The sequence below is a fragment of the Dicentrarchus labrax genome, unplaced genomic scaffold (genome assembly GCF_905237075.1).
Source record: "Dicentrarchus labrax unplaced genomic scaffold, dlabrax2021, whole genome shotgun sequence".
Taxonomy (NCBI): domain Eukaryota; kingdom Metazoa; phylum Chordata; class Actinopteri; family Moronidae; genus Dicentrarchus; species Dicentrarchus labrax.
Genome location: NW_026136706.1, coordinates 20,183,478 through 20,254,276, shown reverse-complemented (window position 1 = coordinate 20,254,276; position 70,799 = coordinate 20,183,478). Strand labels below are relative to the sequence as shown.

General features: G+C 41.0%; 4 protein-coding genes across 12 annotated transcripts in view; all 4 read left to right on the top strand.

Moving 5' to 3' along the window:
- The window catches only part of bcor (BCL6 corepressor), a 33,042-nt gene extending 22,405 nt beyond the window's left edge, over positions 1–10,637 (top strand). For both annotated transcript variants that reach the window (XM_051403814.1, XM_051403813.1), the window contains 5 exons: positions 5,572–5,738; positions 6,384–6,529; positions 8,891–8,968; positions 9,150–9,303; positions 9,399–10,637. In XM_051403814.1, the coding sequence (XP_051259774.1) occupies positions 5,572–5,738; positions 6,384–6,529; positions 8,891–8,968; positions 9,150–9,303; positions 9,399–9,729 (876 nt within the window). In that variant the 3' untranslated portion in view covers positions 9,730–10,637. The remainder of the gene's footprint in view (positions 1–5,571; positions 5,739–6,383; positions 6,530–8,890; positions 8,969–9,149; positions 9,304–9,398) is intronic.
- Positions 10,638–13,796: 3,159 nt separating this feature from the next.
- atp6ap2 (ATPase H+ transporting accessory protein 2) lies at positions 13,797–20,435 on the top strand. Of its 2 annotated transcripts, none has more exons than XM_051403845.1 (9): positions 13,797–13,929; positions 15,331–15,461; positions 15,917–16,045; positions 16,156–16,251; positions 16,356–16,493; positions 16,665–16,718; positions 16,809–16,958; positions 17,055–17,174; positions 19,541–20,435. In XM_051403845.1, exons 1-9 carry the CDS (start codon positions 13,809–13,811, stop codon positions 19,733–19,735), a joined length of 1,134 nt encoding a protein of 377 aa, XP_051259805.1. In that variant the 5' UTR covers positions 13,797–13,808; the 3' UTR covers positions 19,736–20,435. The 2 variants fall into 2 exon arrangements, with proteins under 2 accessions (XP_051259805.1, XP_051259804.1); XM_051403844.1 differs by having other exon boundaries at positions 13,806–13,959.
- A 3,999-nt stretch (positions 20,436–24,434) lies between these two features.
- Positions 24,435–40,652, top strand: senp7 (SUMO specific peptidase 7). Of its 5 annotated transcripts, none has more exons than XM_051403832.1 (23): positions 24,435–24,627; positions 25,265–25,353; positions 26,403–26,468; positions 26,563–26,678; positions 29,058–29,309; positions 30,450–30,568; positions 30,841–30,959; positions 31,417–31,747; positions 32,284–32,441; positions 33,236–33,355; positions 33,440–33,473; positions 34,337–34,564; positions 35,022–35,293; positions 36,181–36,308; positions 36,669–36,785; positions 36,889–37,005; positions 37,336–37,431; positions 37,518–37,699; positions 37,802–37,848; positions 37,975–38,018; positions 38,146–38,214; positions 38,302–38,452; positions 38,611–40,652. In XM_051403832.1, the coding sequence occupies exons 2-23, from the start codon at positions 25,297–25,299 to the stop codon at positions 38,746–38,748; spliced, it is 2,961 nt and encodes a 986-aa protein (XP_051259792.1). In that variant the 5' UTR covers positions 24,435–24,627; positions 25,265–25,296; the 3' UTR covers positions 38,749–40,652. The 5 variants fall into 5 exon arrangements, with proteins under 5 accessions (XP_051259792.1, XP_051259788.1, XP_051259787.1 ...); XM_051403828.1 differs by having other exon boundaries at positions 24,436–24,627; positions 26,566–26,678; positions 34,884–35,293; XM_051403827.1 differs by having other exon boundaries at positions 24,436–24,627; positions 34,884–35,293.
- A 1,889-nt stretch (positions 40,653–42,541) lies between these two features.
- Positions 42,542–66,249, top strand: impg2a (interphotoreceptor matrix proteoglycan 2a). Of its 3 annotated transcripts, none has more exons than XM_051403825.1 (22): positions 42,542–43,344; positions 43,442–43,633; positions 45,778–45,944; positions 46,047–46,072; positions 46,192–46,224; positions 47,622–47,668; positions 48,044–48,093; positions 48,181–48,336; positions 49,372–49,430; positions 49,532–49,552; positions 51,818–52,026; positions 53,543–53,586; positions 55,276–55,471; positions 55,854–56,857; positions 57,338–57,625; positions 57,728–57,947; positions 59,618–59,828; positions 61,164–61,352; positions 62,280–62,481; positions 63,220–63,299; positions 63,787–63,847; positions 64,328–66,249. In XM_051403825.1, exons 1-21 carry the CDS (start codon positions 43,221–43,223, stop codon positions 63,827–63,829), a joined length of 3,561 nt encoding a protein of 1,186 aa, XP_051259785.1. In that variant the 5' UTR covers positions 42,542–43,220; the 3' UTR covers positions 63,830–63,847; positions 64,328–66,249. The 3 variants fall into 3 exon arrangements, with proteins under 3 accessions (XP_051259785.1, XP_051259786.1, XP_051259784.1); XM_051403824.1 differs by having other exon boundaries at positions 42,545–43,344; positions 64,239–66,249; XM_051403826.1 differs by lacking the exon at positions 46,192–46,224 and having other exon boundaries at positions 42,544–43,344; positions 64,239–66,249.
- The last annotated feature ends 4,550 nt before the right edge of the window (positions 66,250–70,799 follow it).

The window sequence follows — 70,799 nt, the reverse complement described above, 5'->3', positions numbered from 1 at the left end:
TCTTTTTTTTTTCTTTCCAAAATTGTCTTTCTCCATCAGATTCTGCTCTTGCATCTGTCATCTGTTCCTAGCTCCCTCTTTTGCTTTTTTTTTTTTTTTTACCATTTCCTTCCATTTCACCCTTACTCACGCTTTGTTCTCGCCATACTCCATCTTTTTTGCTCCTCTTGCCCGCTACTCTCGTTCTCTCTCAGGTTTCCGCTCTCTCCCTCCCCCCCCTCTTTCCTCTCAGCACTCTCTTTCTCTTCCTCTCTTTGTGACTCAGATTGTCGTTGACACCCCTCCTCCTCCTCCTCCCTGCGAGCGCACACACACACGCACATACTCCCCTTGCCTCCCCTCCTCTTGCCTCTCTCCGCACTCACATCTCATTAATTTTCCGTGAGGCGAAGTGTGACACACACGCAGGCGCACACACACATGCACGTGCGTGCGCAGACAGCATGAGGGATCGGTGGGATCATTATACAGAGACTGATGCTGGCTGCCTCTCTCTAGCATCGGAAGTTTTTTTTTTTCTTTCTTTCTTTGTGTGTAGCTGCCGATCGCTCGCTCCTAAACCAGATCCTCTCATTCTCCGCACATACAAGAAAGAATGAGACTGGTGTATATTCTACTGAATCTCTCAACTCCCATTGCTCTGGAAGCTTTTAATTAAAGTTAGATGGCCCACTGTCTCGTTCTCCATCATCCCTTGTGTTTCTGTTAGGGAGACTAAACGTTTCTGCCCCCCCTTGTTGACAGATTTTTACAAATTGATTTATTGATCAAAGTGGTTTTAATGCCACTTGAGCAGCAGATTGTACTCTGTCAGAGGTGAGAGACATACACAATGACTTTGTGTTTGTGTGTGTGTGCACGTGATAATTTTTTATCACCAGCAAAGGTATCTTCAGAGATCTGTAAATAGGTGTGGGTATCTTTTGTTGCTCATTAACCAGTTGCTTTATGGTTGTGTGTGTTTGTTGTACAAATTTATGATGATGAGTGTGTGTGTGTGTGTGTGTGTGTGTGTGTCCGTGATTACGTGTGAATTTGTGCGAGTCGGAGTGGGAGAGAGCAAGAGTGTGAATGAGAGGTAAGCACTGGGAGTATAATCGCGTTCTAATGGCCCTCTAATGTGCCGTGGTGACTGTGGTTAGCAGTGGCGGCGGCTGTTTTTCTCCCTCCCCTCCCTCTCTCTCACACACACACACACACACACACACACACACACACACACACACACACACACACACACACACACACAGGGTGCAGCGCAGCAGCAGCAGGGTTCAGTCAGCCGTGCTGGAGAGAAGCTGGCTCGTCTCTCTGATTTATGCGTCTCTCTCGAACGTTTTTTTCCCTCCCTCTCCTTTTTTTTTTTTATCCCCCTTCGCATTTTTTTCCCTTCCTGCACTCCGCGTGTGGAGAGGAAAAGAGGGAGGAGGGAGGAGAAAACCTGAGACTACACAAACAAGGCGCTGACCGCTGCGCAAACAACACCCCCCCCACCTCTCCTCCCCTCCTCCCTCCCTCCCCTTCTTTCTCTCCCTCCCTCTCTCTCAGGAAGCTCGTCTCTCACTGCCTGTGTGTGATAAGCCTGGGGCAGACCCCTGGGGCTCCCACACACACACAGACTCTCTCACTCACACACACACACACACACACACACACACACACACAAGGACGTGCGCAGAGAGACACACCAATTTATGCATACCGCCCCACACACACACTTGCATACAAGCCTGTAGACGCACAGAGCGCTTGTCTCACGCTGGTGTTTTAGCGCCGCAAGCTCTGGGCTTATCACACACAGGCAGAGAGATATGAGGGCCTGAGAGACAGAGGCACACACACACAGCTCACATGCTGATTACGAACACACACACACAGAGAGACACACACACACACACACACACACACACACACACACAGAAACACCCGTTATGACCCAATAAGCACATGCACAGGCATCCTGACGTGTTCTTCTCCATATGCTGCACAGAGCGACGACTCTCCACACTCACTTGCTGTCGCACGCCCACACAGACCTGCACATGCAAATTCAGAATCACCTCATGCACACGCACACAGCCTACATGCTCACTACAGAGACACACACACACACACACACACACACACACAGGCACAGAGGAACACAGGTTGTTACCTTGCAAACACATGCACAAGCATCCTTTCGTGTACAGACCTGCACATGCAGGATGCAGAATCACATCATGCACACATGCATGTAATTTAACACACGCACAACCATTTTGTGCTCTTCCCAATGCCCGGCCGACACCGTGCATATTTCATGTTCGTTTAGTTTTGCGATCCGTGCCTCTGCACACGAAAGCCCACTCTCTCTTTCTTCCTCCCTCCCTCGCTCCCCTTTTATTCTTTCGCCCTCCCTCGTCTGCCTCACTCTCTGAGCATTTGAAATGGTAATGAGGAGAGATTCTGCGGATGTCTTCATCCCTCTCTCCCTCGTGCCGGGGCTCGGGGCCCCTCAGCTCTGCCCATTGAAAGCTCAGATAAAGGTGCAATCTGTCATTTATTCTCCACACATGAATCACTTCTGATTTTCCTTCTCAAATCCATGTGTGATCCAAGCAAAGAGAAAAACTGGATCACATTTGAAGTGCCCGGGCAGACCAGCATCTATGATAGCAACATTTTGGACCAAATTTGCAGCAATCGGTGGATTTGTTTGTGCAGATTAAGTAAATCCACACGGACCTTTCAAAATTCAACATTGGTGAACTTTCACTCTAAAATATGAACCTTTGGCCGCAAACAATGTGTCGACCTTTGAGGGAACAAAGACCCACAAAGCCCAATATAGAGGAAGCTATCATATTGACTGCATCAACCCATTCCATTTCATACACCTTACTCTGCTTTGCTAGAGATTTAACCGCTCCAATATACAACTTATTCCTTTGAACTAAACGGTTGAACTTATCCAGTTAGTGACTGAGCTAGCTAGCTTTCTGACTGGTGGTTTAACTGGTGGCTTAGCCCGCTAGCTTTGTGAGCTATTTTGCCTGGCGCCACCATGTTAGCATCAGTGTAGCTACAGTAGCGTGCAGTATGTTAGCAGTTAGCTCGCACACCACAGCAGCTGGGTAACTAGTTAACTCACATTTGCAAGTACATTTGAATTTTCGCTATGCTACTCTCTCATAGGAGCAGACACCAGACCCACATTGAATAAGGTCTGTTTTTATCATTAGGTTCGTATGTAGCTGATGAGCGTTAATATGCAGAGCAGGTCTTTGGTCGAGACTTAATTAAATTTATTGTGAACGAACAGGTAACAAGTGATTATTCCTCTTTTTTTTTGTCTTTTATTCTTCAGTTAGCTAACAGAATGTGTGTGCATCAGTTAGATGGGATTATTTAACACTGAGATCATCAGAGTTTAGATTCTCAGGCATTTTACACTAGCAACAGCCTGACACACACACACACACACACACACACAGTGTATCCACACAGTGTATCCACACATTTCACTTGTCTAGGCACGCACCAACTTTATTGCTTCCACTGGTGCCTCTTCATCGCGCAGGGAAAGCCACTCATGCATCACCTGCTATATGTAATACACACATATCTGTTCTATGTGAGGAGCATACAAGGCAGCTCTGCAAGGGGTTAAATGTCTGAGTGATGCATTGATTGCAGGCGAGCGCAGGGAAGCATTCTAGAGAGAGAGATTAGAGGACGGAGGGAAAGAGGGGAGGGGGAGCGGTGTCTCATTTTACTGCGGAGGAGTGTGTGTGTGTGTGTGTGTGTGTGTGTGTGTGTGTGTGTGTGTGTGTGTGTGTGTGTGTGTGTGGCGGGAAGCCGGGGCTCTCGTGCTAAGCTCCTCGCTCTCTCCCAGCGATATTAAACACGGCTTCGGAGGTTTAACGCTACGCCTCCTCCACAGCCACACGCACACATACTCGTCAGCGGCACAAAAATACACATGCGCGCACACACACGCACACACACTCTTAGGCAAGCTGCATATCAACACTCTCTACCCGTCAGTCTCTCTAACACTTGCTCTCATTCACTCACACAGACAGACTCACGCATGCACACACACAGAGCGAGTGGAATCCCCCAGAGGGGGAGCTTCGGCACAGGGCTCCTGAATCTCTCTCCAGCAGGCAAACAGAGCGTTGGCAGCGAGCAAAAACCAGTTGGAGCGTAGTCCCACTCCCCCCTGGTTTCTCTTTTTTTTTCTCTCGCACTTTTTTTCTTGCTCACACTTGCTCACTTCTCTTCTCCCGATCCCGCTTTCCACTTCTCTCCTTTTCCTCCAAGGCTCGATCATCCTCCGTTCACTCCTATCACTACACCCCCCCCCCACTTCGCACTACCACTACCACTCATCTCTTGTTATTATCAGCTGCAGCCCAGAGGACAGCCCCGGCAGATTTCATCCACAGATTCATTAATATGTCATCTGCCGGGGTGTTGCCTCTCGCTTCTCCCGTTCTTCCGCCCTCTCTAGCCCTCTTCTCTTCCCTCCGTTGGTCTGTTTTTTCTCTCTATTGCCTGCCTTTCCTTCCCTCTTCCTCCATCCGCCCTGTGCTCTGAGAGAGGGAGAGAGAGATAAACACTTGGACTAGACGGCAGGCTAGAATTAGCATAGAAATGGAAGTTTGGAGTCATTCCTCAGGTTCAGATGAGCAGCTTTCCTCCCCTCGGCACAGGACTGTTAGCAGGACAGAGGATGAGTGTGTGGATATGAGTCTTGGTATGTGTGTATGTATATATATATATATATATATATATATATATATATATATATATATATATATATATATATATATATATATATATGTATATGTATATGTATATATACATACCATTAAAAAAATATATAACAATTAGTATTTTCAGTTTGTTTTTTCAAGAGTCTGCAAATATATCTGCCTAGTCACACAAGTTGCAGATCCACACAGACACCCTCAGTGCTGAAAACACACACTTTTCTGACTCAGACAGGCCCCATATCAACACACATTTCTGGGCTGCTCCCTATCCCTCTGTCCCCTCTCTGTTTAGTAGCAGCAGACTCTGCTCCAGTCCAATAAAAACCAGTCTGACTACTTAGTGCTGGATGCCCAACTGTCACAGCCCTAGACCAGAGGAAACGCTTCCAGCTCTTGAGCGCTTCTATCAAATCTCTTTGTTCCGCTTCCATTATGCTGTGTTCAGAGCCCAACCATCGTAACTGGCTGCCACAGTGGCGTCCAGGCCCAACCATGGCACACAGACACACACTCTCATACGTGCACGAGCAGAATCTGGCAGACTAAATACAGTTGAGTCACACTTAGTCTCCTCGATGTGTTTTGGCGCCAGCTCCAGTATTATGGAGCATTTGTGTGCATGTGTGTGTGTTTGTCCGCCCGGCACAGGAAAACACTCAGTTCCTCCTTTCCCTAATTTCTCTCCCACAGGAACTGTAAAGGGAAGAACTGTTTTGCGCATGTGTCTCGTCTGCCTGACTTTGTTCTTGTACTGCTTGGGTTGTTGTTACTCATACACACACACTAAAACCCTGCTCTCCCTCTTCAGGAGGTGGTGCTGTACTGTCTGGAGAACAGAGTATGTGAGGTGAATCACAGAGACTACGCCGGTTACTGCGCTCTCCATGAGGCATGCGCCCGTGGCTGGCTGAGCATAGTCCAACACCTGCTGGATTACGGGGCTGACATCAACTGCAGTGCACAGGATGGCACCAGGTACAACAAACTTCCTCATCCATATGCACACACAATCACAGAAAACATCTGCTTGCTTAAACTCGTCTCCTTTTTGCACAATCTTTTTCAACGTGTTTTAATAGTGCAAGCTTATTTTAAAAAACATTTTATATAGGCCTACAGTATATATTTTCTTGGCAAGAGCAGGGATTTGACAGATAAGCTGCAGTTTTAAAAAAAGGCTAGTGCTTTCATTGCTGTTATTAAAACTTACAGTACAGGGTCTGTTCTTGGAAACTGCACAGGTCTTAAAGGTGCATTGTGTAGCAGTTTCTTTTATTAAACCATTACCAGATTTGCAACATTAGTACTATTACAGAACACAGGTGAGACCGTTGCTAAGAAGAATGGCAGTGTTATAAATCACTAAATTACATTTTACTATATGCCCCACTGAGTCAGAGTTTGAAATTGGGAAATTGAAATGGGTACAAATATTTTATGGCATAAGCATGTGTTTCCATCAGTCCACTGGGAGCAATATCAGGGACGAGCAGGGGTAGCAACATCTGACTTTCTGCTGGAGACAAAGTGGTTTATGGGAAAACTTCCATTTGAGAAACACTACCAGTCCATACAAATGTTGTGTCAGTGCTTTGATTATATACATTTGTGTGTTTCTAGACCGATTCACGATGCCGTGGAGAATGACCACCTGGATGTGGTGCGAATCCTACTGTCTTATGGCGCTGACCCAACTCTGGCCACATACTCTGGCCGTGGCCTCCTCAAGATGACCCACAGCGACAGCATGGAGCGCTTCCTCACTGGTAAGATCCCGACTGGCTTTTCAATTGTGTCATAAACACTATTTATGCAGGTCACTGGTTGCAGTCCGCATCCTCACCCAGCCCTCATCTAGAAATGTTCAATGGCTAGACTTTAACTACAGTTTTTCTTATCTTCAGTGATCAGCGTCATCTAGATTCTTAACCCAGGATTAGACTGGTTTGATCCGTTGAATCACGTGTCATTTTCTGGCAAGAAAAGTGAGGACTGGGGGGTTTGAGGACTTCTATTTAAGTCAGGAGCTCCCTTGCAAGTGATGTCAATCAGAACTGTGTTTATCTTTAATTATCCATGAATTAGGATAATAAACATCCAAGTGCTCAGAAGCAGCAACTGCACAGCAAGTGCATCCATCTTTTTATGGATGAGGCTGGTTTTGTTGAGTTTGGAAAAAATGCTTACAAACAACAGGCTTATAGTTCTTATTACTATTAGTGAATGTTACAAATTTGAAAAAATTTGATTTGAATTCTGTGTCTAATGTAATCCAAAAAAAAACAGGGCATGACCTTGGTTTTTCCCTGATTGAAATAACTGTTTTTATTACCCAAAATGTACAAAACATTTAATGCTTTGCATTTTTTTGCAATAGTAGACGGTTTCTTCCCTTGTGCAGAAAAAGTGGAATACAAAAGCCAGGAAATTTGAATATTAATGTGGCTTTGACCACGATTCACAAAATCACAAATGCTAGAATGGGAATGAATTAAAACCCTAGGAGATAAAAGGGTTTTCAGACAGCGGCTACACTAGAGAGTGGATATTGAGGTGGGGCAAGGGTAAATAGTTGAAAGGATTGGGCTGCAGCCCAGTTCCCAAATGCCCCAATCTTGGCTCATTCACTGTTTGCTGTTCTTTCAATGCTCTGACCTCTGCGCAACCTGTTGGTGTGAGTCCCTCTCTGTAAATCCTCACCCTCCGCCTCCCAACCGCCACTACAAGACATGTCCATCTCTGTCAACCCGTTTCCCCTCCGGCACCCTCCCCCTCTGCTCCTCTCTCCCCCTCCCTCGACCACCTGTTAGACAGGGAGTCTCAGCCCGCCGGGGTGCGTGCTGCTGCCTCTGAGCTCCTCTTTCTGGTTACTTAGCAACGCCAACTGTGTTTGCTCAGCGTACGTGCGGAAATGGGCTCCGCTCTGGCTGGAGACTCTGCTTTTGTATGCGTGCGTGTGAGCGCCTGAGTGTGTCTTTTCACAAGGCTGCCGCGCTGGAGTCTGACGTGGTCTGTGTTTGGGGCGTGTGTGTTGAGAGGGCTCGTCTGAATGTTTGCAGTGAAGTTGGGACAACATGAGTTTGTGTACAGGAGGAGGAAATGAAAGCATACACTTCCTCTGTAGCCAACTGCTTAATATTACATGAGCGTCTAACTAGTTAAAACCGATGACACGCCAGAGGCGCCAGTAAAAGAGACGAAACACAGGAGAAAAGAAGGTAGATCAGGGTGAAAATGAACAGGTGTAAGTTCACGCCTGGTAGAGAGGGTGAACAGGATTAGTGTAAAAGGGGAGATTTATACGTAGACGGCTCGGAAAGATGGTGTTGAATTTTGAAAAGAGCGTGGATGGACAGATCGATGGCTAGTAGATTGACAGAGTGGGGAGCGAGGGCGATCGAGCACCGGAGAAAATGAGTGAGAGCGAGCGATTGCTGCCCTCCCTCCACCTGGTCCCACTCATCTGGAGGCCGTTAATCCCTCCAAACACACGCCAGACGCCCCACGCCTCAGCACTGGCACAAAGCCCAGCTCTCACTCTGAGTGTGTGTGTGTGTGTGTGTGTGTGTGTGTGTGCGTGTGCGTGTGCATGCACTGAATACACACTTTGCTCTCACTGTGTGTGCTTATCCAGCTCCCTCTGCTTGTTTGTTTCCACTCTCTCTCTCTCTCTCTCTCTCTCTCTCTCTCTCTCTCTCTCTCTCTCTCTCTCTCTGTCTCTCTCTCTCTCTCTGTGTGTCTCTCTCTCTCTCTCTCTCTCTCTGTCTCTGTGTCTGTGTGTGCACTCAGCGACTGTGTGTGGTTCTTGTTTGATTCCTGGCAGCCTTCCGTAGCCCTGCTCTGAACTGAGCCAGCTCTAACCCAGCGGAGACAGTCGCTCTCCTCCCCCGTGGTACAGCCGCTGGCCCCTGACCATCGGCCCTCCCCTCCTCCCCCAAAACATTTGCTCTGTTTGTTTCTCTTTTCTCTCTTGACACCACCACCCCCCCATCCTCCTCTTCTATTTTACTGTGCTCTTTATCCATTTTTCTGCTGTAGTCTTAAAGGGCAATTGTATTTGCCTCGTTGCCTGTCCCCAGGGCTCCGTCTCTTGAATAACAGGCTTCGCTCCTCTCCTCTCTCCATAGATTATTTTGCTGACCTTCAGGGCCGCTCAGATGACGACCCAGGGCTTTATTGGGAATTCTATGGCAGCGCTGTGTGTGGTGAGTACTGATCAGCACCGTGTGTGTGTGTCTGTTTTTTGTGCTTACAGAGTCTTTTGGTTTTTTTTAAACATCTTTAGTACCATCTACCTTTTGAGTGATTCATGTCTGTATCTCCCTGCATCGTTCATGATAATGTGGGCGCTTACGAAAATGTATTCCTGTGTATTTTGTATGTCAGAGTCCAGCGAAGAGGGCGGTGTGTATGACATCCTGGCTGACCCTCCAGGCCCAGAGGATGAGGATGAGGAGGATAAAAAGGAGGTGTTTGAGTTTGAGTTCTCTGACCGACCTCTGCTGCCTTGCTACAACATCCAGGTGTCCCTCTCCCAAGGGTGAGCTTTGATCTCAAGTGCAGACGCACCTTTTTCCAATTTTTTCCCTCTCTGTTGGCCCTCGTTCCTAAACATTGGTTCATTTTCTTTTTCAGGCCAAGAAACTGGCTGCTGCTGTCCGATGTGCTTCGTCGGCTGCGAATGTCTGCTCGCGGTTTCCGACAGGCCTTCCCCCACATGGAGGTGGTGACGGTGGCAGAGGCGGAGTTTTACCGACAGGCCTCTCTGTCGCAGCTCTTCTCCTGCCCAGAGGAACTGGATGGCTTCCATCCAGACAGCAAGGACCTGTTGGACCTGGTGGAAGACAGCGCTGAGCTGGCCGCTCTTCTGGGGTCCACACTGGAGTGCCTGGACGACCACTGGGACCACCCGGGGGACAAACTGAAGGACAAAATCAAGGCTGTTGGCAAGTTGGGCTCATCCTGACCCCTGACGCCACTGGACCCGGACCTTGATCCATACCGACTGCAGTTTGCTTTAGAACCAACCAGAGGTTATGATGATATGCCTTAGCCTGACCCTTAGTTCCCATGCTCCGGCCCTGCTCTGGACCAGCACTGGTGCACTGTACAGATGAACTGACCTGCTGGCTGACTTGGCTGCTCCCTCCGTTAACTGAGGAGCAATGCATTTGTGACTCAATAGACTTAATAATGGTCTTATTTTTATAAATTAATATATGTATAGATAAATAAATAATAAAAAAAAATATATATATATATATATATATATAAATATATATATGAATATAAAATATCAAGAGATTTTTGTTCATTTCGGATGTTGCTCATGACTCCTCTTAAAGATTTTATATGGCAACAGAGCGTAGTCGTGTTGTCAGCGATTGGAGGGAGTGTGTGAGCACGCAGCACGTCGTGCCCGTGTGTAGTTGTACAGGATAGTACTGAGACTGTGCTATTGAATGTGGTATTTGTGTTTATAGGAAGCACATGATGTCTTTTTTGTGCTTTTTTTTTTTTTTTTTTTTCTCCTCAGACTTTAGCGCAGGCTTGAGCCTCAGGGGCTATTCTATTGTACCTTTTTATTTTTTTTTTTTTTTTTTTTTTTTTTTATTGTTCAAATTTTGCTTCCTGTTTAGTCTGTAATTTAACATGCAAAACTACAAAATTGTTTGTATAATAAAGTTTTAAGATAATGTTGATATTCACCCTTCGGCACAGAGCTTGTGTATATAACAGGGAGGCTACTGCAGTAAAGTAAGTTTTGGTGTGTTCATTTTTGTTTTAACTTTGTAATTAAAATATCTCATAATTTGTATTTATATTTTACAAAAGAAGTTGCTTTAAAATAAATATACAAACTGCAAGAGGAAATGTGTTCTGCGCCTTTTTTGTTGGTGTTGAATTAAATTGGGATGTGAGAAGTTTTGGCTGCCCTGTCATATTGAATCTTGCCTAATTATTGTATGCTCCTCCTGTATGTCACCCAGGTGTGAACAGCTCAATCCTACATTGCCATCTCTTGGAATATTTTTGTATTGTAAGTGTCAAGATATTTATTGCTGCAGCCTTGACTGAGCAGTTGGCCAACTCCCATTTGCTGCCTCTCTATGCTGAAAAGCTTGTGGCTTGCAGCGCCCTCCAGTGTGCAAAAACTGTTATTAGATTAGACATATTGGTTTGGAAAAATTCTTCTCTTCATCACAATATCAACTGAAGTTAAACCCCTGTAAAGGTAATTACTATTACCGGGTCTTTTGGCTGTGAGCTTTAGTAAGTGCCACCAAATGTCCAAAACCCTGAACAAATGGACTCAGCTAACTAACAAGTACTGTGTAACCAAAGTCCTATATATTTATTTACCTTTTTCCATTGAACTTTGGGGTTGTCCAAGATCCGGATTACGGCACCGAGTAGCGCGTTTCCTCATTGTGACGATGACCATGGGCACTGTAGTTTGTTTTGAGTTGCACCGTCCTGCAGCCAGAAGTACTCACTAAGGCACAAAATCCTTAAATAGTCCCCAACAACTTTACTATTTAGTCCTGCTTGAGTAATGTTTCTAAAAAACTACAGTTCCTAGCTCTTGGCCTTTAAAAAAAAAAAAGTTTGTCTTATTAGGAACAAGTAGATTTGAGCCTGAGAGCCACAGGAGCGTGGCTGAAATCTGATTGGCCACCCCATTATCCTTATCTCTGCCACTGCCATTCTCAAAAGGATCCCTTGACCTCTGACCTCAAGACATCCGAATAAAAACAGGTTCTCCCCTTTGCAGACATGCCCACTTTACGCTAATCCCATGCAGTTTTTGGGCGATCGCCATGCCCTTTTCTGCTTATGGTATAAATGTGTTATTTTCCCCTGTTTGAATATATTCTGTGCCCCACCTGTGCCACTCCAGTCAAAAAAGTGTGGAAACACCCCTGATGGGAATTGGGAAATTAGTTTTGTTCTTTCATTATTTAAGACAATAACCACAACCTGATTTGAGTTCAGAACAATTTGGGGCCAGGTAGAATTCCAGTTAGAGGTGTCGTTGATATTTGGGGGCTGTAGGCCCCAGATAGAGGGTTACTGGGTGCATTCATGGTGCACAGAGACGGGGAGGAATGGGACGTTAGGGGGGTCCACAACACTGGCCTGTGGCCCCCCAGCAAGTTAATCCAGCGATGGTCTGCACCACATCCTGAATATCCTTTGAGTGGTCTAGATCTAGACTTCAGTGGCTGTAAAGGACTGCTGGAGGAAAAGACTCTGGAGAATACACAAAATGAGCAGCCCTGTGTCAGCATGATGATCTGGCTGAGCTTCAACAAAAATGATGACTGAAGTAAAGGGGAGCCACAACAGGCAGATAGACTCAAAGCTAAATTCCCAACTGCCCTATCTCTGCAGAGTAGGTGCAAAGAGATCCCTGGCAGGCTGCCAAGAACCAGGGCAAAATTAGGAGGGGGGGTTTAGTTGATCCACAAGCTGACAATGGAGCTTTAGAGGGACATGGCCAATCCAGCCCTCGAGGCCATAAATAAACCCCTGGAGAAATCCTCTGAAGAAAGAGAGAAAGCAGACTAAAATCATCATCAGGCTCCAGGATGATCTTAAAACTCTCTTTTATGCTGAACAGATTACTGAGAATGTGCAACGTGAATGCTTGTTTTATTAAGTAGCAAGGTTCAGATAGCTTTATGGAGTGAGGTCGGAGATTTAGCTGCTGTCTCCAGGCAGACATGAATTGGCCCCATTCCACATATCCAGGTAAAGGTCATGGAGTGACAAGAGGCTGTCAGACAGCTAATTGAGATGCTGAAAAAAAAAAGAGTTCAGCCTCGCAGACCTTTGTTTCTCAGCCCAAACACTCAAGCCAGAGTCATATCCTGAGGCGAGAAGGTGCAGGATGGCCACATTCACCTTCTGCAGGATGTAATTTTTGAGATAAAGACATGTAATGAACATAAGCCTTTAATAACATACTATTATTGTTTATAAATGGCCATCATCTTGGCTTTAAGTCTCTGAGTTGTACATATTACACAGGATTACACTGCACAGTCTTCATACACTGCATTGAGGTGCACGGTGAAAGGTTTTTTCTCCTAATTGTCAGTAAAATGCATCAGAATGGCAGGAAGTAGACCTAGAAAATGCTGTTTGTGTGCTCCACTTGATTGTTAGTGTGCAGTTCATGAAGAATTTCTGCATTATTGTGCACCAGAAAGCAGTTTGGTGTATGCATTTAAATATTTCTAAAGAGTGACATTAAGTGAAATTTTACCAAAGGGCATTACATCAAGTCAGATGTTTATGTGTGGTAAAAAACAACAACAACTGTTAGCTATGGAAATTACTACTTACTACATCATGCCAATTTCTAAACAAAAAAAAAAACAATATACCACACTCAGAAGATAGGAAATACATAAAGAGGTAGAGCTTGTTAAACCACTTTATAAATCGGAAACCTTAAGTCTCATTTAGAGCTGCAACTAATGTTTATTTTCATTGTTGATTAATTATTATTTCAGTTCATTGTTTATTAGTCCATTAAATATCGGATTTTAAATGCACACATTTCCCAAAGTGACGTCTTCAGATTACTTTTTCTTTAATTGAACAGTCCAAAGCCCAAATATATTTAGCTTAATCACTATGACATGAAACACAGATGGGACTACGGCTGTTTCCTTTTTGCTTAATAAATAACACAATCAATAATTGATGATGACAATTATTGATTCATTTTCGGTAGTTTTCTGTGTTTAATTATATAAACTTGATTGATGTCCCCTCCAATTATATGCCAATAGCGACACATTACAATAAAATGAAATTAGACCATCTGTTAAATATCTATTTATTCGTTATATAGTCTACAAATGTATGTTTGGGTTTGTATTGTTTTTTTTATGGCACAATAAATATTACTGGCTTCATACTAAGTTAAAGAGAGAAATAAAAAAGGGTTAGTATTATGTATTATTCATGGTAGCTGTCAGTACAATGTACCTGTGGGGTTGTGTCGGATATAGTCCCATGGTTCTTTGCGGTATGGTGACGTCAGGTCAGCTGATCTCTGCTTCACCGAGGAGAAAGATGTCGCTGACGAGCTGTCGAAGGATGGAGGCTGTTTTCTCCGCGGCGTTTCTCCTCTGCTGTCTTCTCACAACCGGTGAGATACATGCATCGGTGGAAAGTAATGGTTAGCGTTGTGGGATGTGTGTTTTGTTTTTTTACACAACATAAATAGTAACATGTTAGCGTCATCTATCCACCATTATGTGCAAATGACAGCTCGCTAACCTAGCTCGGGACAGCGTTAGCATCGCCGTTTAGCTTGCAGATAGCACCTTATGCTTGGTATAATGCCGTTTTACGTGAATGTAAATGTGAATGTGTGAAATAATGTTGTTATTATTGTAGTATTGTATCCCCGGATTGGCTTGTGCTGCCAACAAGCGGGTTAAAAACTGAAGATAACGCATTAGCAAGCTGTAAACGCTAACAGTGAGAAAGTCATGTGTGTTTTCTTGTCGGTAAGGTTCACAAGTTGTTCGTGGTCATATCATATTGAAGGAAAACGTACATTTATATGCCTCCTTGTAGCTGGTTACTAATTCACACAAGGCTGTCCTGTCATGTGACCGACTGTAAACTAGTTCCTCTTGAACAGTCACCACCAGCTCTCTGTCACGAGTTCATGCCTCCATCCGTCCACGGCGCTGTAATATTCACGGGTTATCTTTACCGTGTGAAGTCCAGTCAGGCTGTTGAGACTGCTGGTGCTGGTGTATAACGAGCAATTAACATATAGTTGAGAATTAATTATAACTGCGCTCACAGAAGTGACATGGCTTCTCATTTCCGAGGTCTTACTTTCCATTATTGCAAAACAGCGGCTGAAGAAGCTAAGCGCATTATTATTAAAGGGTAGCTCTCAGTGGATGATCGTGAAGTCGCAGTGTTACTGATGAATCTGAATTGCCTTTTAATTTAATGATCTGTTGTATTATTATTATATGGGTATGTAAAGCCAGTTACTGCTGTTTACAGTCACTTCTGTGTGTAGTAATAATACCATGTCAATAGTTATGGAAAATGTCCGTCTTTTCTGTGACTCATTCAGTATCCCCCACACAATAAACAATCAATAGTTCACCCTATAGTGCACAGTAGAAGGACATTTCGTACATTTGTGGGTCATATTGTTTATCACTGACAGATGAAGTGCTGTGAAACTGTAATATTCTCATCTATCAGTGGCAAAGCATTGTTAGTAACGAGTATTGCACAGCCATGGGCACTACTGTTTCATTTTATGTGAGATTTGTTTAGGGCACTATATAGTGCATAATTTATTAATTTAAAACACAGCATACAGAGAAAAAAGCTAGAGCTAAAAAAGAAAAAGATAACATTGTTTGAACTTCATACACATTTTGTGATGCCAAGAATATTGCCAGTTAAAGTCTCATGAACTTTAGGTCTGTTAGGTTGAGAAAATGTTTTTACTGTGAATTTATTCAGTTCCACATGTTTACTTAGATTGGAAGTCCTTTCATTTATCTCGTAGGTGTACAAGGAGACAGCTTAACGGTGCTGCAGGCTCCTGAGTTTGTGTCCTTCCAGAAAGGAGACTGGCCTGTTTCTGGGGAGAAGATTCCTGACCTGGTGGCCTTAACCATGGGCTTCTCTATTCAAGAGGTAGGTGCAAAAAGTAGCCTCAAGTGACTTTAATATTCGTATAATAACAAAGTATGTGAAAAGGGTCACTTGTAGTGTTGAACCTACAGACTATTATTCACTCTCATTGCTGTCATTGTGTTGTTTCTTAGCTGCAGCAGGTAGATTATTTTTTTTAAGCTGAAAAACCTCTAAAAACCCACTGTACACTACCTTAGCTTAGTACCATGGCAGATACACACAGTTGCACCTAGCTGAACATAGTAGAGCATTAAACAGCTAAAGGGCCAGATATTTCCGTAGGTTAGTTACAGTTCTTCCGTAACTGCTTAATGTAAATACGTTTTCTAACAGGTTTGCTATATCAACTTAAGAGGTGATGATAGGTCAATGTTATGTTCAAAAACATTTGTTATTGCATGTTAAACTTATGATTATACTAGCCTAGCATTTACAATGTGTGTTCATTTGTACAGGATTTGTCCTGGCCAGGCCTTCAGGCTGGTCCATTGTTCCAGCGTCCCCGGGCTAACGTACTGGTGGTGGTAAGAGGAGTCGATAGCCTCGCCCTGCCTCAGAGTGTGGCCTCCTACCCCTTGGAGAACGTGAGTCAGGCTGGACTGTGGCATTACGATGATGCAAATATGATGAACATTAATGAAGTCTGCGATGTTATTTAGCTTAGTTAATCAGTGTGTCCTCGTCTTCCTTGCAGCCGGTACCCTTCACCTTGGATAGTGTTGCAGAGACGGTACACTCTCTGTTTGCTGAGGACACCCCTGTAGTGCTGCAGCTGGCCCCCAGTGAGGAGGTAATGAAAATATATTGCGACTGGACAGGCCATACGTACCATCTGTAACATCACTCTTCACAGGCTTATCTGTTATTATTTTATCTGTGTGTTATCTCTTTCAGAGGTTGTATATGCTGGGCAAGGCCAACGCTGTGTTTGAGGACCTCCCAGTCACCTTGCAGCAGATCCGTGCCAGGCTGTCCCAGGATGGCTCTGTGCTGGCTTCCCTGCCGCTCAACTCCCTCAGCAGAAATGCAGAGGTCAGTTTCACACCGTAACATCGTACCTACACAACGCTGGCTCTTTATGTCTCATGTTTATGGAGGAGAATCGTGGTATTTACTTGATATTGTTTTTGTCAATTTGAATCCATGAAACGTATCAAGTGGCCCATTTCTCTTTCTTACCTTGTTACGGTTTTTGCTTTCTAGGCTGATTTGCTCTTCCTGTCTGAGGTCCAAGTACTGCATGATATCACAGCTCTGGTAAGTAATCCGGGTTCACTCAGACTCGCTCCTGAAAATGAGGATAGTTCATTGTGACTCAGATGTCTTTGTCTTGTGCTGTTCTTGTAGCTGCAGAGACACAGACATTTGGCGAAGGACCACTCTCCTGATCTGTACTCTTTGGAGCTGTCTGGCCTGGAGGAGCTCAGCAGGCTCTATGGCCAAGACTCTCCCCAGTACCGCGATGCCACTGCTATCCTGGCCTCAGTCCTGCAGAAAGTAAGGAAATGGTCTTAATAGGCACAATTAACAGAATCTCCTCAGTTTTTAAGTCAACCTCTGTATATAATAACACTTGTGTCTTTTTAATTGCAGTTTGGAGAGGATGTGTATGCTCTCTATGGCAACAGTGCTGTGGTGGAGGTTGTTACAGTTAAGACCTTTGAGGTTCCTTTGACCAGGAAGTCCCGTTCGATCCTGGAATCCAAACAGATTGTAAGTCGGAGCAAACTTGAGTTGAATAGTATGCCAACAGGAAAATGATACACCTATCCGGTGTTTGCAATGCATTATAAGTGAGTTAGCTAAATATTAGAAGCGAGGGGTGTTAACTGTACCCAGAAATCACGGTTCCCTTCATACCCCAGTTAGGTTCGAGTTTGGTACAGTAGAAAAAACCCTAAAATTCATAATGATGCGTTCATCTGGGTGATGCTCATGTTCATTTGTGTTCCCTGTAGTGTTACTGACTCACAAGCCAAGCAGCTTGTTGTGCTAACCTTAGCACATGCTACTAATGGTGTACGGCCTAAAGTTAGCGGGGCATAACTTTGGTTCCACTTGCGTGTAACGGCGGAAATCGTTTAGTTCAGTTACAGAATAATAGCAGTATGTGAAGGTGTGAGCTGAAGGCGGCTTAGGCTCACTGTGTAAACAGGAGAGGAAAGAAACTCAGATGCATGTAGCTGTCGTAGCTACACCTTGACCAACGTGTGCCTCAAAAATGTAACTACGTGTCGGGGCTACTGAGATACCACATAGTGACAGGAGGAACTGTTCTTGGCCTGCGTTCTGCAAGTTTCCATTCCGATGGACATTGTTCTCGAAAACATTAAGCAAGTTAAGAAAGCCTTAGTAATCTCCTTTTCAGTAACACACACCTAGGAAAGGCAAACGTTCTGCCCACCTAATTGCTGCTCTCTATCTCACTCTACAGAGAGAGTATAAAAAAGACTACAACTTTTTCACAGCAGGCATTTTGCAATGTCGTTGCAGGAAAAGCACAGGTGTAAATGCTAACATTAAAACTGCTACATAACATTTATGTGAGCTACTTTCTGGGTCCTGGTATTGTTCATGCTGGCGCGCTCTTATGGCTTACTGAGACACTTAATGGAACAGAGGTATTGTTAACTAAATTAGTTTCACTTGTGCTTTTCCTGCTATGACAAAAATAAAGTCTGCTGTGAAAAAGGTCTATTGCACAGCAGTAATTTCCTACTCAATAATGAGACATGGCGAAATAGAAGTTACCTGGATGTGACTCTAGCTGTATAATATGTGCACTCTGTGTCACACAATTACTGTGGGGAATGTAAAGAAAGTACAACATGGCCTGATCATGTACAATACATGTGTGCAGTGTTGTGGTGGTGCTGTGCATAGGTGAAATCTGATGCTGAACTTAAAATCCAAACCTACGCCGTATATACAGTAACCCCTTGTGTGAAGCATAAACCCAGTTCCAGTCCATGCTTCTTTGGTTTTTATGACTTGGGTCTGGAGCCAAAGAATGCTTTGATCATCCACTTGTAATGAAAATGGAGGGAGGGAGGGGGGGAGAGAGAGAGAGAGAGAGAGAGAGAGAGAGAGAGAGAGAGAGAGAGAGAGTTCTTGTTAATGCGTCTTATCAGATGTTTTCCTCCTATGACACATCCTGTTTGGTACTCGATGCATGCACAGTGCTAGAGCTGAAAAGGTCTGGCATTGGGAGCACGGCAGAGCAGGCCTGCACTAGATTGACTCTCCAGATTGTATTTGAAAACCTATTTCTTCCATTGTATACATTTTTAAATCCCTTTTTATATATTCTCCTTGTTTTTCTTATTTTATTTTTTCTTTCTCTTACTTATACATATCTACACAAAGCACTGTTTCCACATGATGCGAACAGCTTCATACTTTTATTTATTTATTATTTTTTTCAGTCTCAATGTAGCCTATGTTCATATTATAAAGGAAAAAACTAATTAAACTCAAACGGCTGTCTCAGAACTTTACCATATTACAAAGGTCTACTGGAGAAAATACGGACCTGTAAAATAAGGTAGGGATGCACGGTATGGATATTTCTGTAGCCAATACAATAACCCTGCTTTAAAAAGAAGATCGTAATCTGTAGGTTTTATACACCTCAGGGTAAGAAAGGCTAAGATGCAGTAAGCAAAGATGAATGATTACTATTGTAAACACAACAAATTTCTCTTTTCTGGTAAAGCTGATTATAAAACAACACAAACATCCTTTGACTTTCATGAAACATAAGGTCTAACAAGCATTTTGCAAAAGAATTCCAAATAAATTATTATTAATTATCCTGATAATTTATAATAATATAGATTTACGATTATTAGCCAGTCATTATTGTGCATCCCTAAAGTAAAGTTTTCTTTACAACAGGTAACGTGACCAAGAATAGTTTTTTTTTTTTTTTTTTTAAATATAATGAGCAGGCCTGCACTACACCCTTTATAAATGGCTACTGCAGTTTTATGACTAAAACTGATTTTAAGTGTTTTCTGATGGCAGGCATTTTTTAACTAATGCATCTACCTTTCTGGATTTAAATGTTTCTTTTGCAGAGTAACCCTGGCAGCCCTTACAACCTGGCCTACAAGTACAACTTCCACTACGCTGTGGTCTTCAACATTGTTCTGTGGCTGATGATCGCTCTTGCCCTTGCTGTCATCGCCGTATCTTACAACCTGTGGAACATGGACCCAGGATATGACAGCATCATCTACAGGATGACCAATCAGAAGATCAGGATGGACTAAGTCCTGGCCATCAGCACTCCAGCTGTCCTCGTAGATCCCTCTAGTGAATGTTTGTGTTTTGTGTGAGGTCTTGTTTAGTGAAATAAAACTGTGACTGCTTGATGGGAGGAAGGCCGTAATACTGAATCCCCTCTTTGTTTACAACACTGGCATGATAACAGACAAAAAAAAAGCATTACAGTAGTGGTGTTTGAATTTGCCTTCATGAAGCGGTTTAATATCATCTTCCACTGGTGTATACGCTGAACAAATTCAGACTTCCTCCCTTCAATCTCACATCATTCCTTATTACTTTAACTCCTCACTAACTATGTTTCATTTGTTTCCCCCGGTGATTGCAATTGTATTTTTTATTGTAAAAAAAACTATTGTAATGTTATGAAAGAATGAGATTTGTCTGGTTTCTGTGTGAAGTTGTGCTTGTCTTGCTGTGTGAAAATGTTTTAAGTTAAATGAAATCTATGTGTATATATTGAATATACAAATGCAACTATGTGAGAAACTGCTGTACTCTTATTGTGAAAAGATTTGCGCTATGTTTATTCCGGGTAGGTTTCCCCCTGCTTCAGTTCCAAATAATAACTACATGTTGGATTACATAAACACTTGATCATAATGTTGGTTGTTAGGATCGGAAAGGATAAAGGTAGCTCTGTAAATTGCAATAGAATGCCTGACATTAAATTATTACATGGGACAACCTGATTTGTGTTCACTTAAGTCTCGAGCATGGACAGTACATCCACAGGCTGCTTTCTTGTACATAAAAAGTAGTTTTGGAAAAATCCTATTTGGACCGTTTCAAAATAAAGCTCAATGTATTTTGCATGGAAAGTAACCAATAGCTGCAGGGGATTCAGGTTTAATGCTTTCTTTTAAGCACACTCTTTACTATATTCCAGGAAAGCTACTGATAAAGTGACTCAATTATTTGCGCTTCCTAGACAATAATTAAGTCAGTTAATACACTTTTAATTAATGAATTCCAATTAATTAGTCTGGCCTCTCTGACCAGCATGCATTGTGAGCCGATCACTACAGGATGATTCTGCACAGTTTGACTAACCTCAATCCTCCTTTCTATGGATACGTCCCATGTCGTCTCTGCGCTAACAATGTGCTTTATTGTGCAACAGCTCAGCCAATCAGAATGCTGATGGGAGCTTTAAGTCCCGCCTCCCGTTATTATCCCCTATATGTAACATCCGGTGTGCTTTTGTAACAGTTCGGTTATCAATATCGGAAGAAAGCTGCATTTACCTGCAACGGACCAGGTTATCGCTCATAGATCAACAACCATGGTATGACTGCTGATAAAAGGTAGGATTTGTTTATCGTACATTGTCAATTAAACCCTTAGTCGACCACACCCAGGACGAGCAGAGACACTGGTGTTTGTATTGTGTCCTGAAATTAACATAGTATCTATCTATCTATCTATCTATCTATCTATCTATCTATCTATCTATCTGTCTGTCTGTCTGTCTGTTAAGTAAACTGATACAAATATTGTGGTGGAAAGTAACCAAGTACAATTTTGAAGTATTTTTTACTCCATTACATTTATTAAAAACATACTTGTTACTTTGCATGTTTGGATTATGAATACAAAATATAACCAAAAAATGATTTTGTATTATTATTGATTAAGCTACCCAGCAGTAGGTGTATATAAGTGAGTTTGAATTAGCCCCACTTTTCTATTAATATAATGTATATTATTTTGAAATCGGCCATTCTGCATAATGAGTACTTTTGCTTTAAGTATATATTGATAATAACTTTTGACTACACGACTACTTTTCTTAACCGTAAACTAAGTATATGATCTGAGTACTTCTTCCACCTCTGAATATACAGTATGTGACGACCTTATTCATAATTAATCTTTAAGACTTAGGTGCTGTTTTTCAACTTGTTTACCTATGTATCTTGAGTGCAAATAACATAGCGTTGTATTCATATGTTTCAATGTCTTTACCTGTCTTCATAATTATACTCTGAGGTTTAGTGCTGTTTTTCCTACTTCTACTTTCCTGACTTCTTCTTTTTGTTTCACAGCTAGCATCTACGTGGTTAGGAAGATCCGGGCTTCCATTGCTGAGGGAGAGCAAGTGGAAAAGCCCATAATAACACCATGTAGTGCTATTGGTAAGATAATGAAAGCACTGTATGTAGACATACCTGTTTCCTTATGATGCCTGCAGCTATTTTGCTTGTGTAGGATGGTCAGCTTACTGTTTATTCTTCAGAGAACATCAGATCTTTCTTAAACTGTGCCCCATGTTATGAGACTTTGTTTCTATCAAATGATCTAAATCTATCTAACCTGATCAACACTTTTTGTACAGTAACCTGCTCGGACATCATTGTTCTCATTTTGTCGTAACCATTATGTCATGCAGGATGTCCATGAGATTAGGGGTATTAGAGCTAAGTGCATGTACTGTAGGCATACAGAGGAACATTATATTGTACATGTCAGTGACTCGCATGTCTCTTTTCTACTTAGCTGAAAGGAGAGCAGGACATGAGTCGAGAGGAAACGCTCCACTGGCCGCACTGAGCTCCGGACATGATGAAGGTGTCAGCGGAGCAGCAGCCTCTGGGACTTCCTCAGAGACAGCTGTGCAGAAATGTGGCCCCTGACGTTAAAGATCTTGGTTGATACTGGGACTGTGGTCACCTGAATGAAAAAATATAATTTGTCAAAAAATCTTTGTATTTTTACATTACAGGACAATAATACTGCCTGGTTCTGTGTGTATATACAATGCCAACATTAATTTTGATCAAAGTATAATCTTTACAAACTGTACACACATGGACAATAATACCAAGAACAGTATTCCACAGCTTTCCAATGTCCATGCTCTATTCAGTGGCCAATATCCAGCTCCTAATGATACGCATTTAGGCCTTTTTCACAGCAGATATTTTGACTTACCATAGGAGAAAAAAAAGCTGAAACTGATAACATTACAATGACTCTTTTCCTCCTTTTCTCTTGAATGTAATGGAGACATTTGTGTCATTAAATGTATTTGGTTAGTCAACATTTTATCTGTGAGAAGAGCCGATAGTTTCTGTACTGCAGTGTTTGAAGGCCGACTCACCAACCTCTCTCCAGGGGCTGAGCAGGCCTGATGTTTTTGCTGCTGTATCAATAAATAAATTAAAAAAAAACGTTGCTACATGGGTGATGTGTTATTATGTTGACTGTAATAACTAAGAAAGCTCATACTTAAAACTACTACAATGAACGGTCACAATGGAAAGTCGAAGGTGGGAAACGCATCGGGCATGTGTTACAAAATGGTAAAAATGGTTAATGCTACCCTTCATAACTCATAAAAATCTCTAATTGTACATTTAATCAGTTAATATTTATATATTTGGTATGTTGACTGATTTTAAAGCAAAAGCTTATACACACTTACAAAAATACATATCTTAATACACTCTAAATCTCGTATTCTCTTCCCTTAAGATAGTTAAAACATTTGAATTTTGTTAGAACAAGCCTGTTGTCTGGTTCTCATACTAGTCTACAGCCTTACAGAAGTGCTTCGACCTGAATGGTAATGTCAGCTTGGTTTCAAGCTGATGTTTAGTGGGTTATATTGACATGTTCATTGTCAAGTTCCCATCGAGCACATTACACACACCACAGAAATTCCCAAACAAATTTGCATGTAATTAAATTACCCAAAAAAGCAGCTGACACAGTAAACGCTGGGCCCGGGACAAATGCCTGCTTTGGCTGGTTGGTAATCCAGCCTTGACACAAAATACCCCTGAGGCTGACAGGAATATCATTACTTTTGCATGCTTACTTTCTTTTTTAATGATAAATCAAATACTAATTGAAATTTAGACCTGATGTGAGAAAAACAGGCCATCACCGAAGTGATTACAATTCACCCCGTGGGGAATGATTGTTGGTAGGAAATGTCAATCTCTTTGTCGAGACATGTCACTGAAACAAAAATGTCAACAAGTTGGTGGTGCCAGAGGAAAAGTCAGGGCATGTCTAAAGTCAATATAAACTCCATGAAAGTCTGGGGACTGACCATGGATTTCAAGACAATCAATCAAATATTTGTGTGAACTGGAGAAAAGTCCTTTTTCACACCAACCCTATTAACATTAAATAGTAAGGTAGACACAGGTGTTTGCAATGATAGGGGTTCTGTTCCACTTAGTGTATCAGAGCCTTCCCAGTGAGCCAACATGCACTCTGACTGTTTTCCCTGAATGGAAACTTAATTAGTATCATTGGTAACACCTGTGTCTACCCAAAATATAAAAAAAAAAAAAAATATATATATATATATATATATATATAGTATAATGGCCATAATTTCTTTTTGTACGTATTGTCTCTTTTTATTGTCTTTATTGTTAATTTTATGCCTCTTGACTGTAGTACATCTTTATTTATATTCTTCTCGTGCTGTGTTTATTGTTATGCACCTAAATACGCAAATTCCTTACATGTGGAAAAACCTACTTGGCAATAAACCTAAATCCGATTATATTTCCTGTCAAAGTGGCAAAAAGGTCTATTCCACTTTTTTCCAAGGCACTGTAATAACAACAATGCACACTGACAGCAGATGAGGAAGGCGGGCTCCCGGTCCATTGTATCCACTCTCTACGGGAACCCACGCTGCAACCTCTCCGTGCTCCCTACTGTTTTCCCGATGCACTTCCGTAGTAACCGGATGTTGCTAAGCAGCATTGAAGCGCTTGTTAAGTACAAACTCAAACCCAGCAAAAATGTGAACCTACCACGTTTTGCAAGTTGCTGCTGGAAGCGTTCAGGGGAAGCTAGATGTCTCTGTTGTCCTTATATGCTCTGTTGATATCTAGTGAAGCTCCGGCCGAGGGTAAGCTGTGGCGTTCACTGTCTTACGTTTAGCTAGCTTCTGGACAAAGTAGCATTAGCATGGTTAGCTCCGTCGGCTATCGCCAGGCGATAACGTCTTCCACTTTGTGTTTCTGTGTGTTTTGATAAATGTGCTTTAAAATAATATGCATGGCTGTTGTGGGGATGTGTAGTGAATGTCTTTAATGCGAGTGGTCTGTTTTTAAAAGGTAATATTAGCATTACACGTGCTGCCAGTGCAACATAAACACCAGTTTAAACCTTTCAGAGGCTAATCTGTAGTCTTCTTGCTTTTACTTATTTACTAGACAGCTTAAAGAAAATCACGTTTTGTTTCGTTTTACCCTCGGATTTCCATCTCCTCAAGGGTGTAGCGGTACGCTGTTGGTGTCAGTAGTACTTACCTATAGTAAGTTAGTAGCTTTTTAATAGCTTTTTCCCCCCAACAGTCTGTGTCTTCCTACAGAGCCCAATAATAACTACATATCTCATCTATGAAAAGTTACATTTTGCTTATTGCTTTGAGAACGTTTTGTTTTAAGGTTCTGCGTGTTCTTGACCACTTTGTCACTCCGGGTTTTTACTTGTTTTGGTAGAGACACACTGCTCATAATTTGCTTCCTGTGTGTTTCTTGCAGTGTTCTTGCTGTGCCTTACCAAATCGTGAACCATGATGGAGCGAAGAAGAGCCTTAACTATTCCATTTACTGTTGACAAGGACAACTTGGTATGTATCACCCATGAAATATGCAGTTTTAACAACATGCATGTTACCTTGCGAGCAGTGCACAAATCATCACCAGCCAAATGCTGGTAAAAAAAATGCTGCTGGTAAAAATTGATCATTTAGTAGCCATTTAGCCGATGGATTAATTTTGCACCCTGCTTGTAGGCTTTTAATGTGCAGGTTTAATTGCTTTTCATCCTGGCAAGATATTTAGTGATGCTTGCTTTATGGCTGCCATCATAAATTCTGCCAAACATGCTTTGGGATTGTGTAATAGTTCTACTCTTTGATCACCAGTCATCATACTGTTAAATTCTGTCGATCAGTAAGCACTCCTCACTGGATCACAGTGAGGGCAGGGCACTAGACAGCTTTCAACAAGCAGGAGGAGCTGCAATAAGGTGCTGCTAGGGCTGCAACTAGGGCTGTGCAATGTGACCAAAATCTCACATCCTAACAATGACATACATCATGATATAGCACATTTTCTGTAAATTCAATTTATAGTTTAGATGCAATGGCCACGTGGGAATGTCATTACATTTTGAATTATATACTCAACAAATAAATAGTACTTACTGACATTGTTTTTCTCCTTTTATTTAGAACCTTTGTGCAAATATTCAATTAATCATGTAACAGTATATAAAATATTATATGACAGAGAGGGAGAGAGAGAGAATACATTTACCGTCACACAAGACACCAAATTGAAGTAGGTTGGTATTTTTATCTGAAAAATGACTTTAAAAAAAAAGAGAAATCAATCAAAGCACTTGCCAATTTGTTACCTGTTGATCAATCTAATCAATCAACTTGTTTTTAAGCTCTAGCTACTACCCATGAGCACATTTGAAATGTGGTGCCAGCTTATGTACGCTGCTTTAATACCTGTTTGGCTAAACTGCTGCAACCACATAGAAAAAAAAAATTAATGCATTACAGATCAAAATGACAAGCTTTCCTCATTGCTGTATGTGCACATCTATGGCTGTTTTATTTCATTCATTTTATGCAGGCATGGTAACTAACCAGCATGTGAATTTTAGATGGAAAGCCCATTCAGAATCCCCATGACATGTTTTTCATCACAGTGTGGGAAGTTTGAAAGACAGGTACAACCATATCTTTGCTCTCTCTGTGACCATATGAACAAATCTTATGGTGCTATTCTGGATTATTTTACTCTACCTGTTTCCTTCTCGTCAGCAGGTTTCCTGGACGGAAATTGCTTGCAAACGGAGACATCGTGATTCACAGCACAAAAATGGATCTGTGCTGTGTGATCACAACCATGCAGCCATGGTCACATTGGAAATGGCCAGGTAAGCAGGTGCTGACAGGAGAGTTTTGACAGACTTTTTTTAGGCTATTGATTACAGGCGGAAATACCTGGTCATTGTTCTGCCGACCAGTTAAAACTGACAGGTATGGCACTAGTTTTAGTCATCTAAACTAAAACTGGGCAAACAAATAGACAAAATGTATTATTGTCATTTTTCCAAGATGGCTTCCTTCTTTGCTACAGCACATTTAAGAAGGTGTCCAAAACAAGTACATCATTCTAAGGATAATGTGTAACAAGTCTGGGTTGCGATTATCTACTATAAACTGCCCTCTGCTATCTGCTGACGTTGATGCAACAGTAACTTAGTGGACTACTGACAGAATTGTACCCTGGACTGCACTATGCCTCTCTGCTCATCAGAATGGATGCAATGTACATACTGTCTTAAATTGTTCAGAGTATTGCTATACTTGAGACAAGGATATTTGCACTGGAGAAGTCTTTTGAACTGAGACACCGAGTATCTGCCAGTGAGTTAGCTCATTGGGGTTAAACCCAACAAGATTTAAATTGACACTGTCTCTCAATGATACCCTAACTTTCTCAAGATTCACTGACATGAGACCAGTGGAGTCATGTGCTGTTTACTTAGCTCTTTACCTGTTGGGACCTAAACCTAAAGACAAGTGCAAGACTGTACTCCCACAGAGGACAACATTTATGGATTCACATCAGCTAACTTCGACCCTGGGTATCTGGCGGGGAGCCAAAGGATGGCATAAACACAGATCACAATTGCCCAGACATTATAACTGTAAAACAGGTTTGGACCATTAAAAAATCTTCATGAGACAGAAGTGGAGATGACTGCTGATAAGTTTGGACACGAGAGAGAGAGAGAAAGAGCAGTCTCGTGTGTAGCAAATGGAAAAGAAAATACCTAAAGAGAAGATTTAACCTGTAACTCTTTGCGGAAGACGGCGCTAACAGAAACATGAGCAGTAAGACAATTTAAAACACTGCTTCCCAGATCCTATGTCTTGTCGCATAGAAATAAATTTCATCAACGGATAACCAAACAGCCGAAACTTAATCAGATTGTTCTATGCCCATGATGTTTGCAGAGAGCAATCAGAAGTGTTTTTTTTAATTTTTTTTTATCAGTGGATCACTGCCAACAATCCACAGGATCAGCAGACTCGTAGGACTCAACACATAGCTCAGCAAAACCTGTGGTTCGCAAGGGATCAATTGATAACTTAAATCTTTTCAGGGCAGATTGCCTCCACCCAAGCAGATCTGAATAAAGTTAAAGTACCGTTGGACCATTTTTGGTTCAGTCTGCTACACCCATCAGCCCAGGCCTAAGATGGTGTAGGCTCTGTGCCACGCAGACAAAACATCACTGCCTCATTGTCAGCATATTGACAACCAGCTCATGAATCACTCTCAGACGCTCTCCTGATTAGAATGATAAGGCCAGCAAGGTTAGGGTGCAGGGACTGGTCAGCTTACTGTCAAAACTAAACACAGAGAAGCAACATTCAGTTTTTATACACCACATATTGCATTTATTATTATGGTTATTATTATTCATACAGTATATTGTACTGTTATTATCATTCTACTGTTGGATTTTTTTCATTGTATTTTAGCTTATGTGTCTTTTCATACTGCCTGTGTTTCTTTTGTCTTTTCTTAATGCCTTTCTGTCTTTATCTAAAGCACCTGCCTTGTTGTTGAAAGGTGCTATATAAATAAACTTGCCCTGCCTCGACTGTGTAGTTCATTGCAGTTTCTTAAACTTTCACAAGATGGGGCACTCCCCCAGCTAGTAAAAGTCTCATAGAGGTGATTTACTGCAGTGTTTCACTTTTTTCAGTGCCTTTAGCAATATTAAACATTTCTGGAAAAAAATGTGATTAAGCAGTTATGGCCATTTAATGAGGTAATATGGCACTTCTAGTGTACCACTACTACACTACTGAAATTATTTGTTTGTCAAAGTTCATTGTCCTCCCGATTTTTGTCTTAATCTGACTTGTGGTTCCTCAAGACATTCTTTATTTCAAACCACAAACATAAAACCACCCTTGCCTTATTTTCAAGACTGTCCGGCATGTGTTATTTGTGTGTACAGTATTAATTTTCTACTGTGCTCCATGTTGCACTGCCAAAAAGAAACATTGCCTATAAGCACCATGACTCGAGGCCAAGCTTATCATGACTACACACATGGCTTATCTACACCAGTCGTCTTGCCTACCCCTCCCTTGTGATCAGCTGGCATAAATAAAGGCTGACTTGCAATGGTAGATGAGCAATAAGTTAGAATGTGTTGAGGGGGCACAATGTTGAAGAGAAGAGGCTGCTCTGGGAAGGTTGTGAATAATTGCTTCTCTGTTTCCGCCTGTAGGAGAAAGCCCCGTCTGATCCTGACAGATATCCTAAAGACAGAAAAGGGAAAGGCTTATATGGAAAGGATAAAACAGAATTGTACCTTGGGAAATCAACAAGTGTCAAGTACGCGGAGGAAGACTGGTCGGGGCAGAGAAGAACCCCTGATTTGCCGAGACAAAAGGTCCAGTCAGAGGGAGACTAGGAATGATAAAATCAACAATGTAACCCCTAAACACAACCAGAAGACCACCTCATCACCCTCTCAAAGGTAGGAGGTCCCTTTTTAAAGCTACAGCAGGCAGTCAGTAGCTTCCATAAGGACTTGAAATGAGGTTGCTAAAAAGTTGCTATTTTACAATTGGTAATGTGCTGGACTATTTCTTGACCGGGAGCAGTGACTTCCTGTTTTTTTGTTGTCAGTGGAAGTAATACTCCAACACACAACTCCATTTGTGTATTTTCCACCCTCAGCCTATGTACTCCAGTGATTGCTGCTCACCTAGCGAATTATCGGGACCATTTCTCCCACTTCCTACTCCTGTTAATGACACCTGTTATTGTCTCCCTGTGGCTGAGTAAGGCTGACTACCAAAAGTCATATTTTGATAATGCTTCTACTGTGCTGTTTGTTTTAAATTATCATTATTCAGAAAAGTTTACGGCCCTCTTTTTTGTAATAGAGATGTATGGCATAAAGTCTTCCTGGGTCCCAGGGTGTCAGTAGGCTGCCAATTCTACCTGTGGCTTCTGCACAGCACAGTTTTATTCCTGGGAGCTTGCAGCATCTCTATAATAATAATAAGATAGACAGTTGCAGAAGAGAATGGGAGACTCACGCAATTAAGCGCCTGACTATGAATAATGAGCCAGAGAATGGGACCCACTTGCATGAGAAGCCTGTTGGGTCATTTTCTTCTGAACAGTACATTTTCTGTGTGGGCTCATCTCTTTGTCTTACATCTGATGCTGTATTGTATTTGCACAAAAAATAGACTACACTTCAAAAGTGTGGTGGTTTTCCACATAGACCTATGAATAATGAACAAAAATAGCCACAAAAGCAGTAGGAGGTATTCTTTAATAGGGCAATTTCTTCTATTTATTTTCAATTTCAAACGAAGGAGAAATTGCCTTTTAATGGTGTTTGGCTCGGCCTGCTGCATCCTTGGCTCTCCGTATTTTCCAGGCAAAAAACATGGTGATTTAATATGGAAGAATACCACACAGAGAGATCTCACAACTTGAAATTCTAGTTTAAATATGTGTTTCTGCATTTGTTTTTTATGTGTTTAGTCTTGGATAATTTGTGATTATGTGCAGCTACACTACTTCATGGGGCTTTGCTGAAAAAATGTAACAAAGTAAACTGCCTAATTAGAACATGGTATTAATTCTTTCATGTCTTCAGATCACGACTGAGGAGAAGGTTAAATGTTGATGACGAAGTGGACAAAGAAGAAAGAGATATTGAGGAGGTGATAATAGGCAAGGACCACGCAGAGGACTACAAATTTGCTGAAGTTGTTGGTGTGTAAACATGAAGACATTCAGACACCTCCGTTGTATTTCACTGGTTCATTTTGATCTTGGTTTCATTCAAAGCTTTACTTTATTACTAATATTACAAAACATCGGCTCAATAAAGCTTGACATAGCCAATACCGCTTCACAATTTAGCCCATTGTTATTGTTGTAGTAGTAGTAGTAGTAGTAGTAGTAGTAGTAGTAGTAGTAGTAGTAGTAGTAGTAGGGTTTCTTTTAACAACACAGGTTGATCAGTGTTTCTCTGTCTCATTCAGATTGTGGCTTGTCAGTGAGCTGGGAGCCTGCTGAGGATAGAAGAAGTTCTAATGAGTTCTCCCCTGCTGCCATAAAGGACAGGTGGACTGGTTCAGAAAAAGAAGTACAAAACAATTTGGTGAGTACCGTATGGGTGACAGACAAAGCTTCAAAACATAGTCTCACCAAAGAGTAAAGTTTACCCAAACATCCCATTGCTACAAAAAGCATGAAAGAAATGCCCAGACGTACATCTCGTTATGTATGGTAGCAACATGTACATGATATTCTAACACATGCGTTGTGTCTTGACATCAGTATTTTCCAAGTAGCAAATATTGTGTGAGCATTGTGGTTCTTCTCATTACGATCCGTCATGTTTAAATAAAGCACCCCAACAGTTTTACAGCACAATAGCCATTACTCACAAATAGATAAAACCAGTAATGTTCTGTATTCCATGTGAAAAATGATAATGTCAGATCTATAAAGACCGCCCTGCAGTTGAACATGGGACATGGCCCAAATCGCTGCTGTAGCAGCGTGAGTTGTCTGGTTAGCTCACACAGGTGATGTGTTATGTGCTGTCTTAACAGAAGAGGAAAAGAAAGGATGCAGGGGCCCAGTGTAATGGAACAGGCAGCCCCAAACGCCACCGTGAGAGTGTACTTCGCCTCACTGGAGAAGACGGAAGAGATGGAAGACCAGCCCTGACGGGTTTTTGTCTGGAAGAAAGTGGAGAAGACGGAGATTTGGAGAGCCTCGATCGTAGCATTGTACAGTTCACTGTTGGAGCAGATGATCCAACAGAAGTTCTAGTCCCTAACATCAGTCCTACTTTGGAGGCCAGAGACTTTATTGTTACCCCCAGACAAAGTCAATTGTCTAGCCAGGACAGCACAACCAAAAGAAGCCCCGCTGAACCCAGTGAGTACACCAACACAGGCAGAGTGAAGCCAGAAAAGCTTCTAAATCTGATAGCTTCATTCTACTGCTGAAACATTTGTCTGCATTTATTTATGAGGAAACTCAAGAAACAGTTATTGCCAGCTTTATACCATTTTGCTGGTTGTATAGTTTAACAAGGTGTACCAAATAAACTGGCAACTGGGTGTATTTTCCTCTGCCATGTGGCTCAAGCATTATTTTCATGACATTGACCGCAATCATTTGTGAGGTGTTTTGTTATTTTGTCTTGGACCTTTTTGTTTTTTTGGCTGCGTGTGTGTGTGCGTGCCCTGCATCTTAGTAGCTACTGGGTTTCCTCTTTTTGTCCTACTCACGTGTCTTTTCCAGGATTACTGCTGTCCTTGCTCTACCTCAAAGCCCATTACACCTCCTTCATGCAGTGCCAATTAAGGGCATGTTTGTGTGTGCGTGTCTTTGAGAACAGTAAGATAGCATAATAATTCCTAAGTAAAATTCACACTGGGCCTGATCTGTTCTTCATGCTTATATTTCAGTTGTGCTGTCCAGTGACGATGAGGAGAGCTGTGACGTTCCTCAGCACTGCAGCCCAGCGCTCCATACACTGGTCACTGTAGAAGAAGCAGTAATACAGGCACAATCCCCAAAAGCTGTGGCCAAACAGCAAGAAGCTTCTCACATAGAGGACATGCAGGTTGGTATAATGTGTACTTGTACTATATTTATATTTATATTTATATCCATACCTCTTCAATACAACAGACACATACTTCAGAAAAAGATCAAGAATGTTCCTGTTTGACAACTTAGTCTTATATCTGAGCAGAACTGAATTTTAGGATATAGTAAATGGAAAATTATGATTATACTTGACTAGTTCACACAAACTCTAAAAGTAGTTACATTTCTTGGTTATAGAGCCAGCATATTTGCAGCATTGTGTCCCCCAGAACCCCACATTTTAGACCCACGGTTAACAGTTTTAAAACGTAGCTGTATTTGGGAAAAAAACATGTTGCAGAGGCAGAGAAAGCTTGAGCTAACAGGAGCTTCACACAAGCTTTATTTTACAATGGGATCCATTTACAAAATAGTACCTGCTGTAACAAACAGAACTGTTCTGATCATTTTACCCCCAGAAGATATTCTTGAGAGAGATGTTTTGATAACAACATACTTTTTACCGAAAAAGCAGCAGTGTGCATTGCTGTCAACTGTTGTCATTCTTAATACTTCCACTAGATGGCCCCAGAGCAGAACATTTTGCCAATCTTGCACATAGTGGGTTTAAAATATTGAAATCAACATGATTTCTGTTGTAATATTGCTTTCAACCAAATTGCTTGACCTAACAGCTAGGTCTCATTGTAGCATGGAGGTTATTGTACTGTTATAGTGTGATACTGTTGTGTGTACCTGCCTTACTATGTTGACCTATCACCCTGTTTGCACCCTTTTCTTCAAACTGCATATGTTAATGTGTTGCAGGTGTTGCATGTAGTTGTAGAAGATCCTCCTCTCATCCCTAGTGTAGACTACTGTGTGAGCGTGGCCTTCTCCGCTTTGCACTGTGGAGGTTTCCAAGGGAAATCGAATGGAGACTTAATGGTAACCTATAATCCATAAATACATGCATTTTGCTGCTGGCATCACATTCAACAAGTGTAACACATTCTTATTCTCCTTTCATAGATGGCAGCCAAAAAAATCATCATCCCACTGAAAGGTAATGCTGTGAATATTTTCTTTTACTTTTTAACTGTATACCACAGTCTTGGTAGAGAAGCTGTGGCCTGCCTATGACCTTTGGTCTTGGCTGTATAAAGTGAGACCCATCTCATCTTGTTTTGGTCATGCTGTCTGCACACCATCCAGTCACAGCTTTGTGGTCTATTTTAGATTGTGTGTGTGTGTGTGTGTGTGTGTGTGTGTGTGTGTGTGTGTGTGTGTGTGTGTGTGTGTGTGTGTGTGTGTGTGTGTGTGTTTGTTTGTTTCCTGGATTAAACCCTCAAGGCTCTAGTGCACTTTCACCTCTGAGCCTGTGAAATCTCCCCTTCAGGGAACTAAGGTGGTTATTTCTTGAAATTTGATCTTGGCTGTGTGTGTGTGTGACAAATATGTTTCTTCAATAAAATTTGGGACACACCAAACAACTGTCTTGTGATAGATACATTTTCTAGCAAGTACAATTTTGTTTCTGAAAAACAAATTATGACTAAATAACCTTGAATGCAAGAATTAGTTCAGCCTTGAGCCTAGCCTTCAAAAAGCTATACAGGATGTAGCCAGTTCAAGTTCTGCAATCCAACTTTTGTTGCACAGCAGTATGGATAGTTTTAACTATTTTAGCTCCATATGTTAGCAGCATGGCCATACGGATTCTAGCAAAACTGTATAATCCTAGTCTTGTTTTCATATATATGCTCTATTACACTAAAACAAAAAGTAAGTATTGTGAATCAACAGATGACAGCCCTTTGCACAGCTATAAGCTCATTCATTATCCAGGGTGTTGAGCCGCAGCAGTATTCATTGTTTGATATCAACACTGCGAGCTGCTAAGCTGACCTGGCCTCTTCATGTCCCCAGACACGAGTGAACAGGTGAGAGTAATCTTATCCATTGAGCGTAAAGAGCTGCGGAGGTACGGAGTTTGGGAGCTGCAGGACCTGGAGGCCCAGAAGCTTCACTTTAAGACTGACCAGGAGCCTTCCCCTCGCGCTATCCTTCTGTTTTGTGTGTCAGAAAAGGCTGCAGCTGCTGTACAGCAGGACCTCCTGAAGCTGGGGGTCAAACAAGATGGTCCCACGAACACTGGTGAGAACGCTAACACTGTAGATAGAAGTTCAGAGTACGCTTGGAGCCAGTAGCTCAACCTCACATTTCTGTTTTTTGGAGACACGTAGCATATGAAGGACAAAGCTAACAGGGAAAACTAAATTTATATCATAATCTAGTCTAAGTGATACAGACTGTTGGCAGTGTTTCCTGTTTTTTAGTTTAAATTTGCAAATGGCACAGGTTTTTGTTTTTTTTACCTCTGATATCATCGTTACCAGTGTTTGATATGTCACACTATTCTTAATGTAAATGTGCGTACTAGATAATATTTGTTTTTTTTATTATATTTTAAAAGGCAAGGTGAGCCCGTTCATCCTGCTGACCCTGAAAGAACCTCTGGAGGGAATGGAGGGGGCTTTATTGCGCTCCTTGTTGGATCTTGACTGTATCCAAAGTCTTGAAAATGAAAAATCCATTGTTTCTCATGATGCAGACAGAGTTAGTGGTTTGGACCTCATCCACACTCCTATTCTTTCTGTGGGACAGTGCATTGAGCTGATTAGAAAAAGTGGACGGGACTCTCACCTGCTGTTCCTGTTTGGCCTGGAGAGCACTGAACCTAGACTTAACACAGACCAGGATGGTCCACATTCTGATACAGACAAAAACACCACACAGAAAGAGACAATACTGGAGCCGGAGACAGCGACAGAACGAGACACAGGGACACCACTCAAACCAGAGGAGCTTGAGCATCCCTCTGAGGTAAGTTGTTTTGGCTTGTGACCTCTTAAAATAGCAGCATCTACCTCATCAGGGGTTGTATATGTTTACTGGTTTTGACTAGTTAAAACAGAATGATTTTCTTTGCTATATTTGAATCATTTAGGGCCTTTACACACCGGGGACGTGACAAATAAACAACACGAAAATGTGAAATTCTTGCCTGTGAATATGTTTCATCTAAACTATTCATACCGGTAGTGATTTAGCAAATTAGCGTAACCGGGAGGGGTCACACTGCAGCACTGAACCGATTGCACATAGAGAATTCATACTCACTGGGTTCATCTCAGCTGCCTGTCCCGGGGCTCCAGTCTGGTTTACGACAAACATAAACAAACAACAGGTCCGCCATGAGTTGTGATGTGATGAGTGTTCTGCACATTGTGATCAGTTGATGCCTTTTTCACAGTGCATATGCTCAGATAAATCAGCCTCGTTCCAAAAGAATTACACTGCTTTTCTGCTATTCTTGAATTTCCCTCGAGATAAATAAAGTATCTATCTATCTATGTAATATCGGCATTCTGTGTGAAAGTACTAATGACAAACAACCGTTCAAAAAAAAAAAATAAATAAATACAGCACCTCTTAGTGAGTAAAGGCCTTTAGTTCTAAAAATGTAAAATTGTACTAATTCACAAAATTAAAAGAAAAAATTAGAGTAAAGTCTGGAAAAATAAGCATTACCTGTTCAATCATCTTGTGACCCCCTCAGATTTATTTTTCATCTCCTTGCGGGGGTCCTGACTCCCTGGTTGGGAGTGGTCCCCATCTTCTATGGGATATTTCACTCTTCTGTTGACCTTTACAAAGGTAAATGATTACAATGTAAAATTTGCTGCTATGGTATAAATTTCCTCCCACAGAAGAAAAAGGAGGAACCCGCTCCTGTACACACAGTGTGCCATCGTAGAACCAAAGGATCCTACTCTGTGTCACTGTGTAAACCAGACTCCAGCTGGATTAAATATAAACATCAGGGCCTAGCCCACAGGCAAGTAACCTACATCATCCCATGTGCAGCTTCTCATGCAAGATTCTCGTAGACAATGTTGTTCAGTCTTAGGTATGAAAATATAATAGAATTTGGGGATGCACCGGTCCAAGGTTTTCTCTCTCGATTTTGACTCCGTACCTCAGTGTATTTGCAGATACAGAATATCATTCTAATGCCAGTTGTTGTTGGCAAACTTGTATCCCCATCTGTGTCTGCGGGGTCTTAAAAAGTAAAAATCTGAATTTTAGGCTTTGTGGGGACCAATTGCATATCTGCTTATATTAACTGTTACAACTTAACTGTCTAACTACATCTGCAGATAATCATAGTAAAATCTTATTTTCTGCCTTTGCTTAGGTTGATCCAGTTTCCTCCTCCACCATTGAAAGGAGGAATAACTGTTACAATGGAGGACCTGCAGTGCCTTGACAGTGGGCAGTTCCTCAATGATGTTATCATTGACTTTTACCTCAAGTAAGTAAGACATTTTCAAACAAAAAGCTTCAAATTTACTTTGGCTCCTCACAGTTTGCAGAGAGCCTTTGAATTGATTGCATTGATGTGTTATTTGAACCAGATACCTCCTCCATAAGGCCTCTGCTGCTGTGGCCGAGCGCTCACACATCTTTAGCAGCTTCTTCTACAAGCAGCTGACACGGAGGGACAATGCCAGTGAAGGTGGCACCAGTGACTCGTAAGTAGTGCCGGCAAAATATTAACCAAAAAACAAATATTTTATATTGAGACATTTCAGATTTTGGTATGTTCTGTGTGTGCACTAATATGTACTACTTACAGGAAGTAGCCACAGCCCTACTCCCTTGATAAAAGCTCTCTTCTTCTCATGTTTTATACATTATCAGACAAGCATCAAAATGGAAGTGTTACAAACTAACTTAAGCAGTGCGATGACTGCACATTTCCCCTCAGGGCCTTACAGTGCTTACTGCTGCAATACTCTCAAGTGTGTTCATGTGAAACACTCTTAAAAGTTGTGTCTCTGTTTTTATTTTTGTCTCCTCAGCTGTCAGAGGCAGAGGCGGCACCAACGTGTGAAGACATGGACACGACATGTAGAAATCTTCAAAAAGGACTTCCTGTTTGTGCCTGTCAATCAGGAGTGAGTTAAACACATGAAGAAGTATATTTGCATCATATTATTGGGTATATCACATTATATATCACATTTCTCTGTTGTCTGTTTAGGGCTCATTGGTATTTAGTTGTTATTTGCTTTCCTGGACTGGATGAGCCAAAATCTGAGGACTGGAATGGTCCGAACTCACAGACTGGGGAGTTACAGGATCAAGTGGTGGCTAAAAGCCAAAATGATAACAATGAGACACCACCTACAGTAAATCACAGTGACAATGTGGACACAGAGACTGGTATGTTTGGCTAAATGATAGATGTCTTCTTTGGTAAGCAATTGACTTATTTATGTTGTGGTTGCAAAGCTGAACGGTAATGGTTTGTTTTATGTGTTTTAGGAAATGGTCAAGAAGAACCCACTAAAGACCCAAAACCTGGTCCAGTGGTAAGAACAAATTCTATACTTTTTTCACTTGAAATAATATTATTATTTCTTTCATCAGGCAGACAGAATTCTTGAGAGTTTTCTTCCAAATCTGCTTGTTCTGATTATTTTCCTTTTTGTTTGTAGACCTGCACTGAGCAGACCTACCAGAAGAAAACAGTTTGCAAGAGGTGAGTGTGCCATTACACAGGTGGTCTGCTTTGTTGCATGCACACTACCCTGTACACGTGAAACAATGTAGGTAATACTAATATGGATTTGAATATTATATAACAGACATGCCTCTCCTCTCCGTAGGCCGTGTATTCTCGTCATGGATTCCCTCAAACGTTCCCTTCATGAGCGAGTCTTCAAACTCTTACGGGAGTAAGTGTGGTACTTTTAATCCGTATGTCTGTAGCTGCATACCTGTGTTTAGAAATGTTTATAAGATAATGCGTGTTTGTCCCGCAGCTACTTAGAGTCAGAATGGGAAGTCCGTCGTGGTTCGTCAAGGGACTTTAGTCCTGATCAGATGCAGAGCTCACACTGCCAAGTTCCCCTTCAGGACAACAGCAGTGACTGCGGCCTCTACCTGCTGCAGTATGTCGAGAGTTTTTTAAAGGTAAAGAACTTGGCAGCATCTCACATAGTCTGGCCATTTAACATTCAATCAGCAACAGCTTTAAATTGTCACGTTTAAATTAAAACTCAGTGAGACATTTAAAAGGTTTTTGAGGCATGTACACAGTAACGGAAAGTTTCTTCTGCTTCTGCTCTCAGGACCCTGTGGTGCACTTTGACCTCCCTCTACAACTAGAACGTTGGTTTCCACGGCAGCAGGTGCGGAGGAAACGAGACGAAATCAGAGATCTGGTACTAAACCTTTACCGACATCAAAACCTGGATAGTAACAGATAGACATGAGAAGCAGCTCTGCTGTTCAGTGCATCACATTCCTGTAGCCAATATATTATCACTGCTCATACTGAGCAACGGACACTTCAGTTTGAACTGAAAATATTTCCCTTAAATTAGATGCTGTTATTGTTTAATGCATTATCTTGAACACAACATGTAAACTTTTGACTATCTGTGGGTCCTGTGAGTGAACATGAAGGCATCAGTTAATTTAAAATAAACAGGTAGTTCATCCAACCAGAACGAGTTTTAAGGTAGATTGTATGTAGACATGATAATGTTTGTACACCCCATAACTTTTTTACTGATTGTTTTTATGCTGCAAGATATTTTATTAAAAAAAAGATTTTTTTATGTAGAGTCACAAGTCAAACTAAGAATTGTGTAGCAATGGTTAAACCTAGTTTGTACAGCAAATTGTGAGCAGTTTTAGTTGGGTTTACTTGCTTTTGTGAGACATTTCATGTCAGGTTTGCCTTTCTTTTTTTAGTCATGGGGTTTGAAAGCTGCTCTGATTCTGCAGTCTTTGCATGAATACCCATTTACTGAATGAACTGAATTCCCCTGATTTCCTGGCATTGTATGAAATACATTGCAGTTTCCTTTCTGAATTTCATTATAAGATAACATGCCATTGACGCCTCAGGAACTGTAATCCCAACATGAAGCAGCAATTCCATCTTTTGCCCTTTGTCGGATACATGGAACTAGAAAAATGTTGTTGTTTCAGTCACTCAGTGCCTCACTCAGTTATCCTGTTAGCCTCCCAGTGCCAGATAGGAAACATGACGCTGTCTATAGATGACAGTAAGCTGGGCCAGGGGTCAGCAACCTTTACTATTAAGAGCCATTTTCCAAAAACAAAGAAAAATTTGTCTGGAGCCACAGAACATATTTGAGCCTTATAATGCTAATTATGCCAGCAGCGTTGGTGGTGAAAGCAAACAGATCTGTCCATGCACTATTACATTCTTTATTTTCCTCAGATTTGTTTTTTGTATTTGGAATCCATAGTTAGCCTAGCTAGAGAGACTAGTATCCGCCACTATTGAGGTTCGGCAAAATACGGAGGAAAAGGTCAGGATGTAACATACAACGCACGTTTTAGTTGCCGAAATGTTGAAACAATCTTTTTTATTTGGTGTGTAAATGCTAAACATTTTTATGATTTGAGAATGTAAGAATTACTTTAGGTGTATGACAATGATGAATGAAAATGTTAAAAGATAAAAGTTATTCGTGTCCATATGATTATTTGTCATAGGAGCCACTGGAGAGGGGCTAAAGAGCTCCATGTGACTCCACAGCCGCAGGTTGTCTACGCCTGAGCTAGGCTCGTCCACTCACCTCTTTTTAAGAATTGAACTGTTGTATGTTACCATTTATCTGTTACACCCTCTATACTGCAATCCATCATGGACCCTAAAATCATGCTGGGGCAAAGTAATGGTCCCCGATGTCAACTTCACCCACACAAATGGGCAGAATTAGGAAAAATTGGGATTTCAGACTATCGACTTTAGTTTGCATATATTCTAAATACTGATGTGGCATGGAAGTTATTTTGTATCTTTGACATTTTCATTTATTTATCCAGACTTGCAAGAAGTTCAGGGGTGCACATACATTAGCATGTGTAACAGTATTATGTCAAACACAAAGTCACTTAATTCAGACCTAAGAGACATTGCAGTCCATCACTGCTGCTGCCTAAGTTCTTCTCAACAGAGATCAGACTTGATGGTCTAGTAGTTTTTTTCCCTTTTGTTCAGATGTTTGCCTCCTTTAACACTTTGAAGTCCTCGATGACATGTTTTTTTAAGACATTTGTGTTGGATGAATATATAGAAGCCAGTCCCAAAATATCTTTGGTTTCAATTGTGTATTAAAACTTGTAGACCAAATTGATGTTATACTGTTGTTTTTTGTTTTTCTACTTTTTCTGTCATTTGGAACACAAGCTGAGATATTTCCATTAAAGAAATGTGTGTTTTCCTGAGGTATTATATGACAAATGCCAACTGGACAATATTTTAAATGTTATCCTGAGTCTTGACCTCGTGTCTTAAATGGTTTTCATAACAAGATGAGGATTAGAGGTAGGTAACTAACAGAGTCTGAATGTCTGTGTTGTAAATGAGTTGATTTATTCCTTTTTATTTATTAGAAGTTTTCTTTGGCTCCTGTTCTGCAAACATTTTTTTTGTTACTGTTTCTAATTCTCCTTTTGACCAGAAGAGCCAACTTTGTTCTTCTCAGGCCAAAAGGTTCCATTTGCAAATGCCTCTACAGTACGTTACAATGCTTTTCAGTGTAAACTATCAGGAGAGTTACACGGTCGGCTTAGGTGTATTTACTGTCTCAGTCTGTCAGATCCCCTCACAGTCTGACTCCAAGTAATCCCCCCCTTGCATTTTGTATGGCAGTGTGCTGCAGCCATTCCGCGTGCTCAACATTTACACTCAGTTGCCAGTTAATTACAAATGTTTATGCACAGCAAAACCTGTCCTCTGTCTGCACACAGTATTGTTTGTACTTTGTTTAACATTGTACTATTAGAAGCAGAGGAATGTGTCTCATGGCATCGGGAAGATCTCTCGTACAGGAATGCACACATACAGTAAGTGAGTAGTAAAACCCACTGTACTCTAGGCCTACTTGGCTCCCCTGCTGGCTGTCCACGATCTAAAGGTATAGGATCAGGCACACATTGGAGCTTACAGAGTAAAACATTGGTTCAGCCACTGCTATGACCTGATCTTTGGCCAGATTCCTTCACCATCAACAGCGCCATTAGGCCAGTCAAACTGATCACTTCTGCCTTGGAAGCATTTAAGAGACATTTTAGAACAATTGTTTTATTTATGAATTCTTACCCTGACGCAGAAAGACTTACGAAACAATTTGTAACTGTTCCTGAAATTGCAGGTTTTTATCTGTGGTTCAAAAATGCTGTATATGCCCTGATTACTCTTAATCCAACAGCTTGGCTCTATGGCGATGTCTATCGGTCCACCAGTTTGGTCTAACTACTTTTCTGGATGGATTTGATACAGACATGGAAGGTTCCCAGATGATAAATCGTAATTGCTTTGGTGATCTCCTTAACTTTCCTCCAGTACGGCCATGCGGGTGATATTTGAGAATTTGTTTATTCTTTTGCTTTTGACCAAGCACCACCATCTAGTCAAAATTAAAATTTTTGATTGGGTTATGACCAGAAACCTGAAAAATGATATTTTGCAGCTGCAGTTGTACTCTGTATTTGGAGCCAATTACCAGATGATAGGATGCTAAAACACTTGGTTATAATGGTGAACATGGTCAACATACCTGCTAAACATCACTATGGGATTTGTCATTTTGAGCTTGTTGGCATGCTAATGTCGCCACATTGAGGATAATGTAGGTGAGACGTAAAATTAATGCACTGGCTCACTTAACTGTAAGTTTGTTATCCCTCATTACTCTCCTTTTTTCTTTTCACATACGTAATGCAGCTACTTAAAGATAAGAAGAGGATGGTTTCCCTTTTAAAAACAGGATAAACCCCATACCAAGAGTTTGGGGTTAAAGGTCGAGTCCAGACTAAGCCCATGACTCTCACTGCTGTCAATATATACATACTGAGAGGATTTCAGTTGCTGCTCCTTAGCTGCTGGAACAACCTGACACATAATCACTGTGTTTTTCGTGTGGGAGTGGGTGGGGAGGGGGGGATTATTTATTATTTGTAAGGAGCTTCTTTCTAGATTATAGAACGTTATCTGAAGTGACGCAGTTCTTCGACTAGAAACTGCAACTGTCTGATCAGCACTTTCCGTTCTATGATCCTGTTGGCTTTGGATTTCATTTAGCGCAGCAGATGCAGAACAGCCATTGTGATCTCCAAAGGCTGGATGTGTTTAATGCCATTTGCCTGATTGGATGGCAGGGTGCTTTAACAGTAAAAGGGTCTGTCCTTTGACTTGAGGATCAAATTTTGTTTCACTGGCAAACATTTGCTCTGCTGAGTGTTGCAGAAAACATTAAATCGACTAAATCCCAGTAAACTACCACAATATCTGAATGTATTAATGCATCTACCTGCTCACTGTTGATTCTGTGGCCTTTGTAACCTCCTCTCCGGCCACGTTTCCTCCACACTAAGTGCCCTCCCTTCCCAGTGTTGCTCCAGTAACTTCTTGGCGAGCTCTTCTAAAAGGCTTAGAGCAAACAGGATTAGCGAGCATTAAAAAATCCCCTTCTCTCCAGGAGCCATCTGCCTATCTACCTGAGCCAGGAGCTGTCCTCTCAGCACCATGGGACACACCTCTCTTCTGCAGGAAGCCAGTGTGTCATAGTGTCGTCAAATGATTTCTGTAGGGGCTTCTGTTATTTTTCTGCGTCTGGAGACTTCTGAACTATGCAAACTTGTAAGAAGCTGTTCACGTTGCTGTTCCATGACTTGAGAAGGAGTACATATCTACTTGATGCTTTTCCAAGCCGACGGAGTTGAACACAATCACGGATTTAACATGAGCATCGTATCTTGGAGATGCGTTTTCTACTCTGTCGTATTTAGTTTTGTGGTCGTATTTTTGGACATAAGGACAGGTATGTGTTGTAGTTAATTTACACACTTCTTGCTCACTACTCAAAGATAAAGATGTGTTAAAGTTTTAATGTGTTTTTTTTCTTTGCGGTATCCTAGATGCAACACTGGAAGGTTCCTCTATGGGTTACCTGCGTCTGCCTTATAGTCAGGAGCCTGTGCCTGTATCTCACGAAGCAGTTCTCTCTCGACGGAAACGCAACATCCTTTTCCCAAGTGGAGTCAAACTTTGTGCCCAAGAGACCGCCCAGCAGGTTGTTGCAAACCATCTGAGCTACTTTCAGCTCAGAGGTAAGATTGAACATAAATGAGAGTAGATTAGTAGATATTGGCAATGTCTTTGTTGGGTCAGATAATGGGTGAGGACACACAACACTCAGCAATAACAACAAGAAACTGATTTTGTGAGATTGTCAAGATGTGCAAGAAAGGACTCGTCCAGTAGGCAAGAATGTTAACCTTTGCCACATTTACACCAAGGGATTCACTTGGGTCAAGCAGACATCTGTGTGGACACCAGTTGCAATTAGGCCTTATGAGATTTGCATTCTAACAGACTGTGGTCTACTTCAGGTTGTCAGTCAGTCCAAAAAGCATTTGCTCACTTACCCTATTGGTATCTGCTCAGATAATCCTGTTTTTATGTGGCCAGGCTTTGAGATATCTACCCATAAAATAGTACTAGAGAACAATTTAGCATTGCACATTATCAGACACACACAAAAAAAAGTATTAAATTATAAGTATTTCTTGTCTGATATCGGACAGAATTGTCAAAATTGTCAACTTTACCCACAATGCAACCCCCGACAGTTTGGTTGGAGATTCAGGTGTTTTTGCTTGTAGCGGCTAATCCTCTAACGTCAAATAGAGATGAGGAGTGGGCTAAAGAGGTCTGGTAAGCTCACTTGTTTCTAGAGACTTTTCTTTTCATTTTCATTTTCAAACTAGTCTTCTGAAGTGATGTTCAGATTTCATACAGCTCCCTCTGGAGCCACAAAAGTCTTTTATACAATGTTTTTCACATATGCAGCAGTACTCCTAAGACCTGTTAACAGACTTTGATGTGTTTCTATTAGTGTTAAAGTGGCACTGTTTCACAAACTAAATTTTCTTCACTTTCACAGTACTTGATTAGCAGCAGAAACCATCTAACTGTATGTAAAATAGTTGAAATTAGTTCCAACATTGCCAAATACAACAGTAAAATGTCAGTAATAATTAACCACTGATATAAAATAATAATAAAACACTCATGGGAGTCATTTTTCTTTATACTAAGTAGTTATACTTTTTACACATTAAAGGTCCAGTGTGTAACATTTAGAAGAATCTATTGGCAGAAATGGAATATAATATTAGGTATGTTTTCATCAGTGTATAATCACCTGAATAAAGTAATAGTTTTGTTACCTTAGAATGAGCTGTTTTTATCTACAGAGGGAGTGGGTCCTCTTTCACGGCAGCTGCCATGTTGACAAACCAAACACTGGCTCTAGATAGGGCCTTTTGTGTTTTTCGTTAGTTTCGTAGCCACTGTAGTTTCTCCGACACACTTGGAACTGGAGGGTGAGGCAAGGGCCTTGTAATCTGCAACTATACCGGTAGATGCCACTAAATCCAACACACTGGTCCTTTAAGTACATTTTGCTTTGCATTTTACATTGCAGTATTTCTTCTTTTACTAAAGTAAAGAATCTAAATATTTCTGCCACCTCTACTTGATAGCTCTAGGAATAAATGAGAAAATACATTTCTTTGTGTGATTTTGGTGAATTGACACCTCATGATGCAGATGCAAAGTTCACAACAGGTGGACGGGAGCTGTGAAACAAAATATTCAACAAAGACAAAACATCTTTGACTCCTTATTACTTGAGAAACACTGAGTGGGCAAAGATCAAGGTGTGATTCCTGTCAATGAACTCCTGGGCAGCTAGACTTGGACAAACACGTGCTTGTAGATGCCAAAAGAGAGTCTGTGACTCTTGAAACTTGAGGTTTGTTATGTAAGCTAGATTTGGAGGTGATTTGGTGTCTCTGGCCTCACAGTCGGCGTTGATTAGGGAAGAAGATCGGAGCATATGTCTGTGCACTGACTTTGGATCAGCGCCCAGCAGGCTGACTCATGAAAAGGAGTTATGTCTTGAAGTTAACATGACAATGGGGATAGATTAGGGGTCTCATAACTTCCAGTTATTAACATCTAGGTCTTAGATTAATTAATGAAGTAACTGGTGAATTAAAGATGATTTCTTTCCCCTGCTAATGAGCAAAGAGTGTGGTCTTTGTTACCTAGAACAGACCTTGAGAATAAATATAGAGAAAAATAGAGATAAGAATTGAAGTGGAAAGACTTTTGAAAACACTTCTATATAAGCAAGTTCTGCAAGCTTGTTTTTTAAGTGGCTGTTGTCTCTCTCTGGTCTGACCAGTGTGCCAGGAGACCATATGGGAGGCTTTCAAGATCTTCTGGGACCGCCTGCCAGAGCAAGAAGAGTACCAAAGCTGGATGAGTCAGTGCCAGGAGGGCACAGTCACGACACAAGATATTGGCACCTACTTTAGCCAATCAGAGGAGCACCAGGCTCTGGTTAAAAAGGTTTGTGAATATCTAATGGTGTAATAAAAAAACATCTGTGAACATAATATATTGCAGGTGGCTGACACTGTAGCTTACAACATATGTTTTTTCTATCTCTAGAGAATGTCACGGCCTGGTGTGAAAAGGTAAGAGAAACTTTCCACCTCCTTCCCTCCACAACTAGCTCACTATTTCAATCATAAATATATGATCTTATCATTAAGTCTGTGTTTTGTAAATGTGTCATTCTTCCTACTATCTGTAGTGAGCCCACCAGGTCCTGGCAACATATGTGCAGGTACGGTTGTCAAGTCTCTTCAACCTTACCTGTTCAGATGTCTCATGTTCATTTGTTTCCTGTTTTATCTGTGTGTCTTAGACTTGGATACTGATATCCAAGCTCTGCCGTCTGTGTGCTTGCCCTCTCTCTGAGTTTAAAAGATAACAGTGGTATTATTTTATCTTTTTATTATTTTCAACAAGTTCCATCAAAAAAACCAAACAACTAAACAAAAAAAATAAAAAATACATTCTGCTAAATTTTGTCTATGTAGCCACAGTCTGATATAGCTCATGCCTTCAAAAACTATTATAAACATGCAGAGAAGCTCTATACCCACATATATACACATTGAGTTTATTTATTCCTTCCATCACATTGGTCAGTGTAGTCTGTTCTCCTTCAGTATTACTGAACTGTGTCCCTGCGCATGCTCATAAAGTTATAAAACTATACCGGCCATAATCATCGTAACATGTCAGCCAGTAACAGTATGAATCTTTTTAAAGCAATTGAACCCTCTTAAGCCCCGCCCCCTTTCGCTCTGTGCTCCAATTACAGTTGAGCAAACCTCGGTCAACTTTCTTCTGTCCTGTACTTAGATGAGCTATGTTTGAGGCTCTTTATGTCGAAAAGATAATTCAATTTTTGAAGATGTTTAAAAGATAATATATATAACATATCTTTTAGCCATCCTCAAACAAATTTTCAGCATAGACAAACCTAACACATAGCATATCTAAATACAGCCATACCCAGCAACCGGTTAGCTTAGCTTAGTTTAGCTTAGCATAAAGACTGAAAGTAGGGGGAAACACCTAGCCTGTCCAAAGGTGGTCTCACTTGTTGCCTGGCAATGTCACAATGACAGCAAGACTCTGGGAAGTCAAGAAATAGTCCGACACAGTAACCTCTGCAAAACAACTTCAGTTTTGTTTTTTTATGTGCTAATAATTATTAGAATTAATTATTGATTATAATTAGTGAGCTTTAGATGTGCTGGCTTTCAGACAGAGCCAAGCTAGTTGTTTCCCTGTTCCTTGTCTCTATGCTAAGCTAACCTGTTGCTGGCTGTGGCTTCATATTCAGCATACAAATTTCAGATTGATATCCTTCTTCTCATCCAACTCTCGTAAAGAAAATGAATAGGCATAAGTGTTATAAAAACAATGAGTTTTTTATGACAATGGAGGCAGCTAGCTGTATCTGGCTTATTGACAGAGTAAATTAATTATTGATTTTGGACTGTTAAGAGGATTTGTTGATTAAAAATAAAAATCCTTTAAATCCTTTAAATCCCATTTGTAGACCCATCTCTACCTTCAGTGTGCATTACCCTGAAAAGCCTGTGTGCTGTTTATTTTTGATTAAGTAGGGGTAATATGATATCAGCAAAATCTTCTACTGTTTCACAGCACTCTGACAACAGACACACCGGAGGCTGCGGCGGCTCCTGAGCTGGGTTAGTGTCACTCTTGACAACACTGTTAGCTGTAGGACATTATACTGTCAAGCATCCTGCCATTTCTATACCTGTGCTCAAGCATTGTTGTTTCAGTTTCAGACAATTATGTTGTGTGTATGTATGCACATATCCCTACAATAGTCTTTGTTTTATGTCTTTTTATGCAATAAGTTAGTCCATCTTTCTCTGTGTGTGGTGAGTGAGCTTGGCTGCAAGCCTGTGATTTCGAAAGTACTCCGGGTCAGGACAGTCTAATCCATACAACCAGCAGGAATCACTGCACTTGCCAAAGGTTTAAGCTCACATTCACTTTAAATATACCAACGTAAGTTTTTTTTTTTTTTTTTTTTGCACATGACCTCAACCACCCAGAAGACACAGAGGAAGCAGCTGTCTCTGTCCCAGAGGTAGAGGAGAATCCAGTAAGTGCACACACAGATCGTTCACATATTGGGATTCATAATGCTTTAATAATACACTTAACTATATTACTCTTTATTATTGCACAGCTGGACAATGACATAGCCGTGGAGCCTCCTACCCCGGCTGTGCTGGAGCAGGTGGTGGAGCTCAGTATCCTCTTGACCGGAGAGAATTACAGCGACAACCTCAAAGATCCAGCCAGCCTCCAGTACCAAACACTCAGCAGACAGCTTGCTGAAAAGGTTTGTCTCCAGCTTCAACTTCTGTCTGTCTCTTTTTACGACTCCCCTTCGTGCTACTGTATCTTGGCTGCAGACTGGACTCACTATATCTCCTGGTTTATGGTCTGTGATGGATGCATTGTTAGTTTTAATAACGCACACTTTAACAGCAGCAGTAGTTAAACCCAAACTGTTAGGCAGGAGTTCAAAAACACAGATTTTATGGTACACATTTGGTTTTGGTGAAATAACTATGTGCTGAAAATACAGCATTATGATGTGTCTTGGGAATAGATAAACTTTTGCACGTGCACACGTATGTGCAGGTACTGGCCCTCAGTGGTTTTTACAGGTACTCTGAAAATGCAGTAAATTTGTTTAGGTACATTTCCCTGGCAGTCAGCTTGACGCACAAATGTGTTAGGGCATACAGACAAAGACATACTTTGTAAATAACAACATAATAAGCGCATACTTGATTTGGTGTCATTTCACCTAATTGCTCACCCGTTTTTTTATTATTATGGCTGGACATCTGCTTTACACATAAAATCTACGTAACTTCACTTATGTACCCACACACACTGCGTACACACCAGTTTACGTGCTTTGAGAAGATTATAAGCCTGTGTGGAGGACAGGGACTCAGAGGTAGTAACTGTGTGTAGAAAAGGGGGAATTGGAGGACAAACCAGGAGACAAAAACCTCTAGAGACCTTTTTGTATCCTCTTTCTCTGATGGATAATCAGAATAAACTGGGTAATTAAGTCTGTAGAACAGTATATGTGTTGTTTTTTTCTTAGTGCCTAGAAGCAAGGCTCTGTAGACCAATAAAAGAAGTTGACCACAGTGCAGTAGTGAACCTCCTGAGGATAATGATGTGGGCCACAACACAAAAGACTCAAGACCTTTCAACTACTTTGAACATAATAAGCCCTTTTGGAACAATAAATCTGATTTATTTTACCAAGCCAGTTCAATGTAACCCCTTCAAAATAAGAAACAAACTCTAATTGAGGCCTGTTTATGATGCTGGATCATTTTTGTCCTTGCAGATAGAGGCTGCTCTGGAGGGGCTTCCTGGATTTAAGAGTGTGTCTGTGCTGGATTTCAGGTTGGTCTCTTTGTAGTGGTTTAATCCTGGGTCCTCACAATATGGTCAAAACTCAACTTGTTGCCTTAACACAATTTCACCTTACTCCTTGTTTCATGTAGACCCCAAAAGGACACCCAAGGGTGAGTCATCAGTACAGGCCGTGGTAGTTTGACCTTGTATTAGTTATCCCCACCCTGTCTTGTATTTAAGCCCACAGATCCCAATCAACCATTCCTTAGCTAGATCTGCGTGAGCGTATATGGCTTCACCTTCATCTCCCACTGTGTTTACCTGTGAGCGTGGCACGTGTTAAGTGTGTCTCTAGTTGCCTATGTTAATGGTCTTAGTTGGGTCACTCACCTGTTAAGTGGGATCGTGATGGGTCCAATGGAGTCAGCAGGTGCTATCCTATAGAGACGATTATCAGGGCTTTACCACCTGTGGTAAAGGGGTTGGACAGGAGGAGGGTTAAAGGGAAAGATGCTGTGTGTGTCATGGGAGTGAAGGCGAAAAAGAGCAACGAGACAGAAGTAAATGTAGGGTGAGGAGTTAGTGAATATATAGATATGACTGTTTTTCTTGCTACCAGTGGTGGAAAAAGTAGCAATACCACAGTATAAGAATTTTGTTACATTACAGTTAAAATTCTTTAGCATTATACATTTTTACTTAAAGGAATAGTTTGACATTCGGGGAAATACCACTCTCACATCTGTACCGTAAATATAAGGCCAGCCAACAGCTGCTGAGCTTAGCTTAGCTTAGCTTGGCTTAGCACAAAGACTGGAAAAAGAGGGAAACAGTTAGCCTGGCTCTAACCAAGAGTAATTAAAACCTCCCACCAGCTCCTCTAAAACATTTTAATATTGCAACAAGTTGGAGCCAATTTGACAACTTTATTTAGTATTGGGCAGTTTAATCTCAATAATTCATCATGATTTAGTATCTGATCATCGTTTTGTATGTAAATTATTAATCTGCGAAATAACTCACTACAGCAATCTAGTCTCTAATCTCAAAATATAGTGGAATAAAAGTAGCAGAGAATGGAAATACTCAAGTACAACTACATACCACCTTCATCATTGTGCAAACATACAGTGAGAGTACACTGTACACTGAGAAATATATTTATACTTTCTCACAGTGATGCTGTGAAGAATGTTGCATGCTGCTGCTAACTGCAGATAACAGGGCACAGCAGGAGTAGATCTCTGTCTGCCTGCCTCTGTGTATGTGTGAAACTAAAGGAGGAAAAATTGGGTCTCCTCCTAAATGTGGTTGCCTGTGGGCCGGCACATGCTCAGCTGTCCGCCAGAAATCCAACAAACTAGGTCAGAGTGGAGGGCTTCCAGTAGTCAAATGAAGGCTGATAGATGGCTTTTTCCAGGGCCTGGAATCTCTTGTGAGGTTTCCATGTTTATTATGATGATATTGATAATTCTGCTGACTCGGCTGTTTTTTGGCCTATACAGTCGCACTCCTGCATTCCGAGAAGGAGTAAATCACTGGAGTCATCAGTCAACTGTAAGCTCTCTACAACTCTTTTAACAGGTTTGACGTTAAATCACGCTAAAGCCTAAGCGATTTTCATCCTCTTAGAGAACTGCTCTTTCGTCCAGGAGACATTATTTTATACTTTCTTATACATAAATGTGTGTAGAATAACAATGGAACATGGTGTTTAGGTGCAGTTTAGGAACTAGTTTAGGAACTAGTGTAGAAGGATGTGAGGAGATGTACATATACTCTGCAGTGTACTTAATGTAATGTTTGCACCATATTGGCCCTACAGTGAATATTTTTTCCCCTGAGATATATATATCGATATATTTAAAAAAAATCTTTAATAATAATAAAAAATAATAATAATTGAATTGATATTCAATGTAATAAATAGTGTTTCACTGTTCTAATGCTGTTCACACCATTTGTTAATAACACATTTTACTTAAAAATTTTATTTAAACTCAAAATCTGCTTGGAATTGTTAATGTTGGCGACATAGTTTCAATATAATTACACTCATTATTAGGTGCGCTAATATATATATATATATATACAACAGCTTAGCCATAAATTCTACCTTCACAAAGATAATATTTACACTATTAAAGAGGTATTAATTCAACTATACGTTTACAATTGTTTCGTTTGCAGTGGGGTTCAACTCAACTGCAATGTAGTGAAATGCGTTTTCTAATATTCTTATTTCTAAATGAGGTGGGCAAAACATTAGGAAAATGTAGAATCTGGCAGATCTGTTGCATTGCATTGCATTGCATGAAACTGTATAGGCGTACCTATTAAAGTGGCCCGAGGAGTGTATATCACAATATGCTTCCACTGCAAGAGACTATTCAGTATGTGGATTGGATGTAACCACTACATATTTATGTCTTCAGGCTGGATGGTGTCGTGGTGGACTATGCTGTCACAGTTGTGGTGGACGGAGCAGGAGTGAGCACTGAACAACTGGACTACCTGACCTTGCAGTCGAACCTGGTGGAAAATTCATACCGTGAGATCATGGAGCGCTATACGGTGGTCTACACCATCAGCGAGGTCAAGAACTTTGTCACCGAAGCCCTGCATAAGGTCGAGCTGGAGAGTGGTAAGATGATGGCCAGTGCGTGACTGCTGAGCTCCCTAAAGATATTCCCTGTAGTGTAACAGAACACACACATGCCACCATTATATTTATTTAATTGGCATGGCAGTGAAGTCACTGGGAACGCATTGGCAGAGCTAGTGCATGCAGTGCAGGGCAAACCTCCAAATGTCATATCAAATAGAGACACAGTAGACCCAGCATTGATATTACAACATACGCTACACCACTTGAGAAAACATTCCAGGGTTTTAATAGTCTCATCTGTTTCTTATTTGTCTGCTCTTTCTGTCAAAGACGACAGAGACATATTTGTAAGAAGTTTCAGCTCAAAAGTGGGCCATTTTTAATGAACAAATAACACATCATCAGTAATAGGAACTGTGTATTTATTTTGTGCTACAGTTAAATAATTGTCATTACATGGTCTGCAAAAGAGAACTGAGCAAAGGAGACTTTTGAAATCTGAGGTCTCCGGTTTTTTCTGCTTTACTTCACTCCTTTATTTTGGCTTACACCCAGAACATCTTACAGCTAACTTTTATAAGAGTAATTTACCTATTAAGGATTGCACGCCTGTAACGTAATCAGACAGGTTAAGGAGATTATAAGTCTTATAAGAATATAACTTGATGCTGTAGAACCAGAGATTTTGTCTTTTCTATTCCACATATTCTTCTTCCTTGTCGAAACCTGGTGTCTGCATTAACCACAGTGCAACCCAACCGCCGACAGTTTGGTCGGAGATTCAGGTGTTTTATGAGCCGCTAGCCTCAAGCAGAGAATGAGGAGTGGGCTGATGCTATGCTTACTTCTTACAAAGTTCAAACCTCGATATATTTTACATTTTTAAACTTGTGGTCTCAAGCCCCAACCGGTGCTGTACATCAGATTTTGCACTGCTCCACAAAAGGTTTCATGTTTTTCACATACACAGTTGCTCACATGGGGAGATTTGAAACACTGCATCTGTTAGACATGGCCAGTCAGTAAGTAGGTTAGCAACCTCCTACTTCTGACCAGGGCCCTTCTCCAGAAACTGAAGGATGTGATAATGTCTATAGCATCTTCTCCTCCTGTGAGATTTCTCCCTGCTCATGTTTTTGAGAGAATGCGTGTCATTTGTTCACTGTGTTAGCGAGCTCCCCTGGAGATGAATGCCATCTGATGCTCACATTAATTATAATCTTGGACATGTGAAATGATGGCTAAACACTCTCATATGGCTGACATGTGTGGCTGGGGAAGTTAAAGGCACAGCTTGGCTTTGTTTTTCTGCCTTGGTGGTGATGCAGTAATAGCCTTGGCGCACAGCGGCTGATATTCACTCCAGATTTTAGCGCTGATTTGTAGATATTTACCCCTGAAGGTAATGCTGTCAAAATGAAGGCTGTGCTGAAGTGGTAATAGTAAAAAGGATTCTGTAGACTCCTGCAGCCATGATTATATTAGCTATTTGGCACATTTGCCTTTTTTGTGTCAGTTTGTATTAATATTTGTTTCTCCCCTGGTTCCACAGTGTCTGAGGTCCCTGAGTCTGTCAACACTGCAGACGGAGCCATGGTGAGTAACAAGTTGCCTCCACAACTATCATGACAACAATCTCTCTTCAGGCCATCCAGGTGTTTTGAGCTCCACAGCTGATAAATCACTTTTGTTTTAAGGAAGCTGACAGTTGCAGTATGAGCAATGTTGTGATAACCTGTAACTGGCTTGTGATAGTATCCAGACCACACCAGTGCAGGTAGGGGATGAGCTCACCAGTGAGGATCAAGTGAGGCTTTGAGGATTAGTTTGGCTCTTGCTTTAATAATCCACTGCTATTCTAGGGCAAAGGCTACAGTGCACCACCCCACAGCAAGTAAAGAGACAGCACATATGAGTTTATTCAGACAAATAATATCATCTAAAGTCTGTCTTTATATGTGCTGTCTTGTGGTTGACTGTGCTGTTTGATGGTAATCAGAGTTTGGGTTGCACTAAATGTGTCTGCTGGTTCACTTTATAGCTCAGCTTGCTAAGTGATTAATTTGACTCATTATATGAATTGGGAAAGTTTGGCAAACTTATCATCTGTAATTGATTCACAGGCAAGAGCAGAGAGCTACTGTGCCACCGAAGCATTTTGCTGCCCTGATTTGGAACATTTTAGATTTAGCTCCTGTTTTTTGTTTTTTTTTCAAGTTTTCCGTTATTAGAAATATGAAGCCTGCAGTATGCCACAAAAATAATTAGAGAATTTAACAGGCCAGTCATTACATTAATACATTTAAAAATCCATCATGCATTTATTAATTACATTTGCATTTATATGATTGTGAATAATTCATAAACTCAAAGTAAATCTTTTGAAGACAGTGGATTTCCTTTCATGCTTTTATTGCAAGCAACTGTGACACTGAAAACACTATTGGACAATACATTCAATGACAGCGATTATAAAACAAGTGTTAGATAAACAAGAGTTAGACCAAATGTATTGTAGAAACTATTTTGCACAGCAACAAGGAAACTGGATTCACAAAAATATAGACTAGTATGTAAGCTAATTAGTTACATTGTCCTTCATGTCAAGAAGAAACAAAGCACATTAGCCTCAGCTAGTATAGTGGCTAGCTTGGTTAGCAGTAAGCTAGTCATAGAAAAACTGAATTCTACTAAACACAAGTAAACAGTGACAAAACAGCTTCTTGATTTTAAAGTGTCAGAAAACCTATGTCTCAGCATTTTGAAAATTAAATGAAATGGTTTGCTTAGATAGAATGTATGGTTATTAAAAAATAAAAAATACACAATACAAACAGAATCGTATAAAAAAATCCTAAAACCATCTGAAAACTCACCTCCTTAAGGAAATAAGGTTGGCAACCACAGATCAAGGGTGTCAGTACACCGTGACATCACTGCTGACACACTTCTGACAGATTTAAAACCTAAGTAATAACTGAAATCTTAAAAAGAATGGCAAAATAAAATTTTGATAGTAGATAGAATGTTTTTGATGCCTGTCACATTCAATCTCATGGTTTTGTTCAGTTTTTTGCTTTATTATTTACAGTTTCAGTTTTGTGATAACTTTAATGTAAAGACATATACATAGTGTACCTTGTAAAAATTGTGTCCAAACCACAAAGCAGCAGCAGGAGGAGATCTGAATGGTCTGACCTTTAAACAGCCGGCTCCTGTTGCATGACACACTCCAGTTAAATAGTGACGAAATGGTTTACATCATAATGCCTGCTTGTGATGCAGATTGATGACGCTGCTGAGCAACCAGAGGTTGTGATCCTAGAAGAGAACGCTGAAGATGTCAACAGAGATGATATCCTGCCCGAGCTCTTTGAAACCAGCACAGTGGCGACAGCAGATATGGACATCATTGTTCTAGAGGAGAGTGCAGTTGTGCCTCCAGCTCCTGTCCTGACCACTACTGCACCTGAAGCTGGCAGTGAGTGTTTATTTTAAACACAAGCATAAATTCACACATGCAGTTTATCCCCGTATGATGCTTTTTCTTTTTCACATCTACCTTTTCTATTATTATTTCCCTTGTTTGCAGGTTACATGACAATTTACACTGATGGCTGCATTTAAAGCATGCACGCCAGCACAATATATAAAAACTTTACTACATTATGTTATGTTATGCACTGAAATTACTTCTTAGGAAAGGGATGGATGATTTTCTGAATCTCTCAATTCTCATTTTGTCGATTATGTCAAATGTTTTGTCTAGTTTGTTGGATAGATCTGTTTGCTCTGGAAACAAGTAGCCAGTTTCTATCAAAGGAGACCAACAAGAGAGTCTCCTCTTGTCTTTGTTTTTCTAGGCTTTGAAGAAGAGGGTCTGTTGCTGGAGGACACTGTGCAGACTCCTGCTGTAGAAAACCCTCCACCAGAGGAGCTCCCAGCTGAGCTTCCCTCCCCTGAGCTGCCAGAGGGTGTCACACTGCCTGAACCACCAGTGGAAGTCGAGGCCTCTGGTTCTGGCGCAGATGACTTGGAGGACCTGCTCCAGCCATCTACACCCACAGCAGCAGCAGCAGCAGCAGCAGAAGAAGAGTCTTTTGAGGAGACTGGTTCAGAAGATGGGCTGGTAACAGAAGATGTCACCATAAATGCAGATGTTGTGTCTGAAGCTGTAACAGCAGGAGTTGATGTTGTGGCAGTGGGAGAAGAACCTACTATTACAGCTGTGGAAGAGGAGCATCCGGATGAGGTTGTTGTGAATGAAGCAGAGATTCCAGAGGAGCTTGAGATCTCCACAATTGCAGCTGAGACCACAGAAGAAGAAGGCCTGCCCGCCCTAGTCCCACCTCCTGAGTCTGTAGATGTAGCGGGTGAAGCATCAGAGCCGGAGGCGGCAGAAACCGGTCTGCTTCCTCTTGATGAAGACTCTGTGGAGGTCACAGAGGAAGAGTCAAACCTCACAGATGTTCCACTTGATAATGAGGAAGTTTACCCCATACAGCCTGTGGAAGACGAAGACGTTAATGTGGTGGTGACCTATCCTGAGGAACCTGTATTTGAAGAGGCTGGCATGGAGGAAGCAACAGAGAGCGAGGGACAAGAGGTGAAGGAAGAGACGTTACCCGAAGCTCCAGCTGTAGAAGAAGAGACCACAGCAGCTCTAGAGATCTCGACACAGGATCTTACAGAGGATGAGATCTTACTGGTCAACGAGGATGAACCAAAACCACCAGTGACAGATTTTGTGAGCCCTGCTAAACCGACTGCCCTGTCTCCAGAGAGGGAGTCGCCTTTCACTCGTATCTCTGATGTAGACCCTGCCATTGAGGGGCAACCGGACATCATCATCCCTTCACTGGTGGAGGTAAAGGAAAAGAATCGATGTTGATATTTTTGCGAAAATTAGTAGAGCATCAAGTATCACAAATACACAATTTTAGTTTTTGAAAGGAATCATGTCTTACTTTCCTTTAAAAAAATATAAACTATATTGATACTGCAGCTAATGTGCATGTTTTCCATTTTAAAATGAGGATAAAACATTGTTGTACAAATCTTTGGAAACAACATCTAAACTTCAGGCCTTTGGGGTGAGTGTTTGCCTTGGCAACGGTTGATGTGTTTGATGTTTGAGAGCCAGTGTTATGAGGACTGTCATCTTTCAGGCGCTACATAAATGTAGCCTGGGGTGCACTATCTCTGCAGAAAAATCAATAACATTTTTATTTCAGTTTGACTTTGAATTTGTAGGGATTTAAAAGCAGACCTATAAACACTGTTGTACCCCACTGAGAAGTTTAAAGGCTCATCTCAAAATCAATCCACTTTTTCTTTTATCCCCCAGATCCAGACCCCTAATGAAGGCTTGGATGATGCCACCATCGGGGACCAGGGCTTTGACGTGATCCATTATGGTTTTGGTTTAATAAACCACACAGAGGAGGGCAGCACTGGCTTTCCATTTGGCGTGGCACACGGCACAGACCAAGCCAGTATCGCCATGCCTGTGAACCCTGGACGAGCACTGATGGTGTTCTTCAGCCTAAGGGTGACCAACATGATCTTCTCAGATGATCTCTTTAACAAGAGCTCCCCAGAATACAAAGCTTTGGAGCAACGCTTCCTAGAGCTGGTAAATTTCTCACATTTACCAGACTTGTATCAGTATCTCCACTATTGTATCAAAGCCTCTGGTTTGTAACATCAAACTGCACATTTTTCAATCTTTTCCCAGCTTGTGCCCTACCTGCAGTCCAACCTGAGTCACTTTGAGAACCTGGAGATCTTGAACTTCAGGAACGGGAGCATTGTGGTCAACAGCCGGATGAAATTTGGCAAGCCCGTGCAACAAGGCGTCACCACCACAGTCTATCTGATCCTGGAGGACTTCTGTAATACAGCTTACCAGACCATGAACCTGGCCATCGATAAGTACTCACTGGACGTTGAGTCGGGTGGGTTTTCTCTGATGTGCACTGTATTGTGTTTTTATTAATTCTTTTATCAACAACAAAACAACTGTCATAGCATCAACTGTAGTATGCTTATTTGCTGCCTTGCTGAGAATTAGATTAGATGATTTAACTACTCCTGGGTCTGCACAGTAAATATGAAGCTAGAGCCAGTACACAGTTATGTTAGCTCAGCAGGAAACAAGGAAACAGCTAGCCTGTCCAGACTGGAAACAAGAGGAAACAGGTAGTCTGTCCAAATGTAACAAAATCCACCAACCAGCACCTGTAAAACTCAGGAAGTCACTGTGCCCAGCCAAGAAATAGTACCACACATAACCTCCTGTAAAACCACAAACTGTTGTTTTAAACAAACATGAAATAGCTAACGAGATTTGGAGGTGCTTGTAGTCAGGCTAACTGTTCTCCTTCTATTTCTAGTCTAAAAGCTGAGCTAAGCTAACCAGCTACTGGTTCCAGCTTCATATTGAAAGTACAGATATGAAAGTAGCTTCACTCTTTTCATCCAACTCTATGCAAGAAAGCATATTTCCCCAAACTTCGAACTATTCCCATAACTGGATGATCTCAGAACATTGTTTTGTAAAATAATGACACTGAGTCAGTATTAAAAACATGTTAGTGTGTGAAAAGGCCTGAGAAAGCAGGTGCTGAATCCCTGTCATGACACTTTGTGGTCTCATGAGGCGAATGTCACGGTCACTCAGCTGTGATGAGATAATCAGGGCTTCCCTGGACAGCAGCCCAGTTTACACATATCATTAAGTGCACTTTGATTGATTACTGCGTGCAGCTCTGGTTTTACGCAGCGTGTTTACTATATTACCTTAGTATCTGATAATGGTGGCTCAGTTATTGACTCAGCACAACATTTTCTGTGCACATTTTTTATTTCCCCATGTGGTATCGATCTCCAAGCGTCTGTGTCTGAGAACATCAGTTAGCTTGTAATCGGCCATTCATGATATCATCGATTCATGCTTGTGTTTACATGACTCAGCTGTCATAATCAATCTGAGTCACAGCTAACACACAATACTGGATCCCAACATGCATTGGGGCTGCAGTTGTTGAGTTTGCTTAATTTTGTGTTTATTTTTGGTGTAATTTGATAGAATAGTTTCATTTTCATTTTGGGAAATGTGCAGCATTGTAGTATTTGCTTTCTTGCAGAGAGTTAGATGAGAAGATTGATACCACTCTCAGATCTGAACGGTAAATATTTACCATATTTAGCAGCCAGTTAGTTTGGACTGGAACGGCACCTCTTAAGATCACTGATTAACATGTTATATCTTATTTGTTTTATTTGTAACCTGAAGTGTAAAAAACATAATTTGCAATGTTAGAGGTGCTAATCAATGCATTTTTTAATCCAATGGCAGCGCCAGGCTCGTCGTTTTCTCTAAGCTATTTATCGTACAGACATGAGATTGGTATCAATCGAAGAAGCGCATTTTCCAAAATGTTGGCCTATTCCATTAAGTCTGTGTTACCTTTTTTAAGGGTATTCATATCATTTTGGAAACAAATTTTTGCATATCTCCTCTTTTAAATGCTGATCACTGCATGAAAAGAACAACCTGTAGTCAACCTTACTACAGTCTCTCTTGATACCTTAAAGTCAGCAATCCTGGTTCTTTCGTTTGCAGGTGACCAGGCCGACCCCTGTAAGTTCCAGGCGTGTAACGAGTATGCAGAGTGTAAGGTGAACAAGTGGTCAGGGGAGGCGGAGTGTGTCTGTAATGCTGGCTACTTCAGTGTGGACAGCCTGCCCTGTCAGAGTATCTGTGAGCTGCGAAATGACTTCTGCCTCAATGACGGCAAGTGTGACATCATCCCTGGCCAGGGAGCCATCTGCAGGTGGGTGGGGATTAGGGGAAGTGATCTGCGTGTGTGTGGGAAAGAGTGTCTGAGTTTGCAAGTTACAAAGCCAGTGCTTCATCACAGAAAACCCAACAGCTTTTCAAATCCTGCACGAGGCCAGATTCTTCTTCCTCTTCTATATTTAAAGTTGGTTTGCTTGGCTGGAAGTTGATCATGTGGAGACAAGAGATGTCCAATGCACTCCAAGCATTTGTTCCAAAGCATTCTTTTTCATTTGGCTCCTCATACTTGGAAGCTTAACATGTGTTCTAGCCTAATGAACTATAATCATAACCAACTCCATGCAATAGGGCTTTTTGTTTTTACACCTTAGTTGGCTCCATACCCCAATTAACAGTCTTCAAACATTTATATTTTTTTGGCCTGGATGACGGTTCTTTGTTAAAAAGATAATGTCAACATTTTTAGTCAGCACTCAAACCTTTGGCTGTTTACTATGTTAATGTAATCGTGCCCTTTGGCATTAAATGTACTGTAAATAAATGAAAACAACGAGTACCATCTGGGAAGGCATAATTGCTAAGATTTGATTAATATTGTGATCCATTTTCTAAGCCCCAGGATGCAAATTATCACATTTTTGTTGAGTGAAATGTTGTTCATTATATAGTGTTACAGCCATATTTTATTTATTTTATTATGTACAACATTTCAAAGGCTTACTTACAGACTTTGTTGTGTGTGTTTTTGTAAGTGTTTGTGTTTCCATCATGTCCAGACATTTGCATGGGTTATTGTGTGTAAAATGAAATGCCAATAATCCAAATCAGGGACACAAACATGTCCCCTGGCTCTGTTCACACGGCTGTATGTGGTGCGCTATAAATTGAATGATTGAGAACAGACTGACAGGAGACTCTGTGCCAAGAGGAGTGCTAACCTTTGTTTCACACCCACCACCACAGCATAAAACATACAGGCAGCTGCAGATGCTATTGGATTGTTGTTTACTTCACGCCGTCCAACCAAAAGTATTTCGTTGCTCCATGGCGACAAGAAACAAACATTTGGGGATTATTACAGTAATTCCAAAACAAGGCATTTCTGATTTAATGACACTTACAGAACTGTATAATTGTAGACATGTCATGAACTATGTCAAGACAAAATACGAACATGATTGAGGATTCAGTCACTCATTTTAACATTCTTTAATCATTTAACAGAGGATAAAAAACAGAAGAAGAGTAATGGGCATGCTCTGTAACATTTTGTTCTTCTGCTGTGCTGTGAGTTTTAAACAGGAATCTACACCAGTCTTTGTGGAAATAATTTTGGGACATTGCTGACAAATTTGTGTTGTCATCTCAGGTGTCGCGTCGGGGAGAATTGGTGGTACAGAGGAGAGCACTGTGAGGAATACGTATCCGAGCCGCTGGTGGTCGGCATAGCGATTGCCTCCGTAGCTGGATTCCTATTGGTGGCCTCCGGAGTCATCTTTTTCCTTGCCAGGACGTTACGAGATCAGTATGACAAGGATGAGTCAGAGGACCCCATACGGTGAGGAAACCACTCACATACCATATGGCCAAACTTTTCAGCCATCCTTGATGATGAGAGACACACACACGTGATTTATATCTAGCCTTCTAATCTGTGTCATGTCACTTTTTTGCCATTAAAAAGTTGCATCCAAAAAACATGCTGCCTTAGGAAGAAAAAACGTTATTGAGTTATACTGTAAAGCTTAATAAGATAAACAGTATATGAAGAATTACCCAGTAAGATTCCTTTTTATCCGCCTGCAAAAGCTGTTAACTCTACCCCTGAAAATAAACAACACTTGCTTGTCTGTTTGATAGTGAACAGAAACACTTAAATTTAGTGTGTCTGAAGTTTTCTCTCCTCCACGTAATCCTCTTTAGATTAAAGGAGCCTGGTTACTTTCTTGAGGGGACAGAATAAGTTGAGACATCCCATGACTGTATCCTCAGTTAGACGGCCAAAACGATCCACTTCACTATCCCTTCACCCCTCTAGACTTACAGCAATGGCCTTTGCCTGGGTGTCTCTTTCCTCCTGTCCTGCTTTGATCCTTTCTTCACTTTTTTCTTTCTTTTGCAGACCCAAAGAGACACAGTATCTGTTCACCATCTGTCTATGTGTATATATGTGTGTCTGGCATGATTCCCAGAGTAGTGTGTGAAGAAACACAGTGTTAACCTCAGCCAATTAACTGATCAGATATGTTGCTGATCTATTTCCAAAAAGCCTTAAACACCTAACACAATAGGCTTTATGACAATCTGGACCCCAGACTGGAGTCCGACTCAGGGAGAAAGGACTTATGGAGGGTTAATAAAGGTTAATGAACGCAAAGCCTTTTTCACTGCATTGGTTTTCTCTTCTCGCTTCTGTTGTGTTGCTTTATTTATCATCCTGCCTTTACATTGTGACTAATTTTTCTGTTGGTCTGTTACTCCGCAGGCGAGCAGAGAGCCTCCCATCTCTGGAGAGGGCGACAAAGTATAACCCCATGTTTGAGAGTGAAGCCACAACAGGCTACAGCCACTACTACCGGCGCTATCCTGAAGCTCCTGTGTACAGTAGCGCCAGTGCTGAGGCCTCCACTGACTTCAGCAGCGAGGAGATACGACACATCTATGAGAACAGTGAACTGACAAAGGAGGTGTGTGTGGGGGCTACTATCTACTGGTTGATTTAGAAGAGATGTTAAGCAGCAGTCATACTGAGTTGCTGTGCCACAGTGCTGATAAAGTCATTATTTTATTATTGAGATATTGTCTGACAGTCAGTGTGATTGGGTATATTCATATTTAAAATAGGTGAGACAGTTAAATGCCACTAAAGGTCGTCTTCTTAACTTTACTGGCTCACAACCCCTGACCCTCACTGGACTGGCTTATGTCATATTTTTGCAAAAGCTTTGTTTCCCCGCAATAAAATGGCATTTTAAGATTTACACCTTCTGAAGACAGTTTTGGAAAAGCTCCCTTTTTGTGGGAGAGAAAAGATGTGTTTTTTGAAATTTAATCAACCTAATGTGGATATACACTGAGTGCGTTGAAATTTCTAATTTCACACACAAAAATGTATACAGTTGTACTCAAGTGCAGGTGGGAGCTGTACTTTGCTTAAGGCCATCTGGATGTTCGGTATTGACCCAGGCAGGGCACATCGTTTCATTTCCTACGAGGAGATTTTACTTGACAAGGATCTGAATTAGGAAATCTCAGGTTGTAAACTTGTTCCATCACCAACTGGCTTTTGCCGCTTAAATAGGAAAGTCATAATAACTTTTTTTTGTAAAATGTCAGGTTTTGATTGAGCTTCAGCCTGTCCAGTTTACTGTTTATCTGTCTGTGATGTAATGCTCCCTCCCTAATGATATCATGTATTTCTGCAGGAAATCCAAGACAGGATACGCATTATCGAGCTCTACGCTAAGGACCGGCAGTTTGCAGATTTTGTACGGCAGCATCAAGCGTGAGTGCCTCTCTAATTTTTTCTTCTATGCTGCAATGAGATAAACACATGGGCCAAACAAACCAGGATATGAGGAAAAAGGGAAGTGAGTTTGAGATACAGGAGTCTGGCAAGATTGTACTGATTCGTTTGTTAGTTGAGAGCTGGAGGAGATGCAGAGTTCAAGCCATGCCAAACCAGTGTGGAAACAGATTTATCATTCTTAAATCTTCACCAGCCAGGCCCAGAGCTGATACAGTGAGACAGAAACCATTATGAGACACAGACATTCCTTCATTTGCCAGCAGTCTGGCAGTAGCAGTGTGCCTGTGTTAAACAGTGGTGATTGTTTTTAAGTGGTATCTGGCTGTAGATCACTGCTCTGTGTGCCATGGAGATCCTTCATGCTAGATAAACCTGTGCTGTGGGTACTTGTTTGTGCAGAAAATGAAGTAACTAATTAGCCTAGAAAGATGAAATCTATTGTGTTTGTTTGTGTGTGCTACAGTGTCGTGGATACCTGCAGAGAGAGCTCCTCTGCACAGACATGAAAATCTCCTGTGAACAAGGTATTTATTCTTCACTTGAAGACTGTGTGGCCTCAATTTAAATTAGTTTCAATTATAATTCCCTTAAAGATCCATACCATGGTGCAAAATACTTAATGCAAGGATATGTATACCAAAAGATTTAGCAAAATTAGCAGAAGTTAATATAGACCTTGTAATTGTGTAAAAGTGTCATAAAATAGCAATAAATATATTACAAAGGTTAATATATGGGATTAGATAGAATAAGGTGTTTCCAAGACCAAATTCAATTTGCTCAATCAAGACCATTTAAGACACTTAGAAGTAAGAGACTACATTGGGACTAAACTTAAAACTGTAGAGTAGAAAACTGTGTAGTGTGTATATTTGATGTCTACAAATGTGGACTGACAGTTTTTCTGTTGCACAGAAACATGTGAAGACTCTCCACTTGCTCACCATGGCACTCTGGACTGTTTAAGATGGACTGCATTCAGCCCACTGATCTTTATTTTCTAGACCAACTCACAACATCAACCTCTCTGTGTCTGCATATGTCCCTGCCTGTGTGGGCAGACTGTTCTTCCTCCTTCCTCGGTGCCTTCTCTTGACTGGGTGAGCTGGCTGTGACATCAAGGGTCGTGTTTGCTGCTCATCTACTGGACGTCTCCCTTTGGGGAAAACTGGACCGCATCCTATTACTTGAAATGTTGTCAGACACCTAACAGTATTGTGTACAGTGGTACTTTTGCTTAGTGAAATCATACTCATATCTGTCCATTCTTAAAGGGAAGAACTCCAAACTGTGAATATGTATATAGTTTTGCTTATAGTGTTTTATATAGTGTTAGGATGTTTGATAGTTAACATATTGTTGTAAATAGTTCTTCACTATTTTGTGTCTACAAAGCTCAAAATTACTCTTTAGGTCTTCTCAGAGAGAGCTGCTCTTTATTAGTCAATGGTGCTATCTTACTTTTAAATACTCTTTGAAATGTAGTGGTCTCTATTTTTACAATTCAAAAGCAACAGCAATGGATCAACTCTATATATACTATTGTACATTAAAGGAATAGTTTAACATTTTGGGAAATACGTGTGTTCCCTTTCTGGTGGAGAGTTAGATTGAACTTTCATATCTGTTGGGTAAAATATGAAGCTACAACAAGCAGCCGTTATCTAAGCTGTAACCTCTTTGGTAAGCCAAGTTAAACTCCTGCCTGCTGTAGCCCTACATTAAATGTACAGGTATGAAAAGGGCATCGATCTTCCACTCAACTCCGCCAGAAAGCAAACAAGAAGTATTTCCTAAAAGGTTGATTTCTAATTCTTTAAGGAGGCCAAATTTAGTGTCAGTGTATGTACTATACTGTTCATCAGTGTAAAAGCAGCTTTTCACAATCTGAATGTTTTACCAGCTATTTCCCTAGTGGCAGGTGATTTTTCTGCCTTTTACAGCTGTATGTTTGTAAATGTATGGCGTGGTAGACATGACAAAGTGAAAACAGTGGCGATAGGAGAAAGGCAGAGAGCATGAACCCTTTATAGCTCTGGGATCCAGAAATAAGTGAAAACACGTTTCAGTGGAAAAACGCTGTGGGGCAAGCGGCCCAGGGATTTGATCAAATGGACTGCTTTCAGATGTAATGCAACTGAAAGAACAGGAGAACCAGGAAAGGCAAGCTGATAAACAACATGTGCTCTGTGGAAAGACAACCTCAAGCTGCATCTCCTGCTGAAAGAACGTCAAGGTTACCAACAGTTCTTAAAAAAAAACAATCTGCCCTGTGACTACTTGTTTGGCCATGATCCTGTTCCTCGATCTGGAAATTCTAATAGACTAATTCCAGTGTTTTCTTTGGTATTGTCATGTTCCTCCCTGGACTCGTGCTTGATCCTTGTTCTCCCTTGAGAGGACCCTCACAGCTGCAGCCGATTACAATTTGTAGGTTTCCGCTTGTTGTCGGACAGCGTGGCGGTCAGTCCTCTCACTAGGTCAGAGTTAGACACGTAGATCATGTCCTAGCTACTTGTTTACATTTCACGCTTCTTGCCCTTTGCTCTTATTTTAGGGGTCTACACAAGCGAAAAACACCGGTGAAGCAGACACTTGTCACAGTGTCATGCCTTTTGCAATCTGCATTTTCCAATTTATTTTTATTTGCATGCTTTTTTGTGTCTGCATTCAGTTTTTGTCAACATCCTCCATCTGCCACCTGGACAAACATCCCATACAGTGTTCTGTCATGTAAATAACATTGAAGACGTTAACAGTTGTAGGATGTAAATCATGTGTGTCTCAACTGTTTCAATATATGAACAACTTTTTATACTGATAACTGTTTCACCACTTTAACAGTGTTATCATACCGTGCAGCTGTGTAAATTACTACCAACAAATTGTAACATGTACAAAAATAAAATGTTTTATATGAAATGCAGACTTTGGTCCAGTGGTGAAATGTCTTAGTACAATACTTAAGCTTGTAAGGTACTTGAGTTTTATGCAGTTTTAGTTCCTAGTTACTTTACAAAACATGTGATCAGCCTGTCAGATATGATTTGTTTTTGTATAAAAACTGCACAATTGCCAGTACACCACTGCAAAGATATCATATCATAAAATAGCTAGCTTTTTCCCATATTTCCAGCCTTTATACTAAGCTAGGCGAACCTGTTAGCTTCATATTTACTGCACAGACATGAGAGGAGTCTCAATTTCCTCATCTAACTCAGCAAATATGTGTATTTCCAAAAATGTCAAACTATTACTTTAAGTAAAATTCTAAATGTGTGACTTTTACTTAACAGAGTACTGTTACTTTACTACTTTTACTGAAGTAAAGAATATAAATACTTCTACCATTACTATTGCCATTGTCAAGAAAAGAAACTCGCTCTGTCTCTTCCCACTGCACTGATATATTGGCTTTTTCCACTATGCTGTTGAACCAGGTGTTGGATAATCTGAAGAGCAGATTAACCTCAGTAGGTATGGATTATAGGCGCGTCTGTGTCCATGACTGTTTCTAGAAGAGTGTATAGCAGTAATCACCCTGGGTCACACACTTACACACATATGCCAGGATTTGGCTGTGTAATTTAACGCCTATGCACAAGTAAAGGACATTGTGTAAACATAGCACTGGCCTGCTGGAACAATAAAACTATGAACTGTGTGTCCTGCATGCATAAAAAATTGGATCCAGCTGCTGTTTTTTTGTTCTGTTTCAGTATGAGCATTGTTCCAGAGGTTTGGATTATATTTGGTGTGGTTTGGTGAGGTCACTGGGTGTGCTGGTGGCCAGTGATGGCGTCACTGAGTTTAATTTAATATTAGAAAATCTAAATCACCATGGTGATGGAACAGGGTGGGTGTGCCTTCTTTCTGCCTCATCAGGTTAAAAGTCAATGATGGGTGAAGAGTGACAGCTGCAGCAACAAGTGGCTCTGTACTGGCTCGGTATGGATCTTTTACCCGCATGAAGTCACTGTCACTGCAGAGCAGGGAAGGTGAAAAATGGAAAACACCAAATGCAGGAGGAAATCATTAACGCATGCTGACAGACTGACATGTAGTGTTTTCACACTGGAGGATAATTTCGGGCAGAGAAGTGAGAACAGATGAAGAGTCCCACTGGTGGAGGATGTTCCTGACAAGGTGGGTCGATGTTTGCCCATGTGAGAAAAGCATCTGTCTCCTGCTTCAGACCTCTGCTCAAGTTGCTGCCAAGTTGCTGGGCGTGTGATTTATGATAATGCAATAGTGTGCAAACAGTCTCTGGAAGAAAGTGAAAACTAATTTAACCCTTGTGTTTATTTGACATTTGGGTGACTCCCTTATTGTTTGGGGTTCTGTAGACCTCATTGCTGTATAAGTAATACTAGTACTGTAACAATAATATGTGGAATAACAATTACAAAATAAACCTTTTTTTCTTTTGAACATTTGTTTTTCTTTTCTTCTTACCCTCTGTGACGGTTCTGGGTAGGGTCCAGGGTGTGATAGTATTTATTGATTATCTGCAATTATCTTTTAGATTAACCAATGACCTTTCAGTCTATAAAATGTAAAAATTGTGAATAAATGGCATTCACAGTTTCTCAGAGCCCACGGAAAAAGCTTCAGTTTGCTTGTTTTGTTCGACCGACAATACAAAAGCTTAAGATCTTTTAATATTACAAACAGAAATGCAAATCCTCATATTGGAGAAGAGAATATTCAGCATGTTTGACCTTTATATAAAAATGATCTTAACAATCAATCTAAACTAATCAAAATAGTTGCCAATTAATTTTCTCTAGATTTAACAGTTGATTAATCAATCAAACAGTCTTATATGATATGCAAATGTGAACACCATTCACCTAATAGACCCTTTTCACTGCAGACATGTTGTCAAGCACACTTTGAAGGAATAGTCGTAGCCACTTCCAGTGTTCTGGTATTGTGCAGGCTCACTCACTGACATACTGGAACACTTGATGGAATGGAGCCATTATTAATTTTATACACTGCACCTGAGCTTTTCCTGCATTGTCAAAATACATGTTGTAATGTCCGGAATTCTGAATTAAAAATAAAAGAAATAAAAAAATCACATCAACAGTTGCTTATTTCTTACATATCTGCTGCATATGTTTCTACAGAGATGTTTGAGGAGGCTGTTATGTTTTAGCTGTATGTTTAGTCACAGCATACCATTCACTTTAATCACAAAGGGTTCACACATGAGTAACGAATTCAGTTAATTTTGCCATTGAAAAACAGTTTGCGTATCTTCCTTGTGATTCGTGGTGAATAAACAATGAAATGTCAGCCAGATGTGTATAGTAAAGTCGCTGCAGAAGAAACTCTGAAGTGATTTATGAATTAAGTCATACTGTGGCCTTTTAACTGACAATAGAAAGTAATAACCTCATTTAAATGAAACAGGAGAACTAGCTTGTTTTCAGAAGTGCTAATGATTTCAGCTCTGGAGCAGTGCAGTGGACGACATGGATGCCTCGTCTACAATAAACTAAGGAGAATGGACTGAGCCAAATATAGGCTTCCTCACTATGCCCCTCTCTATCGATTAAATGTCTCTCTGTGGCCGTCGGTGTGTATTTAACCCTTTTAACAAGAACACTGAAGCTGGTGTTAACGGTTTGCTGTCCACATGGACTGAAGTGCTTTAATTACTTTTCTCCAGAATTTCTCCAGTTTTACATTTTGCTTGTTCAGTCACTTGTTGATGTGAGTGAGCTTACAGAAGGTCTGGTAGTTGCTTGTGAGAATTTCTTCATTCAAACATTTGAATTGGATATAACAGGTCTTCCAGCTGCACAAAGTTACAAAAGTTATGTTTGAAAGGAAAGTCAAGACCTTTTTGTTGTGAAATATATTCTCATCTCAGAGGAAGTGAGGAGTTTGCGGTGTTGTGGATGTTTCTGATCTTGTGCAACCACAAGGGGGCCGTGTGTGTGTGTGTGTGTGTGTCTACACCCGCATGACAGCTACAGCTGACTCAACTTAATCAAATTCAGCTTTTTTGTTTTGATTTGAAATTGTATACCAGAGGCATATCAGGGCATTATTTAAATAAATAAATAAATCAAAAGATAATTTAGAGCCCTTGTTGTGTTTTTATGACTCAAATGTATTTGTGTGTGTGTGTGTGTGTGTGTGTGTGTGTGTGAGTGAGAGAGAGAGAGAGAGAGAGAGAGAGAGAGAGCTCATGTTTCAAGTCTAGTAATCAGTGTAGCTTGGAGAGACCCCAAGTGTGATTGAATGTGAATTGACACAGGACACAGAATAAATGCCTGATTCCATATGTGTCCCACTCTTTGGACAGACACTTCCACGTAATTCCCGCTCTAAATAAGTTACAGGATTCATTTAAATAACAACTTTTTTCCTGTCCTCCTGTCTCCTCGTCAACAACATCATGTAATTATACTGATAAGGCTGCAGAGGTGTTATTTGATATCTCAATAAGTCTGCAGCTCATTCCCTCTTGTCTGTGCAGACTCTTGTTAAGTGTCTTGTAAAAGTCGACTGATTTATGAGAAGATAAATGACAGGGTTTAGCGGGAAGTGCAGCCCTGGCCCTCACCAGCTGGCTGTGAAACACTGGACAGAAACCATGGAGTTTATCTTTTGTACCTGTGCCGCATGAAATAGTTTCCCATCACTGCATTTGTTTGCTACTGGCAAGCAGGTACCTCTGAATGTGACCTTATTTACAAGTAAGACTTTTATTCAGCAGCTGTTTTGGAAGGTTTTGCTATAAAGATCACGTCTCTCAGGCTAACAAGTTACGGCACACGTCAGGTTTTTTATTGAACTCATCTAAGACTTTTCCAAGGACTGATGTGATCATTTTATACTCACTTTCTATCATTTGTACTCTAATAGCACTTAATCCTTCAACCCCTCTTGTACGAGTCCCTCCTCTCCTCATTTCCTTTTATATCTTATGACTATGTATTTTTTTTCTTCGCCTGGTTTGGACCCATTAATGTCTCCAGTGTGTTTTCTGTGGGTGTGTGTCAGAGAGAGAAAGATGGAAGAGGAGAGCGAATCGGATCGAGGGAGAAAGAATCCGAAAAGGCACGTGGCTCCTCTCTTTTCGGCCCACGTGCCTCACCAGCAGTGTAATGCATGTAATGGGTGACCAAGAGTTCACTGGCTGATAGGAGTGTGCAAGTCATCATTAGTTTTCCCAAGTCCTACTGGTGTCATTTCCACAGGCCTGAAACTGCCAATAATTAAACACTCAGACCAGAGCCCTTATTTATCAAAGTGCTGTTAGTGAATTAGCATTAGTTAGTTTTCTGTTTTAACACTACCTGCTCAACACCATACAAAGTTAGCGACTAGCTTGGTGCACAGTGGAGTGTTTAGCTCCAACAGAACCAGATATTGCCCTCAGTGCTTAAAGGAGACCTCAACAGAGCTAGTAGGAAAGTGAACACTGTACATTCCTCAAGTGGCTACAAATTCCAG

Coding starts and splice junctions, on each gene's coding strand:
- atp6ap2 (XM_051403844.1), top strand. CDS start 13,809: ATGGTGACGTCAGGTCAGCTGATCTCTGCTTCACCGAGGAGAAAGATG. Junction 16,252..16,355: donor AGCTGGCCCCCAGTGAGGAG/GTAATGAAAATA, acceptor TATCTCTTTCAG/AGGTTGTATATGCTGGGCAA. Junction 16,959..17,054: donor TGGCCTCAGTCCTGCAGAAA/GTAAGGAAATGG, acceptor TTTTAATTGCAG/TTTGGAGAGGATGTGTATGC.
- senp7 (XM_051403827.1), top strand. CDS start 25,297: ATGATGGAGCGAAGAAGAGCCTTAACTATTCCATTTACTGTTGACAAG. Junction 30,960..31,416: donor AAGAAGTACAAAACAATTTG/GTGAGTACCGTA, acceptor CTGTCTTAACAG/AAGAGGAAAAGAAAGGATGC. Junction 35,294..36,180: donor AGCTTGAGCATCCCTCTGAG/GTAAGTTGTTTT, acceptor TTCCTCCCACAG/AAGAAAAAGGAGGAACCCGC.
- impg2a (XM_051403825.1), top strand. CDS start 43,221: ATGCTTTTCCAAGCCGACGGAGTTGAACACAATCACGGATTTAACATG. Junction 47,669..48,043: donor TGCGGCGGCTCCTGAGCTGG/GTTAGTGTCACT, acceptor TCAACCACCCAG/AAGACACAGAGGAAGCAGCT. Junction 55,472..55,853: donor TACTGCACCTGAAGCTGGCA/GTGAGTGTTTAT, acceptor TTGTTTTTCTAG/GCTTTGAAGAAGAGGGTCTG.